The 72,089-nt window shown below is 38.0% G+C and overlaps 2 protein-coding genes across 2 annotated transcripts; both read right to left on the bottom strand.

Moving 5' to 3' along the window:
• Window positions 1–36,742: 36,742 nt before the first annotated feature.
• On the bottom strand, window positions 36,743–38,543 carry LOC129551964 (shugoshin 1-like). The gene is given in 1 exon segment (XM_088832433.1): window positions 36,743–38,543. A coding segment is annotated over 1 exon segment (1,581 nt). The 5' UTR covers window positions 38,529–38,543; the 3' UTR covers window positions 36,743–36,947.
• Window positions 38,544–43,390: 4,847 nt separating this feature from the next.
• ANKRD7 (ankyrin repeat domain 7) lies at window positions 43,391–66,980 on the bottom strand. The gene is given in 9 exon segments (XM_088831794.1): window positions 43,391–43,437; window positions 44,815–44,886; window positions 44,889–44,923; window positions 51,376–51,513; window positions 52,184–52,290; window positions 55,724–55,897; window positions 56,053–56,101; window positions 56,103–56,165; window positions 66,235–66,980. Coding segments are annotated over 9 exon segments (918 nt in total). The 5' UTR covers window positions 66,468–66,980.
• Between the last annotated feature and the right edge of the window lie 5,109 nt (window positions 66,981–72,089).

The following is a 72,089-nucleotide window of genomic DNA, read 5'->3' as shown; positions in this document are numbered from 1 at the left end:
GAGAAAATAGAGTCTCTTTAAGATTATATCAATATAACTGATTCAAAAAGATCAGCCTGATGCTCTTTAAACAGCTAATGCTTTTTCCACCAGTCCTTTTTTTGGTAACAGTCCTTCATTCAAGGTCTTTTCCTCCTGTTTTGCTTTAAAATATATATACAGGTACAAACACATATATGTATGTGTATGCTGCTGCTAAGTCACTTCAGTCATGTCCGACTCTGTGCAACCCCATAGACAGCAGTCCACCAGGCTCCCCTGTCCCTGGGATTCTCCAGGCAAGAACACTGGAATGGGTTGCCATTTCCTTCTCCAGTGCATGAAAGTGAAAAGTGAAAGTGAAGTTGCTCAGTCATGTCTGACTCTTCGAGACCCCATGGACTGCAGCCTACCAGGCTCCTCCATCCATGGGATTTTCCAGGCACGAATACTGGAGTGGGGTGCCATCGCCTTCTCTGGTATGTGTATATACATACATATGTATATATACATGTATAATTGAAAGGTAGAGCTATGTATCGATAAAGACAAATTGTTGTTGTTCAGTCGCTAAGTCATGTCTGACTCTTTGTGACCCCATGGACTGCAGCACACCAGGCTTCCCTGTCCTTCAGTGTCTCCTGGAGTTTGCTCAAATTCATGTCCATTTAGTTGGTGATGCCATTTAACCATCTCATCCTCTCTACTGCCCTCTTCTCCTTGTTCCTTCAATATTTCCCAGCATTAAGGTCTTTTCCAATAAGTCAGCTCTTTGCATCAGGTGGCCAGAGTATTGGATCTTCAGCTTCAGCATCAATCCTTCCAATGAATAGTCAGGGTTGATTTCCTTCAGTGTTGACTAGTTTGATCTCCTTCAGTCCCAGGGACTCTCAGACATCTTCTCAGCACCACAGTAAAATTAATTTTCCATTCATATTTTTAAAAGTTAAGTGATCTGTAACCTAAAGTACAGAGGATTGCAGATTACCTCTTCCTTCTACTATAACCTCTACTGGGACATATTTTACTATTTTAAATAATAACTGGAGTTTACAAAGTGCTTAGATCCATAACAGCATGTAACAGTTTACTATGAGATCTCATTGTCTGTCACTTCCTATTATTTTGTTTTTACTACATATTGTTTGTCATGCACGAGTTATTTGAAATCACTAATTATAACATATCCTCAGGGAGAAATGCTATTCTTTTCAGAAGTCTCTTCTTCACTTTGTCATTTCCAGGGGTATATCAGAATAAAATCAAACAAACAAAAAAACAGAGACTGAACATAGTTTAATTTCAGAAAACATCTGGAAAAGGAATGTGATAACCAGCATTCAATTTCCCCAAGACAGTTCCTTCTGTCTTTTTATTTCTATATGCACAGCTGCTGCTATCCTTGCAGTATATATCTTTGTCCTTAGGTGAACAGTCAGAAACAGAACTGCCATCTCTAGAACACCCACAGCCACAAGCTGCCACTTGTACATTTTTCTTTTTTTTTTTTACCACCTACCTGTCCTTTCTTCCCACCTCCTTAATAAATGCCATCTCATTCACAGTTCTCCCAGCAGATCCTTTTATGCTTGCTTCCCGGAGCCTTTAACATCACCTGCCCTTATACGCTCCAGGTGATTTATGATTTAATTCTGCTCAAATTTCTATTCCATCCTCTGGTTTCCATTAATATGTTCAGCCTTAAGACAACCAGAAGATCACATGTCCCTTCCTCCCACTTATTTTGTGAATAATGGCATTTTGGTTGATCACTTCTATGACCTGACTTTCCACATCTGAAACTCTCGAAATGCCAGGGCTTGTGCTCAGATGCGCTCATATTTTACATATGTGCTACAGCCCTATAAATGCAATGACCTCTTTATTCCCCTGTTAAAATTTTGTGTTATATATCTTATTTCTTTTTCAGTTTTTCAAAGATACACATCTATAATACCTACCCTTCCTGTATTTAGGCATCTTGCCAGTTTCCTTATAATTTTACATTACTGTCATAGCCATATTGTAATGCTCCTATTATTGTTTCATTTCAGAACAAAATGTAATCCTTGCTGACAACAACATTACCATTCAGTTTCTCTAACATTATCTTCTTGTTTCAGGGTAAAAGCTTTCTAATATAATTCAGGATTCAACTTTCTATGTTCTGGATACAATGTGATTTTTCAAATATTTTCTCCTTGTCTGTGGCTTGTCCTTTCATTCTCTCACCTGTTCGTTTCATAGAAAACATTTTAAATTCCAACATGTACATGAATGTCTGCTGCTAAGTCGCGTCAGTCGTGTCCGACTCAGTGAAACCCCATAGACAGCAGCCCACCAGGCTCCCCCGTCCCTGGGATTCTCCAGGCAAGAACACTGGAGAGGGTTGCCATTTCCTTCTCCAATGCATGAAAGTGAAAAGTGAAAGTGAAGTCGCTCAGTCTTGTCTGACTCTTAGCGACCCCATGAACTACAGCCCACCAGGCTCCTCCGCCCATGGGATTTTCCAGGCAAGAGTACTGGAGTGAGTCACCAGTGCCTTCTCCAACATGAATGTTTACATCAGCATAATTTACAATTTCCTCAAATTGATATAACCCAAATATACTTAAATGAATGATGAATAAACAAACTGGTACATCTATACAGAGCAATTCTATTAATCAATGAAAATGATCAAAGTACTACTCTACACTACTTGAACCTCAAAGGGTTTGCTAGGTAAAAAAAATAAGTCTCAAAGGTTACATATCATATGATTCCATTAATATGACAACCTGAAAAAATATTGGAATAGGGAACAAATCAGTGGTTACTAGGGGTAACCTTAGGGAAGAGGGTCTGATTAAAAGAGTCAACAATAAGTAATTACCTAACATGTTGCAATTGTGATATAACTGGTAGAGATGGTATTTACAAAAATCTATGCATGTTTTAAAATTTATAGAAATCAACGCCCAAATTAGTGAATAATACAGTATGTAATTTTTTTAAGAGTTAAGATATTAAAAACTGAAAGGAAATCGGCTTTGACTCTACTCTTAGGCATCCATCAATCATACCTCATATTTTCCTCTATTTAGTAATAAACCCCACAAAATGATATACTGCCCTATACACCAGCTAAACAATTTATGCCAACAATCACATTTCTGCTGGTGTTAATTACCTAAAGTCATTCTAACTGAAAAACAAATGCTTACAATCATTATAACAATATAATCATCACATATAATATTCAGATTAGAAACAATGTAACTAATTTAGGATGGTGATCACACAAATCATCCTATTTTTTTCTAAAGTCTTTGGCTATCCACCTAAAGACTAACAGCTGTGCATCTTTTACTAACTTCTCTTAGTCATCTGGATTTATTATTATTTCCCATGTGCGTATTCCAAAATTCAATCATTTTTATCTATTTATTTCCACTAAATTGCAAATCCATTCAGAGAATAAATGACATCTTGAATTCCTCTTGTTTCTACCACAATACCTAACTTAATGATGGGCACAAAGATAAAGCTCAGGAAATACTTGCCATTTGATCTTTTATTGGATATTTCTTCAGTCACCAGAGGACCAAGGGCACTCATAGACCCTGCCCATCCCCAGACTGGATCCTGGTTCTCCTCAAAGACAGGTTGGAGGGTTCTTTTATTTTTAGCTTTGCTATTTTTGCATTTAAACATTACATAAACTCAAATGCACACCTTAAATATTTCACATCATTTAATGCTTTATTTTTTCTTGTATAAGAGGAAGAAAGAACACATCAAATTAATGAATAGAGTGGTGGTCAGTCCTCATTTATAAACAATTATTTTTATCAAATGTTTATGGAAACATTTAAGTACCTAGCAATTGATGAAAACCTAACAATGGTTAGGAAATTAGTATACTGTTCTGTGTGACTCATCAGTTTCTAGCCCAGTTATTCATTTAACAAATAGTAGTGTCATAATGTGGAGAATCCAAAGAGTTGGGCATGACAAGTAACTTAGCACACACAAATGCATAGTGTCATAATGAAGGAATACTGGAACATAAAAATAGTTGCTGAAACTTAAAAATACCTGGGAAAAGTCAAAACTTGGACAATCGCTATATATCAGCTGAACTTTATGAAAAAAAGAAATGCAATTTTCATCTAGGAACATGAAAGTCTGGAATAGGCGCTAAAAGAGTAGCCACTAACAATATGTAATTATTTAAATTTTAATTAGGGCTTCTCTGCTGGCTCAGAAGGTAATGAATCTTCCTGCATTGCAGGAGACCCAGGGTTTGATCCCTGGGTCAGGAAGATTCCCCTGGAGAAGGGAATGGCAACCCACTCCAGTATTCTTATGAATTCCATGGACAGAGGTAGAATCCATGGGATCACAAAAAGTCAGATATGACTGACTAACACTTTCACTTTCTGATTAACTGAAATTAAACATAATTTATGAATTCATTTCCCCATTCACACTACCCAGATAGCAAGCATTCCATAGCCACATGTGGCTTGTGGCTATCATATTAGAGAACACAGATATAGAATATTTCTATCACTGCAGAAAGTTCTATTGGAACAGCAATAGATGGTAGGCATAAGAATGCATAGATGAAGAGGAAATGTTCTTTAGAGTAAATATGTAACTTAATAAGTTTAAAATCATTAAATCTGGAATTCTGTTAAATTTTGGTTAACTGAATAATAATTATACTAAAAATTATGCAGAATTACTAAAATCTAAATTAACTATTAATATATGGTTCCTAAATACATGAGTATCTTGTGACTAAAATATATTTTCAATGAAAAACATTAAAATCTCAAGTTTCCAAGACTCCTGAAACTTTTTACTAATGTAAAAAAAAAGAAGTCTTTTTAATTATGTAAAAATGTCATTTTCACCATAAACATGGGTACATAAATATTGCAGGAGGAACCATACTACATTTTTATTTTGGCTAAAATCAATACTTTGTTACTATGAAATTATGTTTAACTGTAAGTTAAATTCCTCCTTGTTGATACACTGAATTTTCTGTGTCAAGAATTAAACAGAATCATATATTTGCTATATTTGAATCTTGAGTAGCACAGCATAATCTTGGATATTTCATCATTCAAATGGAGTTGGACTGAAAAATAGCATTGCACTCTCATAAAGAATGGGTTTGCTAAGTAAATTAAATAATTTCCCTAATTGATAAAATATCTGCAGTCATTTTTAGCATTAAAATTCTAAAATTAATTTTTATGTGTTGACCTTTAGAAGACAATACTTAAACCAAAACAGATGCAACTATTTACAAATGTAGTTCATCACTCTGTTTATTAGACCAAATCCACTGAGTTTTCAATCTAGAATTATGTTAGTAATTAAGTTACTGCATGTGCTTAAAAATAAAAATGTTCCCTTTTGTATGATTCCTTAATTTACACATTTAACTTCATTCTAAAACATGGATCTTTCCAGCCACACCCCAAAATAATGAGTTTTTACTGTAATAGTATATAAAAGCAGGCTAGGTATTAAGGCCAGAGAAGGCAATGGCAACCCACTCCAGTACACTTGCCTGAAAAAATCCCACGGACGCAGGAGCCTGGTGGGTTTCGGTCCATGGGGTTGCTATGAGTCGGGCACGACTGAGCGACTTCACTTTCACTTTTCACTTTCATGCATTGGAGAAGGAAATGGCAATCCACTCCAGTGTTCTTGCCCGGAGAATCCCAGGAACGGAGGATCCTGGTGGGCTGCCGTCTATGGGGTCGCACAGAGTCGGACACGACTAAAGTGACTTAGCAGCAGCAGCAGCAGATATTAAGACAATTGGCCTTAACTGGGAGTGTCTAATCTATTATCTTAACAAAAACTACAATTTTTTCCAGATATGGTAAGCTGCAGATTTCTTAGAAAATTGGTAGCTACTTCTACAATGATTTTCTTTTCCAAATTTGGTTCTTGACATACCTATAATTTTCCTGTCAAGAATGATGATTATAGAGACTTCCCTGGTGGTCCAATGGTTAAGACTCCATGCTGCTGATGCAGAGGGCATGGGTTCGACCCCTGGTCAGACAACTAAGATTACAACATGGTGCTTGATGTGCCCCCACCCCCCCAAAAAAAGAATGATGACGATAGCCAAAGGAAACAACATTTTAGGATATGATTTTAATAGTGAGGGCTGGATGTTAATGTTACAAACTTTAGAAAGAATAATGAGTGTGCTTTCAAAGTCAGAAAATGGATGCTGATAATAACTTTATATAATCATTTATCTTCTCTGTATTAGATTACTTCTCAAGTAGCATCATTTCAAAAAGGCTTATTTTCTGTTATTTATTTGATATCCATTACTTCTGTCAACTCTGAGGAATCATCTTCATAACAAAAAGTTCCACACCTAGCTTTGGTTCTTCCTTAGGACTTCCATCTTTCTGCTTACATAGTCACTATTCTTGCACGCTACTTTATTTGTTAGAGCCTTTAGCATATTTACTTACTTCCCTGGTAGCTCAGATGGTAAAGTGTCTGCCAACAATACGGGAGACCTGGGTTCGATCCCTGGGTCTGGAAGATCCCCTGAAGAAGGAAATGGCAACCCACTCTTGTATTCATGCCTGGAAAATCCCATGGACCGAGGAGCCTGGTGGGCTACATCCATGGGGTCGCAAAGAGTCGGACACGACTGAGGGACTTCACTTTCACTTAGCATATTTATCATAGTTATTCTAAATTTCCAGTCTGATAATTCCAGCAACCGACATATTGTTCTGATGCTTTCTCTGTTTGTTCAAATTGTGTCCTTTTTCCTTTTTTCATGCCTTGTAATTTTTTCTTTATGGCTGGATAGGATGTGCCAAGTAAAAGGCTGTGCTGTATACAGGCCTTCAGTAGTGTGGTAAGATGGGGAGGCAGGAGGGAGTGTTCTACAGCCCTTTGATTAGGTCTCAGTGTTTTAGTGAGCCTTGCCCCTAGACTGTGGACTTCACAAGTGTTACTTAGTTTTTTTCTCCCTGCTTAGGTGGGACAGGATGATTAGAGTGGGCTAGAGTTGGGTATTTCCCTTCCTACAAGTCAGTTAGGCTCTAATATAATACCCCAACAGGATAGGCTCAGGTTAATCAGTTTACCCTGAGGGCAGGCCTTGTTAAGAACCAAGTGCTCTGGCAGTTTTCAAAATGGATCCTTTCCCTTCCCTCTCTCAGAAGCATGAGGGGGGTTCTCTGGTTGAGTTCTTGGAGATAAATTTCACATTATTGCAGAGGATCTCTTTGGAGTCTCTTTGGAGTTTTTAACTCTCAGACTTTGCCACGCTGAGCCACCAGCAATTCAACAATTCCAGTTCAGGTTATCCCACCTGGGCACTGTTTCCCATGATTTCTGCTTGTGAGTCTCTGCTCTGGTAAGTCATGACTTCCTGAATTTGTCTGTCTCTGCAGTCTTTTTACTTGTTAGGACAGACTGATGACTTCTAAGCTCCATACATTCCAAACCAAACAGTAGAAGTCAGCAGTTGATTCTTGATACCTAAAAAACTGGAAACTATTCCATTGTCAATTAATAGAAAAATGAATTTTAAAAATTTAGCATATTCTATAATGGAATACTATTCAATGAAGAAAGGAAAAAAGTAGTAATACATCAAATAACACTGATGAATCTCAAAACAATATGCTGAATGAAAGAATTTTTTATCCCCCAAAATTTTTTATATGAAGGTTTAATATAAATCACTGTATTTAAAGTTCTAGAATAAGCAAAACTATCTAGGGCAAAAAAAATCAAAATAATTTTGATAGAGAGGAAGGGGATTTACTGGGAAGAGACCATGATCTTCTTAAGTAATGTTATATATCTTGATAGGGATTTGGGTTGCACAGATATTTGCATTTGTAGGTACAAATCCCTTTATGTTCTTGAGATTTGAGCATGTCACTGTATATGAATGTTATCTTGAAATATAAATAACTACTGAAGTTTGATAATATGCATGCTAGAGTATTTGAGGAGAAATGCACTGATATCTATGTCTTAATTTGAAATGTAGCAATTAAAAAATGAACTGATGGATGGATAGAGGATTGGATGGATAGATAATGTGATAATACAAGTACAGAACATAAGAACTTAGAAGGTATACATAAATTTTTTCCAATTTTCTCAGTGTTTAAAAGTTATTCTCAAATATGTTAGAGTAAAAATGGGTACTTACAGAAATGTGATTAGGTAGAAGAAGTTTTGGCCTTAAATTCAGAAGAAACTGAAGTTCAAATGACAACTCAACTACTTCCATCTGTGAACTCCTGAGCAAATTGCCCTCTTTAGCTAAGATTTCATATTCTGAAGAATGAAAATACTGACATTTAGGTTACAGCGTTGTAAAGATGTTAAATCAGGATAGGATACCAGCTTTTAGACAGTTTTAAACTCCTCATCATTCCTTGAAATTTCTCATCAAGTATCATTCCAGAGATCACCCTGCTTTTGGAAAAGATTTTTGCAGTGAGCTTGAATATTTGAACTTGGAGACCTCTGCTGGTCTCTTTAAACTCCAGGATTTCATGTTTGGACAAGTCAATGATTCCTAACTGAAATTTTTATATTTTGTTGTAAAAAGCCTCTATGTTTATTTTTCTTTATTTATGTGCACAACTTATTCGTCAGAACATTACTGAATTTAGTGCTATACCCCTTCTCCTCTCTAATAACGTAACAAGCTACACACAACTTTGAAAATTCACAGCAAATCTATAGCACCCCTCAAAAGAACATAGGAAATATATTTTCTAATCTTGTACTTAATTGATAAATTTTCCTCCCAATATTATACAAACTCTCATAAGCCCTTTGAAGAAGAAATCATTGATAGAATGAAGGAAACTCAAGCTCTGAAAAATAATCCACTTTTAAACCTCCAAAACAAGGAAAGAACTTTGAGATTTATGGGCCAGTAAAAGACGACAACAACCAAAAATAAAAAAAAAAAAAAATTGTCAGGTTCAAAATAGAGGGCTTTTTAAAATAATTTTGTTAATTCACTATAAAAACTTAAAAGATTATGATATGGATGGGATTTCAGAAAATTTGAATGAGCTTCCATGAGAAATGCTCACTTTATGCTTTGTCATCATCATTGCTACCATTAATTATAGCTCATTACACTGACTCTGAAGAGAAAGAGCCTGCCTTGAAATGCCAACACAGCTGGGAAACACTGAAGATTTGGCATGCAGAACGCAGATTTAATTTTTGCTCTATCAGAAGAGATTTTATAGCAAAAAGTACTATAATAGATGTACTTAACACTATCATAAAGAATGTTTAAATTTGAGCTAGCTTATCTTTTGGAATGAAGCCTTTGGGGAAATAACAGCATCTTTTTTTATATAGTATGACTTTCAGGAATTTCCTAAGAATGAACAGTTTTTATTTAATGTTTTTCTTAGTTTTATTAGTTTTTTATTAATAGTTTTTATTAAATGCTAATTAAATTATTGAATATAAAGTTTATTTTCCTGTTTTATCACAGGAAAATTCTGTTTGGGTACATCTTTTAAAATATTACCTTTGAGAAAATCTGATTTATCTATATCTAAAACAGCTACTTCAAAATGCTGACATTTTGAATTTTACTACAATTTTTAACCTCTCTCTCCCTTTTTTGGTGCTGAAAAACTAAAACACCATTTCTCCAGTTTTGTTTTTTAAGCTAAGCTTCACTACTCATTTGAATTTCTATTCTCAGCTATAATAGAACAATAAATTTATAGATGAACATAATCATATAAAAATATACAAGAATAAGCTACATTTGTATGCATTTATGCTTAATCTAAAGGTTTCCCTCTTAAAAGATCCTTCCCCCAAGGTTTATATCTGTAGAGCTAAGGGCAATTGCAATAATACAGAACACTGTCAATGCACTTTTTTCTGATGCTAAATGACTCTTCATATAAACAAAAGAAAGGATAAAAGGGAACACAAAACTTTCAGTATATGTTGTGAATATTAACAAGATATCCAAAAAGACTATTTAACAATGAGTTATCATACAAACCTCTTCTAGAATACCAGTTCTCAACTAGAGGTTATTTTCCACTTCCATGGGACATTTGGCAATGGCTAGAGACATTTTTCTTTTTTTATTGTCATGATGTGGGGAGAGGCTTACTGGCATGAAGTAGATAGAGGCCAAGGATGCTGCTGGACATCCTACAATGTCCAGGACAGTCTCCCAAAACAAAGAATTATCCATCCCAAGATGTCAACAGTGTCAGAGTTGAGAAACTGTTTTAGAGGAAGATAGTAACTCAAATTCCAAAACCTATATGATCCATCAAATATAGAAAATTAAAACAATTGATGAAGGTGGCAGTGTGAATAACAGTACAGATTAAATCGTGTTGATAGAGGCCTGCATCAGTTCAGTTCAGTCGCTCAGTCGTGTCTGACTCTTTGCGACCCTTTTTGCATAAGTCTCCCCAATCTCACTTTAGTTTATAGGTTTCCTTGACTGATAAAACAAGGAGCTGAGTCATGTTGCTTATAGAAAATGTTAGTGCCCCTTCCTTGTCATAAAGACAGGGCATCATCTTATGAAAACAGGATACCATAACAAAAAGGACAAACAGGGCTGCTATTGCTCCATCCCAAATTAGAAACTAACTTTTCTCACCTAAGACTGGTAGACTTTGGCACAAATTCACCTGACTGAGGGAGTGTATGTTAGTCACTCAGTTGTATCTAATTTTTTCAACCCCATGGACTGGGGCCCGCCAGGCTCTTCTGTCCGTGGAATTCTCCAGGCAAGAATACTGGAGTGGGTTGCCATTTCCTTCTCCAAAACCCACCCAGCCTCCACTTGCAGAATGGTATCCAGTCAGAGCAAAGGCCATACTGTGCAGATATATACATCCAAATAGCAAGCCTTTTTTAGCCATCTCCTTAGAGGTTCCACATAGAATACTAGTGGTCATAAAAGTTCACCCACTCACTACAGTGATCAAAGAATGCAAGGCAAGGCAGAGAAGAGGAACATCAGACAACAGTCCGAAATAAACTTTCTTTGTATTCACAAATCTCTCTGGTTTAGGTAAGGGGCTGAGGTACTAGGGGAGAATAGACAGATGATAACGGTATCAAAGTGCTGTGTTGGATCAAGTGCTTTATTATGAAGCCTAAGACAATTCCATTTATATCTTTTTTCCCCAGCTTCACCGCGGCATAATTAACAAATAGAATTTTGAGTAATTACTTAAATGTACTATGTGATTTGATGTATATATACATTGTGAAAGGATTCAAGTTGACACATCCATCACTTAATTACCTTTTTTGGGGGGTCGGGGGCGAATGAGAATGCATTAAATCTATTCTTTTAACAAATTTCAATTATACAGTACATTAGGATCAACTTTAGTCATCATGCTATACATTATATCCTCAGAAATTGTTAATCTAACAGAAAGTTTGGTTGTATCTTTCGACCAACCATTACCCACTGTTCCCCACTCAGTATTTCCCCAACCATCATTCTACTCTCTGTTTAAATGAGCTAAACTGTATTTTTTCTTTTTAATATTTCACACATATAAGTGACACCAAGCAGTATTTGTCTTTCTCTAACTTATTTCACTTAGGAAAATATCCTCCAGACTTATTCATGTCGTTTTAAGTGGCAGGATTTCTTTCCTTGTTAGGGTTAAATAGTATTGAAAAATACATTATATCTCTGAGTTATACCTCACACTTTCTTTATCCATTTATCTGTTGACAGACATTTAGGTTGTTTCCATACTTTGTCTATTGTGAAGAATGCTTCAGTGGATATAGGTATATTCAGACATCTCTTTGAGACAGTGATTTCATTTTCTTGAGATATATGTATATATCTCCAGAAGTGGGACTCTTGGATCTTATGGTGAGTTCTATTTTTAATTTCTTGAGGAACCTCCATACTATTTTTCATAGTTACTTTTCCAGTTAACATATCCTTGCCAGCATTTATCTCTTGTCTTTTTGATAATAACAATACTAACAGATATGAGGTAATTTTTGATCATTGTGAATTTGATTTACATTTCCCTGATGATTAGTAATGTTGAGCATCTTTTCATGTACCATTTGGCCATTTGTATGTCTTCTTTGGAAAAATGTCTATTCAACTTCTTTTCCCATTTTTAAACTGGGTGTGTTTTTTTGGGGGGGTATTGATTTATGAGTTCATTATATATTTTGGATTTTAACCCTTTATCAAAAACATGGTTTTTAAATATTTTCTCCAGTTCTATAGCTTACCTTTTTGTTGATGGTTTCCTTTGCTGTGTTGAACATTTTTAGTCTAAGGAAATTCTGCTTGTTTATTTTTACTTTTGTGCTTTTGATGCCAAATCCAAAACATCTTTGCCAAGACCAATGTCAGGAGCTAATCCACACTGTTTTCTTCTAGGAGTTTTATAGCTTCAGCTCTTAGATTCAAATCTTTATTCCCTTTTGAGTTGGTTTTGTGTATGTTGCAAGATAGGGGTCAAATTTCATTTTTTGCATGTGGCTATCCAGTTTTCCCAACACTATTTATTGAAGATACTATCCTTTACCTACTGTATATTATTGGTGCCTTTATTGTAAATAACCTTATATACATGGGTTTATTGTTTATTTCTAAGCTCTCTATTGTGTTCCATTGATTTCTGTGTCATATGCCAATACCACGGAGAAGGCAATGGCAACCTACTCCAGTATTCTTGCCTGGAAAATCCCATGGATGGAGGAGCCTAGTAGGCTGCAGTCTATGGGGTCGCAGAGAGTTGGACAGGACTAAACAACTTCACTTTCACTTTTCACTTTCATGCATTGGAGAAGAAAATGTCAACCCACTCCAGTGTTCTTGCCTGGAGAATCCCAGGATTGGGGGAGTCTAGTGGGCTGCCGTCATGGGGTCGAACAGAGTCGGACACGACTGAAGTGACTCAGCAGCAGCAGCAGCATGCCAATACCATACTGTTTTGTTTACTATAGCTTTGAATTGCAGTGTGAGATTGTGTCCCATTATGTCTTGAATCTCAGAAAAAGAAGTCTAGACCATTCAGATATGACCTAAATCAAATCCCTTATGATTATACAGTGGAAGTGAGAAATAGATTTAAGGGACTATATCTGATAGATAGAGTGCCTGATGAACTCGGGACAGAGGTTTGTGACCTTGTACAGGAGACAGGGACCAACACCATCCCCATGGAAAAGAAATGCAAAAAACCAAAATGGCTGTCTGAGGAGGCCTTACAAATAGCTGTGAAAAGAAGAGAAGTGAAAAGCAAAGGAGAAAAGGATAGATATAAGCATCTGAATGCAGAGTTCCAAAGAATAGCAAGGAGAGATAAGAAAGTCTTCCTCAGAAAGAGAGGAAAACAATAGAATAGGAAAAACAAGAGATCTCTTCAAGAAAATTAGAGATTCCAAGGGAACATTTCATGCAAAGATGGGCTCGATAAAGGACAGAAATGGTATGGACCTAACAGAAGCAGAAGATATTAAGAAGAGGTGGCAAGAATACACAGAAGAACTGTACAAAAAAGATCTTCACGACCAGGATAGTCATGATAATGTGATCACTGACCTAGAGCCAGACATCTTGGAATGTGAAGTCAAATGGGCCTTAGAAAGCATCACTACGAACAAAGCTAGTGGAGGTGATGGAATTCCAGTTGAGCTATTTCAAATCTTGAAAGATGATGCTGTGAAAGTGCTGCACTAAATATGCCAGCAAATTTGGAAAACTCAGCAGTGGCCACAGGACTGGAAAAGGTCAGTCTTCATTCCAATCCCAAAGAAAGGCAATGCCAAAGAATGCTCAAACTACCGCACAATTGCACTCATCTCACACGCTAGTAAAGTCATGCTCAAAATTCTCTAAGCCAGGCTTCAGCAATATGTGAACCGTGAACTCCCAGATGTTCAAGCTGGTTTTAGAAAAGGCAGAGGAACCAGAGATCAAATTGCCAAAATCCGCTGGATCATGGAGAAAGCTAGAGAGTTCCAGAAAAATATCTATTTCTGCTTCATTGACTATGCCAAAGCCTTTGACTGTGTGGATCACAATAAACTATGGAACATTCTGAAAGAGATGGGAATCCCAGACCACCTGACCTGCCTCTTGAGAAACCTGTATGCAGGTCAGGAAGCAACAGTTAGAACTGTACATGGAACAACAGACTGGTTCCAAATAGGAAAAGGAGTATGTCAAAGCTGTATATTGTCACCTTGCTTATTTAACTTATATGCAGAGTACATCATGAGGAACACTGGTCTGGAAGAAGCACAAGCTGGAATCAAGATTGCTGGGAGAAATATCAATAACCTCAGATATGCAGATGACACCACCCTTATGGCAGAAATTGAAGAAGAACTCAAAAGCCTCTTGATGAAAGTGAAAGAGGAGAGTTAAAAGGTTGGCTTGAAGCTCAACATTCAGAAAACAAAGATCATGGCATCTGGTCCCATCACTTCATGGGAAATAGATGGGGAAACAGTGGAAACAGTGTCAGGCTTTATTTTTTTGGGCTCCAAAATCACTGCAGATGCTGACTGCAGCCATGAAATTAAAAGACGCTTACTCCTTGGAAGGAAAGTTATGACCAACCTTGATAGTATATTAAAAAGCAGAGACATTACTTTGCCAACAAAGGTCCGTCTAGTCAAGGCTATGGTTTTTCCCATGGTCATGTATGGATGTGAGAGTTGGACTGTGAAGAAAGCTGATCGCCGAAGAATTGATGCTTTTGAACTGTGGTGTTGGAGAAGACTCTTGAGAGTCCCTTGTACCGAAAGGAGATCCAACCAGTCCATTCTAAGGGAGATCAATCCTGGGTGTTCATTGGAAGGATTGATGCTAAAGCTGAAACTGTAATACTTTGGCCACCTCATGTGACGAGTTGACTCACTGTAAAAGACTCTGATGCTGGGAAATGTTGGGGGCGGGAGGTGAAGGGGACGACCGAGAATGAGATGCCTGGATGGCATCACCAACTCTGTGGACATGAGTTTGGGTGAACTCCAGGAGTTGGTGATGGACAGGGAGGCCTGGCGTGCTGTGATTCATGGGGTCGCAGAGAGTCGGACACGACTGAGCGACTGAACTGAACTGAACTGATTGTACTTCCAAATTCAAATAAGTGAATAATGAGAAATTCAAAGAAGATGCAAAGCAAACATGGTGAAGAATCATGGAAAGGTTGGGCTAGCAATGGGAGGAGAGGTGTTGAGTACAGGGTAGAATGAGGATTCCATTGAGCCAAAGAAAAGGTGGCTGTAGTGAGTTTTTCCATGGTTCAGTAGCCACAGGAGGAGATGTTTATTGAAGACTTTCAGATATAGACTGGGATTGGACTCCAAGTAAAAAAGTAGAGCGGATACCCAGCATTTTTCCAGAGTATACTAAGTAGGCACGGTTTCATAAGAATTGCTAGATAAAGGTTTTGATTAGAGACATATTTTTGTAGGTGAATATATGGAAACTGAGAGCAAAGGCCCTACACAATGACATGAAGAATCCTATGACCTGAGGAAGAAAACAAGAGGAATCCAACTTGGGCAAGAACAAAGAAGACGGACTCCCCTGGCCACATGGCTAAAACTTTTAACCAGATTCTAATCAAAAAGATTTGTGAGAAACTGATAGGAAAAAACCCTTGTAATAGGAATCATTGGTAAGGTTAAGGAATCTCAGTCCACACGCTCAACACTGGAAAAACTATTTCAACATTTTATGTAAGCTAATTCAACTCTGGAAACCTGTTGACCTTGCTGATAAGAAATTCAACCCAATTATAATGGTGTTCCTTCCTCACTGCAAGGTTGTACAGAGGTGCACATAGGCCATTGGTCATTTATCAGTTAACCTGTATTGATAATTTTTCTTCCAGTTAGCCTACTCCTCTGGCCTCTGCTTCATCCACACCACATTTAGGATTTGGGAACCTTCAGGGATGATGGGAACCCTAGTCATAAGGACCTGATGCCTCTCTGCAATGCCCATATGGAAAAATGAACCATTCTGAAACCCACAGACATCTGCCCCCTCCCAATCTCTGAGAAATATTCCCATCTCTCTGTGTTCAGTAGCCTTCTCCCTCTAAAAGTTTCTTCTTCAAACAACTTAGGCTGTTGTCAAAGAGAGAATAGGCTTTGCATCCAGACTCTTCTGCTTTTCAACTTCTGCAATTTCTAAGGCAGGATATGATCAAGCTTAGTAACCTGCTTACACTGAGAAGAAAGGAAAACTATAGGGAGAACACATTTTAGTAGATTTTTTTTTAATACATTGTTCTACAGTCCTACTAAGTTGTGTCTGACTCTTTGTGAGCCCATGGACTACAGCACGCCAGGCTCCTCTGTCCTCCACTAAGTCTGGGTTCATGTCATTGTGTCAGTGGTGTTATCTATGTAACCGCGTATCTTTTTATACATAGTTTATTTTAACATCAGTATAACTTCAGTATAAAAGCGCCACCAAGTGGTAAATGCAGGTATAGTTACATCAACATTCAAATCTCAGTGTTAGAATTAACCACCTGAGAGGCTATGAGACGGTCAGTCTTGCTCATAGAACTCCAGTCATGTGTGTGCTCGTGTTAACAAGTCAGAACTGATTTCACTGTCCCCCAATAGTGATAACCGAGCTCTAGAGTGGAATCTGGAATTCCACCATCATTTTCTTTGCTGCTGCACTTCAGAAACTGTTGCCTAGTGAAGCTGGAAATCCACTATATCAAAGGATACATACAGCTGATTCACTTTGTTGTATAGCAAAAGCTAACACAACACTGTAAAGCAATTATACTCCAATTTTGAAAAAGTGGACAAAAGCAGCACCACGTTTGCAATCACTGGGACTGCAGCCACTACAGAAGGTTATTTTACCACTTTTGTCAGTTATTCACCTTTTGTCCACCGACCTTGCCCTAGATTCATTCTTAGCCTTTCTTTCTTCCCTGCTCTGTATTCCAAGATATCCAGCCCCATGGACTGAACACTGCCAACTGGCTCCCATTTGTATTCAGCAAGTTGGAGACATGGGGAAATTAGAAGCTGCAAGGGTAAAGAGCTTTGTGTATTACCCATTCCCAAGTTCTCTAAGATGTGTTTCTGACAGTGTTTTGAATTCCTCCACAACTACCGTTTCTTTTCTGTACTCCTTGTCTACAAACTCCAGTTTCGTTGGTGTGGCAATGGCATTTCTATATTGCTAATCCCTAAACTCCTAAATTTGTTGATTTCCTTAATCCTGCTGATTTTCTTAATCTTTCCTTAATCTTGGAATTTAATAATCCCTTAAATTATCTATTCATTAAAGTCTCTTATATCATCTAAGTTTGATCTTTCTTTAACCTTGATTGTAACAAAGAATGTTCTACACATTACACATATTACATGTGTTTTTTTAATCACTCCAATCATTCTTTTCAAGTTCTGATAGTAGATGAAATTCTGCATAAACAGTGCTTATCAGAAGAAACCAATAAAGGAGATAACTCAATGCCACCCACCTCAAAAACACTAAAGCAGCTACAATTTAACAAATGATTGCCTTCCATATCACGAAGATTAATAGGGAACATGAATAACAAAATCTCCTTAAAACTTTCTGTAATATAGAACATTCACTAATGCCAATAGAATTAAACTAATTTTAGCACTAGATCATTTCATTTGAACAACCATTTCCACTCCTGATGTGTCTGTCATATCACTCTGGTATTTTCAATATATAGCAGGGATGAAGATTTATCAGACAGTTTACTGCACACACAGGTTATGCTGATCTCAGCAGTGCTGGCAAGCAAAAAGAAATATTGTATGAGGGCAGCATTTGTTCTACAGAAAGAAATCTAAGCATATTTCTTGCTTATTTAAATTTGCTCGTGTAAACAATTTTCCACAGATAAGTGAACAGTAAATGCATTTGCAACGTGCTACTGCATTCCTACACACCTCAGATGAGATGGGAACTGTGTTTCTATAAATAAAAAGTGACAGACCATGACAGTGCCCTCCTCTGTAACTCCTCTCCTGAGCATCCGCGTGGTGGAGAAAGGTTCTGCTACACACATGGCAGAGGAATTGACTATCAGTAGAATTTGCTGACAGTTGGTGAATGAACCTTTCAGCTCTGAGCACAAAGGTCATCTTTGCTCTCAATTCAGTAGGTTTAATTTGATTTGGGTAATTATAAATATAGTGCTTGCAAAAAGTAAGTCAAGGAAAAAAATAATATTATAAGCAATCTATATATGTAAGTTTCAACCATGTTCTTTCCAGTGTGTTTTGTCACCACCCCTTTGGTATGAAATCCAAATTTTAAATAAATTAATGTGGCTTACTTTTTTAAAAGTCTGAATATCTTATTATCATGTGTAAGTACCTATTGATAATATATACATAAACTTTCAGACTAAAATTAAAAATTTTTGAGACATGATTCCTTATAGAACTTAAAATTTATCTTATATAAGTCAAATTCATAGTAAATTCTGAGAGACTGCTCAAAAAATAATTGTATTACCTCCACTGCTTTAAGGATTTTTTTCACTTATATGCTAATTATGTGCAAGATCGTAGACAAAATCTTCACTTCATTATCTAGATCTGTGATTTACAAATATATTTTTTATTCTTATTAATTTATTTATCTTAATTGGAAACTAATTACTTTATAACACTGTAGTGGTTTTTGCCATACATTGACATGAATCAGCCATGGGTGGACATATGTCCCACATCCTGAACCCCTCTCCCTCCTCCGTCCCCATCCCATCCCTCAGGGTCATCCCAGTGCACCAGCCCTGAGCTCCCTGTCTCATGCGTTGAACCTGGACTGGCAATCTGTTTCACATCTGATAATTACATGTTTCAATGTTATTCTCTCAAATCATCCCACCCTCGCCTTCTCCCACAGAGTCCAAAAGTCTGTTCTTTATATCTGTCTCTTTTGCTGTCTTGCATATAGGGTATTGTTACATCTTTCTAAATTCCATATATATGCATTAATATTCTGTATTGGTGCTTTTCTTTCTGACTTACTTTACTCTGTATAATAGGCTCCAGTTTCATCCACCTCATTAGAACTGATTCAAATGTATTCCACCACAACTTTCTTATCCATTTGTCTTCAGATGAACATCTAGGTTGCTTACCTGTCCTGGCTATTATAAACAGTGCTGCGATGAACATTGGGGAACACGTGTCTCTTTCAATTCTGGTTTCCTCAGTGTGTATACCCAGCATTGGGATTGCTGGGTCATATGGAAGTTCTATTCCAAGTTTTTTAAGGAATCTCCACACTGTTCTCCATAGTGGCTGTACTAGTTTGCATTCCCACCAACAGTGTAAGAGGGTTCCCTTTTCTCCACAACTTTTCCAGCATTTATTCCTTGTAGACTTTTTGATAGCAGCCATTCTGACTGGCATGAGATGGTACGTCATTGTGGTTTTGGTTTGCATTTCTCTGATAATGAGTGATGTTGAATATCTTTTCATGTGTTTGTTAGCCATCTGTATGTCTCCTTTGGAGAACTGTCTGTTTAGTTATCTGGCCCATTTTTTTTGATTGGGTCGTTTATTTTTATGGTATTGAGCTTCATGAGCTTCTTGTATATTTTGGAGATTAATCCTTTATCAGTTGCTTCATTTGCTATTATTTTCTCCCATTCTGAAGGCTGTCTTTTCACCTTGCTTATAGTTTCCTTCATTGTGCAAAAGCTTTTAAGTTTAATTAGGTCCCATTTGTTTATTTTTGCTTTTATTTCCATTACTCTGGGAGGTGGGTCATAGAGGATCCTGCTGTGATTTATGTCAGAGAGTGTTTTGCCTATATTTTCTTCTAGGAGTTTTATAGTTTCTGGTCTTACGTTTAGATCTTTAATCCATTTCGAGTTTATTTTTGTGTATGGTGTTAGAAAATGATCTAGTTTCATTCTTTTACCTTTGGTTGGCCAGTTTTCCCAGCACCACTTGTTAAAGAGAATCTTTTCCCCATTGTATATTCTTGCTTCCTTTGTCAAAGATAAGGCGTCTATAGGTGCATGTAGTTATCTCTGGGCTTTCTATTTTGTTTCATTGATCTATATTTCTGTCTTTGTGCCAGTACCATACTGTCTTGATGACTGTAGCTTTGTGGTATAGTCTGAAGTCAGGCAGGTTGATTCCTCCAGTTCCATTCTTCTTTCTCAAGATTGCTTTGGCTATTTGAGGTTTTTTATATTTACATACAAATTGTGAAATTATTTGTTCTAGTTATGTGAAAAATATCGTTAGTAGCTTGATAGGGATTTCATTGAATCCATAGATTTCTTTGGGCAATATACTCTTTTTCACTATATTGATTCTTATGATCCATGAACATGGTATATTTCTCCAACTATTTGTGCAATCTTTGATTTCTTTCACCAGTGTTTTATAGTTTTCTATATATAGGTCTTTTGTTTCTTTAGGTAGATTTATGCCTACATATTTTATTCTTTTTGTTGCAATGTTGGAATTGTTTCTTTAATTTCTCTTTGTTTTCTCATTGTTAGTATATAGGAATGCAAGGGATTTCCATGTATTAATTTTATATCCTGCAACTTTACTCTATTCATTGATTAGCTCTAGTAATTTTCTGGTGGAGTCTTTAGGGTTTTCTATGTAGAGGATCATGTCATCTGCAAACAGTGAAAATTTTACTTCTTCTTTTCCAATCTGCATTCCTTTTATTTCTTTTTCTTCTCTGATTGCTGCGGTTAGAACTTCCAAAACTATGTTGAATAGTAGAGGTGAGAGTGAGCACCATTGTCTTCTTCCTGACTTTAGGAGAAATGCTTTCAATTTTCACCATTGAGGACAATGTTTGCTGTGAGTTTATCATATAAGGCTTTTATTATGTTGAGGTATGTTCCTTCTATGGCTGCTTTCTGAAGGGTTTTTATCATAAATGGATGTTGAATTTTGTCAAAGGCTTTCTCTGCATCTATTGAGATAATCATATCTCTCTTTTTGATTTTATCTTTCAGTTTGTTAATGTGGTGTATTACATTGGATGATTTGTGGATTTTGAGGAATCCTTGCATTCCTGGATAAAGCCCACTTGGTCATGATGTATATTTTTAATATTTTGTTGGATTCTGGCTGCTAGAATTTTGTTGAGGATTTTTGCATCTGTGTTCACCCCAACATCAGTGATATTGGCCTGTAATTTTCTTTTTTTGAGGCATCATTTGGTATTTTGTGGCATATTTGGTTTTGGTATTAAGGTGATGGTGGCCTCATAGAATGAGTTTGGTAGTTTACCTTCCTCTGAAATTCTCTGGAAGAGTTTGAGTAGGATAGACTTTAGCTCTTCTCTAAATTTTTGGTAGAATTCACCTGTGAATCCATCTGGTCCTGGGCTTTTGTTTGTTGGAAATTTTTGATTACAGTTTGATTTCCATGCTTGTGATGGGTCTGTTAAGATTGTCCGTTTATTCCTGGTTCAGTTTTGGAAGGTTATACTTTTCTAAGAATTCGTCCATTTCTTCCAAGTTGTCCATTTTATTGTCATATAGTTGCTGATAGTAGTCTCTTATGATCCTTTGTATTTCTGTGTCATCTTTTGTGATTTCTCCATTTTCATTAATTTTTTTCTTGATGAGTCTTGCTAATGGTTTGTCTATTTTATCTTCTCAAAGAACCAGCTTTTAGTTTTGTTGATTTTTGCTATAGTCTCCTTTGTTTCTTTTTCATGTATTTCTGCCCTAATTTTTATGATTTCTTTCCTTCTAACACTGGGGTTCATTTATCCTTTTTCTAGTTGCTTTAGGTGTAAAGTTAGGTTATTTATTTGATTTTTCTCTTGTTTCTTGAGGTAAGTTTGTATTTCTATGAACCTTCCCCTTAGCATTGCTCTTACTGAATCCCATAGGTTTTGGGTTGTCGTGTTTTCATTTTCATTTATTTCTATGCATATTTTGATTTCCTTTTTTATTTCTTCTGTGATTTGTTGGTTTTTAAGAAGCATGTTGTTTAGCCTCCATATGTTTGTATTTTTAATGGTTTTTTCCAGTAGTTGGTATCTAATCTTACTACATTGTGATCAGAAAAGATGCTTGGAATGATTTCAATTTTTTTAAATTTACCAAGGCTAGATTTATGGCCCAGGATGTGACCTATCTTGGAGAAAGTTCTGTGTGCACTTGAGAAAAAGGTGAAATTCATTGTTTTTGGGTGAAATGTCCTATAGATATCAATTAGGTCTAACTGGTCCATTGTATCATTTAAAGTTAGTGTTTCCTTTCTAATTTTCTGTTTGGTTGATCTATCCATGGGTGTTAGTGGGGTATTAAAGTCTCCCACTATTATTGTGTTACTGTTAATTTCCCCTTGCATACTTGTTAGCATTTGCCTTATGTATTGAGGTGCTTCTATATTGGGTGCATATATATTTTAAATTGTTATGTCTCCTTCTTAGATTGATCCTTTGATCATTATGTATTGTCCTTCTTTGTCTCTTTTCACGGCCTTTATTTCAAAGTCTATTTTATTTGATATGAGTATTGCTACTCCTGCTTTCTTTTCATCTCCATTTGCATGAAATATCTTTTTCCAACCTGTCACTTTCAGTCTGTATGTGTCCCTTGGTTTAAGGTGGGTCTCCTGCAGACAGCATATTTAGGGGTCTTGTTTTTGTATCCATTCAGCCAATATTTGTCTTTTTTGTTGGGGCATTCAACCCATTTACATTTAAGGTAATTATTGATAAGTATGGTCCCGTTTCCATTTACTTTGCTGTTTTGGGTTTGAGTTTATAAACCTTTCCTGTGTTTCCTGTATAGAGAAGATCCTTTAGCATTTGTTGAAGAACTGGTTTGGTGGTGCTGAATTCTCTCAGCTTTTGCTTGTCTGTAAAGCTTTTGATTTCTCCTTCATATTTGAATGAGATCCTTGCTGGGTATAGTAACCTGGGTTGTAGGTTCTTCTCTTTCATCACTTTAAGTATGTCCTGCCATTCCCTCCTGGCCTGAAGAGTTTCTATTGAAAGATCAGCTGTTATCCTTAATGGAATCCCCTTGTGTGTTATTTGTTGTTTTTCCCTTGCTGCTTTTAATATTTGTTCTTTGTGCTTGATCTTCATTAATTTGATTAATACATGTCTTGGGATGTTTCACATTGGATTTATCCTGTTTGGTGGTACTCTCTGGGTTTTTCGGACTTGGGTGGCTATTTCCTTCCCCATTATAGGGAAGTTTTCAACTATTATCTCTTCAAGTATGTTCTCATGCCCTTTCTTTTTGTCTTCTTCTGGGACTCCTATGATCCGAATGTTGGGGCATTTAACATTGTCCCGGAGGTCTCTGATGTTGTCCTCATTTCTTTGCATTCATGTTTCTTTTTTCCTCCCTGCTTCTTTTATTTCCACAATTCTATCTTCCACCTCACTTATCCTATCTTCTGCCTCAGTTATTCTACAATTGGTTCCCTCCAGAGTTTTTTTTTATCTTATTTATTGCATTGTTCATTATTGATTGACTCTTTTTTATTTCTTCTAGGTCTTTGTTAAACATTTGCATCTTCTCAATCCTTGTCTCTAGTCTATTTATCTGTAACTCCATTTTTTTTTTAAGATTTTGGATCATCTTTACTATCATTATTCTGAATTGTTTTTCAGGTAGATTCCCTATCTCCTCTTCTTTTGTTTGGCTTGATTGGCATTTATCATGTTCCTTTATCTGCTGAATATTTCTCTGCCTTTTCATTTTGTTTGATTGCTGTGTTTGGGGTGGCCTTTCTATAGGCTGGAAGTTTGTGGTTCCTCTTTATTGTGGAGCTTGCTCCCTGTGGGTGGGGTTGGACTAGTGGCTTGTCAAGGTTTCCTGGTTAGGGGAGCTTGCATCTTTGTTCTGGTGGGTGGAGCTGTATCTGTTCTCTCTGGAGTGTAATGAAGTGTCCAGTAGTGAGTTTTGAGGTATCTATGAGTTTGCTATGGCCTTGGGCAGCCTGTATTTTAATGCTCACGGCTGTGTTCCTGCGTTGCTGGAGAATTAGCATGGTATGTCTTGCTCTGGTACTTATTGGCTTTTGGGTGGAGCTTGGTTTCGTGTAGGTATGGAGGCTTTTTGATGAGCTCTTGTCTATTAATGTTCCCGGGAATCAGTAGTTCTCTAGTGTTCTCAAGTTTTGGATTTAAGCTTCCTGCCTCTGGCTTTCAGTCTTATCCTTACAGTAGCCTCAAGATTTCTTCATCCATACAGCACAGATAATAAAACATCTAGGTTAATAGTGAAAAGATTCCCCACAGTGTGGGACACCCAGAGAGGTTCACAGAGTTACATGGAGAAGAAAAGAGGGAGGAGGGAGATAGAGATGATCAGAAGGAGAAGAGGGGGAGTCAAAAGGGGAAAGAGCAATCAAGCCAATAAGCACACCCCTAAGTGAACATGGATACTAAAGATTAGATTCTTAATGGTACAAAATTGATAACAAAATACCAAAAAGCAAAGATTAAAAAATCTAGAGTAGAGGTTTGACTCTCAAAAATACAATATTAAAAATACAAAACAAAATCAATAGCAAAAATTATAAAAAGTGTATATATGAAATTTGCTTTAAAAATAGGTTCTTTTTTTTGCAAGGTAATAGTAGGTTATAAAAATGAAAATTAAAGGAGTAATAAAGATCTTTTAAAATTTTTAAATGATAATAGTGAAGAAATATCTAGGAATTTCTCTGGAGCTGTTGTGGGCTGTGTGGGGTCAGTTTAGTTTCAGATAGTTCCTTGTTCCAGCTTGTAATTCTTCTCAAGGTCCATAAGCCTCTTTCAATGCTTAGTCAATGTTAACTACAGGGTTTTAATCTGTTGCACTTGTCACTTCCAGAGCAGTTCCTCTTCTTTGTTTATTTTGGCTTCCTCTGTTTGCAAGTCTCTTCAGTGTCGAATTTCTGCCCTGACAAAAGGGGGCAAAGGTGGTCACTTATTTAGACTCATTTGTTCAGTTGTGTTGTGGGGCAGAAGGAACACTGCAAACAAATATCACTGGCGTGTGTGGGGAGTGCTCACAGTGTATGTACCACACTGGGTTTGCCCCAGCTCACAGCAGCATGTGCTGTCCATATCTACACTGCTCAGGCTCCAGATTGCTCTGCAGGGGTACTGTCCAAAGCGGGCCCTGCGTTTTGTTCACTTCCCAGGTATGAGATGCTCAGGTTCATGTTCTCGGGTACTCCTCAAGGGCACAGACTCAGTGGGGCATGTGTTTTTTGCCCTTCCCAGCTCAGGCGACCAGGTGCTTGGCGAGCACACTGTCCCAGGTGGACCGTGTGTCTTAAGCACCTCCCCAGTCCTGGCCACTTAGTTTCCCAGGAGGCCACGAGAGCACCATTTCAGGTATGCCTTGTGTCTCCCCTGTGGAGCTAATCTCAGGCTGCGACACTCCTGGCAGATGTCAGCCATCCAGGATCCCAGGAAGACGTGATTAGCAACTGGGAGCCTGCTCACAGTTTGGTGGAGGATGCTGGTCTCTGGGGCTGAGATTGCCCCTTGCCTCCCAGCTCTGGCTGTCGCATGCATGCCTCTCTGCTTCTAGCATGGGGGGAGGGGTGGCTAGCTCTCCTTTGATTTTCTCTCAATCCTTTATTCTGTGAGCAGGCCAGGCTGCACATTAGCTTAGAACCTTTCGCAGAAAAGTTCTCTCGCGCCTCCCTGTCCGTCCCCTGGTGGTGGACATGAGTGTATGGGCTACTTCTCCACTGGGAGTTGTGGTTAGGCATGTATTCTGTGGGTTTCCACCCAGGTTATGTTGCCTTCTGCGATTCCAAAACTCCCCACAGACCCACCAGTGAGAGGGTTTCCTGATGTTTGGAAACTTCTCCTCCTTCACGACTCCCTTCCCAGGATGGGACTCCATCCCTAACTCTTTTGTCTCTCTTTTTGTCTTTTATATTTTGTCCTACCTCCTTTTAAAGAGAATGGCCTGCAATACTGGGTGCCTAGTGTCCTCCACCAGTGTTCAGAAGTTGTTTTGTGGAAGTTGCTTAGCATTCAAATGATCTTTTGATGAATTTGTGCGGGAGAAAGTGCTCTCCCTGTCCTATTACTCCGCCATCTTGGGACCACCCTCTCTACAAATATTACTTAAAGATACTAACCACCTCAAGTAGAAAATACAGTTAGGGGCCTCCCTATCTTTGTATTATACTGCATTGAATTTATAGAAAATAAATAACTCAATAAAAGTTTTAGTGACAATAAATTCTTGAAGAATATAAAAATAAAACATGAAATAAAATAGAACTTCAGAATTAAATAAAAACCATTTTGTAATCTAGGTGCATAGTTTAAGAATTTATTTTTACAGATGAAAAGGCTAATTTCAGTCATTATTTATTACCTATTATAGAATCATATATTATACTACTAGAGACAAAACATAAAGCACCACTACACAAAAAGCTGTCCTTCCAGAGATAAGATGTATTCATATAACCCCTCAAAAATGATTAAATAACTGACAGTATTTGACTATGATGTGATAGTGTATTGCTGTGAGATGATGTCTCAGTTTAACTTTTTAAGCCATGCATTCACATCCTTGATGCAGTATTGATAGGCCCTCTCCCTCAACACTCTGCCCAGAGTGCCAAAGCCCTTTCACCACTGCTTATCTCTCCTGAAGTCTGTCTCACCTTCTCTTGGGAAAATAAGCCCTCTTCATGACAGCTTCGGAGAAGGCAATGGCAAGCCACTCCAGTACTATTGCCTAGAAAATCCCATGGATGGAGGAGCCTGGTAGGCTGTAGTCCATGGGGTCGCTAAGGGTCGGACATGACTGAGCGACTTCACTTTCACTTTCACACATTGGAGAAGGAAATGGCAACCCACTCCAGTGTTCTTGCCTGGAGAATCCCAGGGACGGGGGAGCCTGGTGGGCTTCCGTCTATGGGGTCACACAGAGTCGGACATGACTGAAGTGACTTAGCAGCAGCAGCATGACAGCTTCTGCTTTTCCCAACTCAGAGATCTTACAGCAATATTTGGATCAGGCAGGGTGAGACTGTGACAATACAGAACACGTTCTACCCTGAGCACTAACTTCTAAAATGGAAAAAAGATTTTTTTCTTCTACCTTTTTTCTGCCATTCTTTTTAAATTTCCTGTAATTGACAACTGCTAGCTAGATATTACTAGAAATTTATAGTTAATACTCTTCTAAAAATAGCTTGAGTTTATAAGTTTAATTCATTTTAAAAATTTTATTTTCTAATGAACATCAAAAAATAAGGCTACTGTTATAGAATAGCTTACATATATATTATTTAACTTTAATTCTTACAACAGATCTTGTTGTAGATGAAATTGAGGCTTTGCTTTAGAGACCTAATCTTGGTTTCAGAGCTCAAAAATGGAAGGGCATGCATTCAAACCCAGTCTCTCAGTGGAAAACCTCAGATTGTTTCTATCTCTCATTGTCAGGGTTTATGCTTTTATCCTGTTATGCTGAAGGCCAGGACCCAAATACTCATGGTGAGGCTGGAAGGTGACTTTCTCCGTGGCCTCCCATGAATGGTTATGTGCAAGCAGGCACCATGAAAGAATGACAACATAAAATAAAAATATATTTAGAACAATATAGGCTGGGGTTCTCAGGAAAGAATAAAGTTGACAGCTCTCAATACATCTGTGAGTTTACAAATAGCAAATAACAAAGAGGCTTCTAGGCTTTTGTTTTTTTAAACTGGGGTGTAAGTAGCCGAATACTGAACACCTGAAGGCAGTAGGAAATGATTAATCTCACCTACCAGTGGTTTCTCAGGCTTAAAATAGCCCCCAAGTAAGTGTCAACTGCTAAGGGAAAAAAACACTTGCTGCCTACGATGTAACAAAGCAGTCAAAAGTTCATAATGTAAATTTTATTAGAAAATAAAGTGATGTATTATTCATATATTGAATACTTGCTTGAATTTTTTCTATATATCTGAATAATATTAACTACAAATAGAAAAGTTAGCATTTGATATGCATTAGAATTTACTAGATTTTAGTTAAAACTTCCAGTATGATTTGAGAGAAAAAGAGTATTCTCATACAATGTATAAACTGTAATATATTCAAAGGAACATAATATTGCATTATGAAGTCTAGAGGTTATTTTCATATTTTTCCCCAAAGAAGTAGCAAAATTCCCAGCGTTAATTTTGGAAAATATAGATGTCTTCTTTCAGTCAGTTAACTGATATTTTAAAGTGTACTATAAGCTGTGAGGAGAACTATGTACTAGCATCTGTTCCGTTCCGTTCCGTCACTCAGTCGTGTCCGACTCTATGCGATCCTGTGGACTGTAGCCTACCAGGCTTCTCTGTCCATGGGATTCTCCAGGCATACCCCTTTTTTATTGTGCTTTTAGCAACTTTTAAAAAAATTTTATTGGAGTATAGTTGATTTACAATGTAGTATTAGTTTCAGGTGTATAGCAAAGTTGATCAGGTATGCATATACATATATCCACTCTTTTTTTAAGATTATTTACCCATAGACACGATTACAGAGTATTGAGTAGATTCCCTGTGCTATACAGTAGGTCATTATTAGTTATTAATTTTATATATAATAGTGTATATATGTCAATCCCAATGTTCCAATTTATCCCTTCCCCCTCCCCCCCACTTATCCCCATATGTTTGTGATTTTCTACATCTGTAACTATTTCTGCTTTATAGATAAGATCATTTGTACCCTTTTATTGGATTCCACATATAAGTGATATCATATGATATTTGGCTTTGTCTGACTTACTTCACTCAGTATGATAATCTCCATATCCATTCATGTTGCTGCAAAAGATATTATTTCCTTCTTTTTATAGATGAATATATTTCACTGTATATATGTACCACATCTTCTTTATTCAATCATCTATCATTGGACATTTAGATTGTTTTCATGTCCTGGCCATTGTAAATAGTGCTGCAAGAATATTGGGGTGCATGTATCCTTTTTAATTATGCTTTTCTCCAAGTATATGCTCAGGAATGGAATTGCTGGATAAAATGGTATCTCTATTCTTTGTTGTTTAAGGAACCTCCATTATGTTCTCCATAGTCACTGTGCCAGTTAGCATTCCAACCAATAGGCAAAGGAGGGTTCCCTTTTCTTCACACCCTCTCCAATATTTATTGTTTGTAGATTTTTTGATGATGGCCATTCTATTTAGATCATTGAAACAGCAAGAACATTCCAGAAAAACATCTGCTTTATTGACTATGCTAAAGCCTTTGTGTGGATCACAACAAATTGTGGAAAATTCTTAAAGAGATGGGAAGCCAGACCACCTTACCTGCCTTCTGAGAAATCTGTATGCAGGTCAAGAAGCAACAGTTAGAACCGGACATGGAACAACAAACTGGTTCCAACTTGGGAAAGGAGTACACCAAAGTTGTATATTGTCACCCTGCTTATTTAACTTGTATGCAGATTACATCATGTGAAATTCTGGAGTGGATGAAGCACAAGCTGGAATCAAGATTGCCGAGAGAAATAGAAATAACCTCAGATATGCAGATGATACCATCCTTATGACAGAAAGCGAAGAAGAACTAAAGAGCCTCTTGATGAAAGTGAAAGAGAGAAAAAGCTGGATTAAAACTTAACATTCAAAAAACAAAGATCATGTTATCTGGTCCCATCACTTCATGGCAAATAGATGGGGAAACAATGGAAACAGTGACAGACTTTTTCTTGGTCTCCAAAATCACTTCATATGGTGACTGGGGTCATGAAATTAAGACACTTGCTCCTTGGAAGAAAAGCTGTGACCAACCTAGACAGCATATTAAAAAGCAGAGACATTACTTTGTTGACAAACTTCCATCTAGTCAAAGCTATGTTTTTTCCAGTAGTCATGTTTGGACATGAGAGGTGGATCATAAATAAAGCTGAGCACTGAAGAATTGATGCTTTTGAAGTGTGGTGTTGGAGAAGACTCTTAAGAGTCCTTTGGACAGCAAGGAGATCAAATCAGTCAATCCTAAAGGAAATCAGTCCTGAATATTCATTGGAAGTACTGATGCTGAAGCTCCAATATTTTTGTCACCTGATGTGAAGGGCTGACTCATTAAAGACCCTGATTCTGGGAAAGATTGAAGGCAGGAGGAGAAGGGGACAACACAGGACACGATGGTTGGATGGCATCAAGGACTCAATGGACATTAGTTTGAACAAGCTCCAGGAGTTGGTGATGGACAGGAAAGCCTGGCATGCTCCAGTCCATGGGGTTGCAAAGAGTCAACTGAACTAAACTGATTCTGACCAGTGTGAGGTGATAACCTCGTTGTAGTTTTGATTTGTATTTCTCTAATAATTAGTGATTTTTTAGCATATTTGGGGGATACCTCTTTTCTTACACTTTGTAGATGATTCATTTTTAAAATGAAAGGTTTATGTCAACCCTCTGTCAAATCTATTGGAACAATTTTTCCAACAACATTTGCTCACTTCATGTCTCTGCATCACATTTAGGTAATTCTCACAATAGTTCAAGCTTTCTCATTATCATTTTATTCATTATGGTGACCTGTGATCAGTGGCCTTTGATATATTGAAGGCTCAGATGATGGTTAGCATATTTTTTAGCAATAAATTATTTTTTAAATTAAGGTACATACATTTTTTAGACATAATGCTATTGTACTTTTCATAGAGTAAAGTATAAATTTAATTTTTTATATACTGGGAAATTGAAACAGTTGTGTGATTTGCTTAATTGCAATATTTGCTTTGTTGAGGTGATCTGGAACTGAATCCCCAATATCTCTGAGGTGTGCCTATGTGTAAATTAAACTTAAATTAGTTTGAAAAATACAATTACATTTCCTGCTACAAGAGGAAGAATCATCAGTTTTATTTGCAAAACTCATATGCCACCTATTGTTTAGAAAAATAAATGCATCTTTGTTAGAATTCTATTCTGACTAATGATAGTATGTTAGTAACAATTGCATGTCTGTGGAGAAATGTGAATATTTTACATATTGAACAGAGCCCAACTCTTCAAGTGTATAGAATATTTAGAGGTTTCAAGGACATAAAAACTTCAGTGAATCAAATTTATATATGATAGGAAGAGATAATCTTGATTCCTTAAGAAATAAACAATGATTCCTTAAGTACTCATATCTTCAAAGTAGTGCGTTTTGCCCTAGGAATTATTTTTATATGTATACATTTTAATTAAACTTTTAATTTTCAGATCATCATCATTTCACATGCAGTTGTAAAAAAAATGAGAGGTCTTATTTATCCTGTATTCTGTTTTCCCACATGCAAAACTATACTTTGATAACCAAGATATTGACATTTATATCAGCAAGTTATAAAACATTTTCATCATCACAGATAACTTATGTGACATTTTTATAGCCATACCCACTTTCTTCACACACCCCCAGTACCTCCTTAACCTCTTGCAACCTGTTCATTCTGTTTTACCACTGAATAGGATCCCTTGATATGGACATATCACAATTCATTGAACCATTCACCCTACCCCTTGAAGGACACCTAGGTTGTTCCTGGTTTGGAGCTATCACAAATAAAGCTGTATGAACATCTGTGTACAGATTTGGGTGTGAACATAAGTTTCAACTTCTCTGGGATAAATGCCCAGGAGTGCTATTGCTGGTTTGTATAGTAGTTACATGTTTAGTATTTAAGGAAACAACTAAGTTATCTTCCAGAGTGGCTATTCCATTCTACATTCCCAGTAGCAATGTATGAGTGATCCAATTTCTCTGTATCCTAACAAGCACTTGACACTGACTGTTTTTTATTTTAGCCATTCTGATAGATATGTAATGGTATCTCCTTGTAGTTTAAATTTGCATTTCCCTAACAATGCCACCTCATGCAAAGAGTTGACTCATTGGAAAAGACTCTGATGCTGGGAGGGATTGGGGGCAGGAGGAGAAGGGGACAACAGAGAATGAGATGACTGGATGGAATCACCGACTCAATGGACATGAGTTTGAGTGAACTCTGGGAGTTGGTGATGGACAAGGAGGCCTGGCGTGCTGTGATTCATGGGGTCGCAAAGAGTCAGACACAACTGAGTGACTGAACTGAACTGAACTGATCAATGTTGAAAATATTTTCATGTGTTTATTTCCCATCTGTATCTCCTCTTTAGTGAAATTTTTTTTCATGGATTTCATCCTTTTTCTGACTGAACTGCTTTTTTTAAAAAACTGTAGTTCTATATAAATTCTCGATACAATAGTATTTTGTCAGATATGAAGTCTGTAAATATTTTCCTCCAGATTGTAGCTTACTTTAGTCCTAAACAGAGATTAAAGAAGAGTCTTGCACAGAGCAAAAGTCTGAAACTTTTATGAAGTCTAATTTATCAATTTTTCCTTTTATATACCATGCTTTTGGTGTCAGGTCTAAGAATTCTATCTAGTCCTAGAGAACAAAGTTTTTCTCCTCTCTTTTTTCTCCTAAAATGTTTATGCTTTACATCTTATATTTAATCCATTACCTATTTTTTAGTTTATTTTCATATAAAGTGTGAAACTTAAGGCAATGTTTATTTTTTTGCCTATGGATGTACAATTGCTCCAGTACCATTTTTTAAAAAGGTTATCCATTGCATTGCTTTTACAACTTTGTCAAAAGTCAATCATATTCTGTGGGTCTATTTCTCTGTTCTCTCTTCTCTTCCATTGTTCTATATTTCTCTCTCTCCATCAGTACCACAGAGTCTTGATTACTGTAGTTATATAAAAAGTTCTTAATTCAGGTGGAATGATTCTTCACACTTTATTCTTTTGGCAAAATTGTTTCAGCTATTCTACTTCTTTCCTTTTTTAGAATCTTGTCTATATCTATAAAAAAAAAAATCTCACTTGGATATTGATTAGATTGCACTAAACCTGCATCTACTTCAAGAGAACTTTCATTTATACTATGTTGAGTCTTTCCATCTATAAACATATTACATCTTTTCATTTATTGAGATTTTGCCCCAGAATACCTCTGATTAATTTCGTTCTCTCTCTCTCTAGATACTCTACATAGAACCCTGTCTTATAAAACTAAGCAGTATTTAGTTTGTCCACTAGATGGCAAACAATTTCATGAGGAGACTGACAACAGAAAACAGATTTTGTAAAATTATCTTTATTGTTGTTCAGTCAGTCTTGTCGGACTCATTGTGAACCCATGGACAGCAGCACACCAGGCTCCCCTGTCCTTCACTATCTCCCGGTGTTTGCTCAGATTCATGTCCATTGTGTTGATCATGCTATCTAACCATCTCATCTTCTGCTGCCACCTTCTCCTTTTGCTTTCAGTCTTTCCCAGCATCAAGGTCTTTTCCAGTGAGTTGGCTCTTTGCATCACCTGGCCAAAGTGTTGGAGCTTTAGCTTCAGCATCAGTCCTTTCAATGAATATTCAGGGTTGATTTCCTTTAAAATTATATATCTTATTATAAACAAAAGACAGAGTTTTTGTGTCTTAAAAATGAAGCAAGTACAAAATAAAATATCCTCAGTTCAGTTCAGTTCAATTCAGTCGCTCAGTCGTGTCCGACTGTTTGCAACCCTATGAATCACAGCACGCCAGGCCTCCCTGTCCACCTAAAATCTTTATCCAGGAAAAAAATTCTTCCAAATTCCTATTCCCTTATAATTATTTATGAATCAGAAACAAACAAAAATAAATAGAAGAATGGTTATATAAAGGAAATGTTTCTCAGTCATGGGGACTAAGCAATAAGTTCATAATTATTAATCATTGAAGTAGTAATAAATAAAATTGAAATGTACATGAGCCCCGCTATAAGTAAAATTGTCTAGATTTTAAAACACTAGAATCATTTTATAAGTAAAAATTTTGCATACAGGGGAAATATTAATGATCATGAGAAGAGAAAATATTCAACTAATAATAGTTCAGTGAAGGATTAATATATTATTAGGAGTAGAGTCGATTACTACAAAGAATCATGGACATAAGATCTATTGAAACAAATTAAAATTATCTCTGCATACTCTTATCATATGCAATAAAGTGACAAACAATCAGTCAGTGGCCTTCATATTTCAGATATTCATGCAAATCAATAAACAAGTGGGAATGCATCAAGTGAAAAATCTTCTACACAGCAAAAGAAATGATCAACAAAATGAATGGGACAATATATTTATAAATCATATATCTGATGAGTTAATAGACGAAGAACTTATCCAACTCAAGAGTAAAAATGCTAACAACCTGAGTGAAAAAAGGGCACAGGAACTGAACAGACAGTTTTTCAAAGAATATATCAATGGCCATCAGGGACATGAAGAGAGGCTTTATATCATTAAGCATCAGGAAAATGCAGATCAAAATGAGATATAACTTCAAAACTGTTAGAATGGCTATCATCAAAAAGTAGTTCTCCACAAGACTGGACCAAAGCAAATACCCAGGTTCATATAGGGAGGCAAGAGAGTCAGATGTGAGATAGAAGCAGAGGACAGATTAATTCGATTTCTGGCAGTCAGGAACCAAGAAACGTGGACAGCACCTGAAAGGTAGAAAAGCCAAGGGAACAGATTCTTCCCTCGAACCTCCAGAAAGGAGTACATTCTGTTATCTTGATTTTAGCCTCATGAAATTAATTTGGACTTCGGACCTCCAGAACTGTAGGACCAAAAAAAAAAAAAAAAATCTGTGGTGTTTTAAGCCACTGTATTTGTGGTAACTTGCTGCAACAATAAGAAACTAATACACCTCCTTAGAAAAGAAATGTCAGGTATTTATTTTAAAGCAGGGCAGTAATTACCTAAACCTGAGTAAGATTAACTTGTATCTCAGAAAAGATTGCAAGATAAAAGCATTCATCTGATGTTACACATAATGAAAATTCCTTGTAACTGGTAAAATAATTGCTTGTGGAGAAAGGCCTGGACCACTAGTGGTAAAGAACCTGCCTGCCAATGCAGGAGACATAAGAGACACAGGTTTGATCCCTGGGTTGAGAAAATCCCTTGAAAGAGAAGGGCATTACAACCCACTCCAGTACTCTAGCCTGGAGAATCCCATGGACAGAGGAGCCTGGTAAGCTGCAGTCCATAGGGTTACACAGAGTCAAACACGACTGAAGCAACTTAGTATGCAGCACACACCTACTTGGATAAGCACATTGCTATTGTAGTTCAGTCACTAAGTCATGTCCAACTCTGTGCAACCCCATGGACTGCAGCACACCAGGCTCCTCTGTTCTCCACGCTCTCCCAGAGTTTGCTCAAATTCATGCCCATTAAGTCGATGATGCTATCCAAGCATCTCATCCTCTGCTACCCCCTTCTCCTTGTGCCTTCAGTCTTTCCTAAGGATATACACTGTGGAAGTAATAAGTCTTTTCCAAATTTCACTGGCAAGAAAAAAATAATCCTGTGTAATAAAAGAGATCAATGAGGGGATGCAAGTCTGAGCTGCTATGGGACAACTGGGGGAGATGGGATGTGTCCTGGGGCCTGTGTGAATGAAATGCCAGGAGCTACATGTTATGACCCTCTCCCTATGATTTATTAGTCAACTTTTTTCTTGGATAATAAACAATCCCAAAGTCCCAGTGGCCTGAAAAATGAACAGTTATTTCTCACTTCTGAATATTGGCTGTGGCCCTACTGGGCCTACCTTGGTTCCTGGCATCAGCTAGGCTTTAGTGCAGATCTGCACTGTGTCTCATGCTGGGACCCAGGCTGAAGAGGTAGCTGTTATCTAAGCATGATGTTCTTCTTCTTTTTTTTTATCTTATACAAACTCTATTGCTCTCTAAACACGAATCAAAATTTATAGAAGTATATAGAAGTATAGGCTTCAAACTCTCAGAACTGAACTCCTATTGAATTTACCTTTTTCTTAGAAAGGTAGATTCTATTCTTTAATTAGGAACCTTGAGGAAATGAAGTCACACCAGGATTTACAGGCAGAGGCAGAGACCCCAAACCAGCTGGTCCTCCCTGGGCAGGCTGGAGCAGTTAAACCAGACCAGACCCACTCCAGCTCGGGCCACCGTCTGCTCTCCACCTTGGGGCCCCAGGTTGGCTGGGTCGCAAACTGGCTTCACGTCACCTGAGGACCTGACTCAAGTGAATTCGTGGCTTCAGGTTTGAGCACACCTCACTTCTGGCACTGGAGTGTCCCTCGGCCATGGACTTAGAAATTTGGTCAAATGCACAAAAAAAGGCCTTGGTTTTTACACATATAACATTTGGCATTTTTTACTAAACAAGAAACTATTCTGGCAGTCCATGACTCAATAATTTGTGATTTTGCTAACATATCACTTAAACAATGGGCATGTGGAGCTGTGGGTTTAGAGGTAGTCACTTACCCAGTCCCTGAGCCTAAGCAACCACCAGTTCTCTAATCATGATCTCATACACATTTTGTCTGAAAAAATCAAATACAGCAATGGTATAAGGAACGCACAAACAGCTTATGTATACTCTACTGTGAATGACAAGGATTCATTTTATTCGAACACTGTACAAAGAGTTTCAAAAGACCTTCAGTCTGTCTTCAAAAATTCATTCAATCATAGTACTACCCACTTAAGGGATAAAAAGTTGCCTTATAATGAAAACATCTTAATTTGAAGAAACATGATTAATTTCCCAATGTTGGTATAAGATACATCAATTAAGTTTTAGGCAATATAAAATCATCTAAACTATGATAGTGCTTCAGTCCAATTATTTATAGCTAGAAGAAAAATAAACCAAATGTATCAAAGGTTTAAGAAGACACATCACTTTTGAAGTATAGTTTTGAAGACATGTTCATGATCTACAGTCTTGTCAAGAGAATATTCTATGGCAATAGTTCAACCATTTGAATACAAGTTTACAGATTCACTCTTGGCGCCACAGAAGCGGCTGTAGGATGAATTTCAATAGCTTCATTGTACTTGCTTCACACTTTTTTTTTAGAACAGTGTCTGGAACCTTTTTTCTGCTTGAAAATAGACGAATTCAAGAAACACAAATCTGTCAAACAGTCCCCTCTTCTCAGTTTCGAAGCAAGCGTGGGCTCCTTATAGTTCACGATGACAGCTGTGCACCAACATTTGCGTAGAGACACTGGTGGGCTTTCTACATTCTTTTTCGGGGAAAGAGAAAGCTTTCTGGTTTTCACCACAGGATACAAAGGGACATTCGTGATATCCTTCAGGATAAAATGAGGTGACTGGTGAGTTTCAGGTAGTGCACCGGGAGGTGTTTCCGCTGTCTTAGCGCCCTCTGTCTCCTTTCCGCCCCCATGTCTCAGTGTTCGTTTAGGTCTAGGTCTGGGGACAGCACTCCTGCTTGATTCACTGCTAAGATCTGGACTGGACTTGCACATCGGAACATAGAGGTCATCAGTATCATCTCCTGAAAAGCTTGATTCACAGATGCTCACTTCAGATTCATTGTCGGTGTCTTCTCTTGGAGCATCATTGCACACTTTTTGCCGGAAAGGAGTGAGATGAACACCTTCTTCCAAATTAAAATTGTAAGCGTCACAGGAGGTGACAACTTCATTCAACTTTTTTTTGGAAACAGTTTTATTTTCACTTTTGCTCCCTTTATACTTTGATACAGATTTTTATTTTCTCCTTTTGTTAGCTTTCTCTTTTCCTTTTTTTTCTTTGGCATCTCTGTGCTTACTTTTAGTTTGTTGTGATTTATAGTCATAAACGTCTTTCTTTGTTTTGGTAGATCATCCTGGGTGAATCAGCCTTGGTGATGAGTAAATTTGACTCCTGTTGTACCAACAAACACTTTGTTCTACATTTTCAGGTATCCGTGTGCTTATTGGTGGGTCAACAAATCCAATCCTTTCTAGTTCCAAAGAGTCCTCTGACAAATGACTGATTCCAAAATCATCCACAGCACTAATCTGACATGGACCGTTAATGTATTTCTTTAAACCACGACAGAGAGATATAGTTCTAGGTGAGACAATATAAGTTGACTTATCTTCACTTGAATCCAAATCAAATCCCAGTCTGTCTTGAGAAATAGTAGGTACTGGCTCTTCTACTTGGAATGATTCTTCTTGTCCTGGACAGTCAGCATCCTCAAGAACTTGCGATAAATGCTTCACAAATAAATCTCTGGAGTTATTGTCACTATTGGAGTCCATTCCACTTTTGGAGTCCATTCCAGGGAGACATAATTCTAGGTTGTGAGCAGGTTCTTCTGTCTGTTGTGACGTAAGTTTATTTTTCAGTATGTATAGTTGATAGCTGAGGAAGTAACATTCTCTCCTCAGCTTTAAGATGACGTCGTGGGCTTCTTTCAATTTGGACTTTTCATTTTCCAAAGCTAAGGCTAGCATTCTGTTGTTGTCTTCATAGTTTAGCACTTTTGAAGTGTTGGTGATTGTTTGGCACGGCGCAATGATCAAAGACTTTCGTTTAATCTCTGTCAAATTTTTACTCTTTTTTATTTGTTTCTTTATGTCTTCAAGACTATCTTGAAAAGACTTTTTGAGGGATCTTTCCTTGGCCATCTTCTGTCCTAGGACTGGACCATGGCTTCCGCCGCAGCTGTCGCTCTGCTCACACCAGGCTCTGTGGGGAGGCCCGGGCACGTGCGCCAGGACCTCCGGGACCCCAGCCTCAGACCAAGCATGATGTTCTGATGGAGAATGATAAGAGCGAAAGAGGGTGATGGGCTTCTGCAAGAAAAGGGCAACCTGTCACTCCCATTCATGGAAGTCACATGGTCAAACCACATCAGTTTGAAAGGAAATACGGTTAGGGAGAAAGAGTGGATATTTGCTGATCAATATTACAACCTACTATTGTTTGTTTAGTTGCTAAGTTGCATCCAACTCTTTTTGCAACCCCATGAACTGTAGCCTACCAGGCTCCTCTGTCCGTGTAATTTCCCAAGCAAGAATACTGAAGTAGGTTGCCATTCCCTTCTCTAGGCGATCTTCCTGACCCAGGAATCAAATGTGAGTCTCCTGCACTGGCAGGCAGATTCTTTACCACTGCGCCACCAGGGAAGCTCTACAATCTACTACATAATATGCTATAGAACTATAGTCGAAGTAGGAAAATAATGAAAAATCTGATATCACATGAAATTTGGTGAAAGCCAGAGTGTATGGTGAGTTTTATATTAAGGTCTGCACAGAACTGGAAAAGTAAGCCCAGGAAAATAAGAAAACCAGCAGCAGAAAGAAAAAAAAAAAAAGTGGTTACAGCTTTATTTATTCAACCCAAAGTAAAAGGAAAGTAAACTAACATTTTATAAGCAACAACTCTTTGTCAGCTACTGTGCTGAATAATTTCATTCTCATTTACTTTCACAATAACTTTTTCAGATGAGGAAACAAGTTCAGAAAGATTAAGGTTAAGATTCTTGCAAAAGTTCCTATAGTTTGTGTTCCATGATGGTAATTCAGGAATGTAGCATTAAGAAAAGTGGAAAAACTAAGGAGCAGAGGGGCTATGAGTGGAATCAATGAACATAGGAAGTGACTCTTTAACAATAGAAGACTAGACAAAATATAAAATATGACACCCACAATCAAAACTGGGAAGGACTTGTTTTATATGGAAATGAGGTAAAACAAGTTGGATCAGTAGCCCAGGCAAAGACATGGTCAAGGGGTTTTTGGAAGACAGCAGGGCAGCCCAGGAGACTGCAGATGTCTGCAGAGGCTATAGTTTTAGAGAGATAACCAAGGGAACAAATTCAGCAAAAGTTGAGATGGAGCTAAGACAAGGCCACCCCTAACCCATTAGAAATACCCATGAAAACTAGAAAAATGTGTACTTTCTTCCTTTGGCACAGACCTGTGTCAGGGCATATAGTTTGGCCAGCCCAACCTTTCCCTCCAAGTGGATGGCCTAAATCTGCACAACTATGGCATCACCCTATTTGGGTTAGGATGATAAGGAGAAGGATGAAGTTTGAAGAATTCAATCATAAAGAAGGGTGTGACTCCAAGGTTGTCTACATGAGTGAGAAAAGTAGTCTGCTTATATGGCTGCCTAGAGGAAATTTAAATATTCACCTAAAGTTGGATATATATATTAAATAGGTGTTTTCTGTCATTTAACTTCCTACAGGAAGAGTAAATACATGCTCTATTTTAGATATTACAAGGCACACTAAAAAGGAATTCTCAGTGCAATAACATTCTAAGATTTTAAATACTTAGAATTAAAAACAATAAGCTGGCAATTAAACTCAAGTCAAATAGTGTTGTCCTATACCTGCTTTACAACATACTGTTTTAAATTATGTATTCCCCACCACCACCACCCCCCCCCCCCCGCCCATGGATAGTAAACACAAATTCAATTATGATGTATGAAACTACTTTCTCTATCCCATCTAGTTTGTTTGTTTGTTTCATGAGATACCCCATGTCAAAATTCCATCCAGCCTTCAGGACTTGATTCAAACCTCTCTTCTCCACCAAGGTCAACCTTGCTTAAGTTTCCATAAATGTTCCCTCCCTCCTCTGATTCTTGGGTCCTTTGATTATGCCTCTATTAAGAATTTACTTTTACTATGATGGGTAGGTTTTGATTGGAAATACCCAGAGAAACTATAACTTAGGAAGGCAAGCCCAGTCGAAAGTTTCTTTTAGTTGAAATCACCTCTGAGCCTGCCAGGTGTCTCAGTGGGTAAAGAATCCTCCTGCAATGCAGGAGATTCAGGGAACACAGGTCCTATCTCTAGGTTGAGAAGACCCCCTGGAGGAGGGCATGGTAACCCACCCCAGTATTATTGCCTGGAGAATGTCATGGACAGAGGAGCCATAGTTCATGGGGTCACAAAGAGTTGAACATGACTGAAGCGACTGAGAATGCATGCATGTAAGGATTTTTAGGGAGTTGTCCTATGAATTGTGGGCTATTTAGCAGTATTCCTCCTCAGTCTTCAGTTCAGTTCAGTCGCTCAGGTGCATCCCACTCTTTGCGACCCTATGAATCACAGCACACCAGGCCTCCCTGTCCATCACCAACCCCCGGAGTCCCCTCAAACCCATGTCCACAGAGTCAGTGATGCCATCCAGCTATCTCATTCTCTGTCATCCCCTTCTCCTTCTGTCCCCAATCCCTCCCAGCATCAGAGTCTTTTCCAATGAGTCAACCCTTTGCATGAGGTGGCCAAAGTATTGGAGTTTCAGCTTCAACATCAGTCCTGCCAATGAACACCCAAGACTGACCTCCTTTAGAATGGACTGGTTGGATCTCCTTGCAGTCCAAGGGACTCTCAAGAGTCTTCTCCAACACCACAGTTCAAAAGCTTTGATTCTTCGGAGATCAGCTTTCTTCACAGTCCAACTCTCACATCCATATATGACCACTGGAAAAACCATAGCCTTGACTAGACGAACCTTGGTTGGAAAAGTAATGTCTCTGCTTTTTAATATGCTATCTAGGTCGGTCATAACTTTCCTTCCAAGGAGTAAGCGTCTTTTAATTTCATGGCTGCAATCAGCATCTGCAGTGATTTTGGAGCCCAAAAAAATAAAGTCTGACACTGTTTCCACTGTTTTCCCATCTATTTCCCATGAAGTGATGGGACCAGATCCTCAGTCTTAACAACCAAAATTCTCTCCTATGGTGGAAATTAAATGTGTGTTGCGTTGCTGTTAGGAACTGTCAGGTTTTTTTCCCTCCACTGTAGTTAGCTCTTCCACATCTCCTAGGACTAGAGAGGAGTTCAACAAATATATTTAAATGAGTAGTTCAAATATGTTGCAAATAATGTGCAAAGCTTTACTCTGAGCCATTAAAAATAGACTTTATAAAGATTATATATATTCATCTGTTCATAACAGGGATGGTATGGTACACTGATTAATGCAGCAGATTCTGGAGTCAGACTGGGTAGGTTCAAATCCAGAGCACAGAGGTTCGTATCCCAGCTCTCAGCTTCCTAGATCAGGTATGTCAAGCAAGTCATTAAACCTTGCTGCACCTCAATATCCTTATCACAAAATGAGAACACAAATAGTACTTATCTCAACAAGACTGTGAAACCTACATGAGTTAAGATATGTAAAATGCTAGGAACAGTGCCTGACATGCACCAATTATTATGTGTTCAGAAAACTGAATACCTACTATACTCCAGGAATTTTGCAAGTGATGGGGATTTAACTATGAACAAGAAGTCCAAGCTCTCATGGAACCTTTCATCCAAAAAGCAAAAGCAAGGAGAAAAGAGACAGGTGATAAAAAACTGTAAGAAATGGAACAGCAGGGCAGCCACAGAAGGCTGCACTAAGGACCCATGTGAGGCCAGGAAGCTGTCCAGGAGACAGCCAAATGAAGAATTTTCCAGGGAGTTGTCCTGAAGCCAGATCATGCTGCATGTATTTAAAGAATGGCAAAAGGGACAGTGAAAACTGTGTACCTATATACTGTGTTTTGAAAAAGAAGAATGAGGAATTATAAATTCACTCTGAGGGGAAAAATTAAGTGAATATAAAGACTACAAAAATCTGCCAAAAATTGAACAAATGTTTTGTTAGGGTGATGAGACTATGAGCGATGCTTTTTTTTTTTTTCTTTCCTTTCGATATAATGGGCTTACCTTGTGGCTCAGCTGGTAAAGAATCCGCCTGCAATGTGGGAGACCTGGGTTTAATCCCTGGGTTGAGAAGATCCCCTGGAGAAGGGAAAGGCTACCCACTCCACTATTCTGGCCTGGAGAATTCCATGGACTCTACAGTCCATGAGATCGGAAAGAGTCAGACACGACTGAACTACTTTCACTTTTGATACAATACCCAAATTTTCTTATATGTACTAATATAGTATTTCTAAAAAATCAAAAAGGCTTTATTATGAGAGTCTTTATAAATGAAAGTCCTGTGTAATTTCCATTTACACAGGATTATTTATATTTTATTTGAATGTTCTAATGCAAGACTCAGATGGTAAAATATCTCCCTGCAATGCAGAAGACCCGGGTTTGATCCCTGGGTTGGGAAGATCTCCTGGAGAAGGAAATGTCAACCCACCCCAGTATTCTTGTCTGGGAAATCCCATGGACAAAGGAGCCTGGCAGGCTACTGCTCATAGGGTCACAAAGAGTCGGACACGACTGAGCAACTGTTTCATTTTCAGTTTAATGTATGCTTAAGACAGTGTATTGCAAAGGTTACTTTTACTAATATCTCATTTAATATTTTGACCAAAAGTTTTTCTCTACCTATTTACTGGATATAAATTGTTTTTTTCAACTGATGGATCACAATATAGACATTTGTCTTTTGAAATTTCTTCACATCTTCTAAGGTGAAAACAGCTCTCCATTTAATAAACTTTTCTTCACTGATTACTCAGCAAAAATGCTGTGAGAGTTCACTTAACTGTTTTTTCAAAATAGACTTTTCTAATCAAAGGCAGCAGCAAAGGATTTGTAGAAATGTGGGTACATGTCTAGAAAACAAGTGATATTTTTAACGTCTTCATTTATGTTCAAATACTTTCACTCCTAAGTATATTTCTTAAATTCTATGCCTCAGCTACAATACAATTATAGTTTAGCACTTGTACTTCTGAATTTTATAGTACTTTTAAATGATTATGTTACCCCCTTTAAATCTGATAAAATATGACTTTTTAAGTTTGCCATCTTTTGCAGTATCCTCTGATAATTTCTTGACCTAATATTTCTATTATGCTTTGACACATACAAAGATGAAAATTTCACTAGAAACTGAAAATGTGTATTGCCAGGGTTAAAAGATTCAGGGTGGTTTGAATTGTTTGCCCTCAGGAGATACACGAAATGCAGGAGTGTTGTTTCTGTAGGTTCTACTGCTTTATTTCCCTAAAGAAATGAAGTATAAAGTACAGAAATTCTCTACTCCTTGTATATAGCTCTCTGTACATTAAAGAAGAGAGATTGTAGCAGAGGAAGATATAAAGATGCAGATCAAGAGTCCAAAAAGGCAAAAATTTCATGAGAGACTATATGAGATTAAGTTGACAAAAGGGGAATTTAGGGAAATTATCTTTTAAATTTATCCACCTATCATATCTATACATTTGAGGGGCAGGGAGTATATTTAAATAACTTGTGATATTTATATGATCTCATCAGGCTTGCTCTCTGACCTATTTTTTTTTTAAGTTTAAGTGGATGATAAGGTGGGAGTGTGGTTGCTGTATGAATACAGAGAATAAATGTATGATATTTTAGTTTATCCAATGTTATTTTTAAATGTCAATGTAAGACATATTCACACACATACACAAAAAGCTATGTTTTACAACCCAAATAATTGTATGTATTTTTAAAATAAGCACCAAAAATTATTTTAATATATACATGGTGTTTTAAATTTTTCCCAAATACTGTTACTTAATTTTAAGTTTTATGTAATGATTAGGTATATGTTATATTAGTAGTAGTTTAGTCACTGAGTCGTGTCCAACTCCTTGCAATCCCATTAATTGATATCAAATGTATTTATGTGAAGTAATTTTAGAATAAAATAAAACATATACTAATAGTTTTATATCTTTGGAAATCTCTATATACATGCAAAAATGTGGGTTTTTTTAAACTATTCAAGAGAATGAATAAAAATGTCTTAATCTTCAGTATATTTTTATATTATATTTCATTCAACAGTGTCAGAATATTTTAATCACTAATATTCTTAAGGATAGTGCTTAAGATATTTAGCATTTCAAAATGGGGGAAAATTTCAAATTTATATATTATTTGCCAAAGCGGTGTCCCTTCCTAAAAACCAAACAAATAAAAATCAACAAGGAAAGCTACTTGTTCAGTTTGTATATTCTTACCTTCCTGCAGTTCTTCTGTATCAAATACAGTGTCCAAAGTTGTGTTCTTAGCATTAGATATCTGTTTAATTTTTTTTCCTTTTCATTATTACCAATGAATTGATCATATCTATCCATAGAGAGAAAATATATTAAACATATGAATTCCAACATTCATAAATATTCAGTTCAATTCATAATACATAATTCTCAAGTGAAAACCATGCTGCTACTGCTGCTGCGGCTGCTAAGTCACTTCAGTCGTGTCCGACTCTGTGCGACTCCATAGACGGCAGCCGACCAGGCTCCACCGTCCCTGGGACTCTCCAGGCAAGAACACTGGAGTGGGTTGCCATTTCCTTCTCCAATGTGTGAAAGTGAAGTCGCTCAGTCGTGTCCGACTCTTTGCGACCCCATGGACTGCAGCCCACCAGGCTCCTCTGTCCATGGGATTTTCTAGGCAAGAGTACTGGAGTGGCTTGCCATTGCCTTCCCTGAGTGAAAACCATCAGTTCAGTTCAGTTGAGTTCAGTCGCTCAGTCGTGTCCGACTCTCCGCGACCCCATGAATCACAGCACGCCAGGCCTCCCTGTCCATCACCAACTCCCGGAGTACACTCAAACTCATGTCCACAGAGTCGGTGATGCCATCCAGCCATCTCATTCTCCGTCGTCCCCTTCTCCTCCCGCCCCCAACCTTTCCCAGCATCAGAGTCTTTTCCAGTGAGTCAACTCGTCGCATGAGGTGGCCAAAGTATTGGAGTTTCAGCTTTAGCATCAGTCCCTCCAATGAACATCCAGGATTGATCTCCTTTAAGTGGACTGGTTGGATCTCCTTGCACTCCAAGGGACTCTCAAGAGTCTTCTCCAACACCACAGTTCAAAAGCATCGATTCTTCAGCGATCAGCTTTCTTCACAGTCCAACTCTCACATCCATACATGACCACGGGAAAAACCATTGCCTTGACTAGAGGGACCTTGGTTGGCAAAGTAATGTCTCTGCTTTTCAATATACTATCAAGGTTGGTCATAACTTTCCTTCCAAGGAGCAAGCGTCTTTTAATTTCATGGCTGCAATCAGCATCTGTAGTGATTTTGGAGCACAAAAAAATAAAGTCTGACACTGTTTCCACTGTTTCCCCATCTATTTCCCATGAAGTGATGGGACCAGATGCCATGACCTTTGTTTACTGAATGTTGAGCTTCAAGCCAACCTTTTCACTCTCCTCTTTCACTTTCCTCAAGAGGCTTTTGAGTTCCTCTTCACTTTCTGCCATAAGGGTAGTGTCATCTGCATATCTGAGGTTATTGATATTTCTCCCAGCAATCTTGATTCCAGCTTGTGCTTCTTCCAGCCCAGCGTCCCTCATGATGTACTCTGCATATAAGTTAAATAAGCAAGGTGACAATATACAACCTTGACGTACACCTTTTCCTACTTGGAACCAGTCTGTTGTTCCATGTCCAGTTCTAACTGTTGCTTCCTGACCTGCATACAGGTTTCTCAAGAGGCAGGTCAGGTGGTCTGGGATTCCCATCTCTTTTAGAATGTTCCACAGTTTATTGTGATCCACACAGTCAAAGGCTTTGGCATAGTCAATGAAGCAGAAATAGATGTTTTTCTGAAACTCTCTTGCTTTCTCCATGATCCAGTGGATGTTGGCAATTTGATCTCTGGTGCCTCTGCCTTTTCTAAAACCTGCTTGAACATCTGGGAGTTCACGGTTTACATACTGCTGAAGCCTGGCTTGGAGAATTTTGAGCATGACTTTACTAGCGTGTGAGATGAGTGCAATTGTGCGGTAGTTTGAGCATTCTTTGGCATTGCCTTTCTTTGGGATTGGAATGAAGATTGACCTCTTCCAGTCCTGTGGCCAGCGCTGAGTTTTCCAAATCTGCTGGCATATTGAGTGCAGCACTTTCACAGCATCATCTTTCAAGACTTGAAATAGCTCAACTGGAATTCCATCACCTCCACTAGCTTTGTTCGTAGTGATGCTTTCTAAGGCCCACTTGACTTCACATTCCAAGATGTCTGGCTCTAGGTCAGTGATCACGTTATCATGACTATCTTGGTCGTGAGGATCTTTTTTGTACAGTTCTTCTGTGTATTCTTGCCACCTCTTCTTAATATCTTCTGCTTCTGTTAGGTCCATATCATTTCTGTCCTTTATCGAGCCCATCTTTGCATGAAATGTTCCCTTGGAATCTCTAATTTTCTTGAAGAGGTCTCTTGTTTTTCCTATTCTGTTGTTTTCCTCTATTTCTTTGCATTGATCACTGAGGAAGGCTTTCTTATCTCTCCTTGCTATTCTTTGGAACTCTGCATTCAGATGCTTATATCTTTCCTTTTCTCCTTTGCTTTTCGCCTCTCTTCTTTTCACAGCTATTTGTAAGGCCTCCTCAGACAGCCATTTCGCTCTTTTGCATTTCTTTTCCATGGGGATGGTCTTGATCCCTGTCTCCTGTACAATGTCACGAACCTCCGTCCAGAGTTCATCAGGCACTCTATCAATCAGATCTAGTCCCTTAAATCTATTTCTCACTTCCACTGTGAAAACCATAGATGTTAGCTAATAATGCCTTCCCAATTACATCACATACTCATCTGCTGACCACAACCTCCTCTCAAGTCAACTCCATCAATAGACACCATTTTTATTTTAGATATTCCCATTCTCTGGCACTTCTTTTCTTCCTGTAACCACAAAAACCTACTCAAAAGGTAGAAAAAGTGGCTTTAGGTTATACTTGGTATATAGATTGCTAGGGCTGCTGTAACAAAATACCACAGACTGGGTAGCTTAAACAACAGAAATTTATTTTTTCATAATTCTGGAGACTGGAAGTCCAAGATCAAGGTGTCAGCAGGGTTGGTTTCCTGAGGGCCATACAGGAAGGCTCTAACTGTTACAGGCCTCTCTCCTTGGATAGTAGATAACTGTCTATTGCTGTCCTCTGTGTGTCTCTGTATTCCTAATCTCTTTTTATAAGAACACCAGTCAGATAGGATTAGGGCCCACCCCAATGCACAGTCTGAGACTGAACCATATCTAGCAAAGAAGAAACCTCTTCTCCATGCTTGAAAAGACCCCATTCTAGCAACTCATTAATAGGCATATGATTTCAGAATTTCAGTGAAAGGAATGAGGCAATGTATGGGTTAAAGCTAACTGTAAAATAAATATCTAAATATAATTCCCTCATTTGAGACAGTTTCCTTTATTTTTTAAAAAGCTATGTATATGAGAAACATATTCTAGGCTTCCACTCTTACCAAATAGTAGGCCCTATGTACCAGGAAAGAGAGCTAACAAATGATAATAAAAAGCAGAGACTGTAGAGAGGCAATAGCTGTTACTCAACAGAAGTTACAATTACAAAAAGTTTAGTTCCCATCACAAAAGGAAGGCATAAACAAAAAGAGAATAGGGGCATTAAATTGATGTTTAAAATTATTTGCATTTTTTAATAAATGCTGATAGTTCTCATTTCCTAAAGGTAACTGCTTAGTCATTAGGAAGTTATCTCTTTCCCCTCTTACCTTTCTGGAAAAAGAACAATAATATAATGCTCTTATAATTTTCAACACTAAAATTATTAAAGTAATATTGAGATGATAAAAATTCCATAGTCATTTATTTACACTTAAATTACTGATGTGCTTTCTTCTTTAATAATTTTCATGTTTCTACTTGCGGCCTCTTCTTTTTCATTTACAGAAGCTCCTTTATCATTTCTTATAAAACTGATTAGTGGTGCTGAACTCTTCTACCTTTTGCTTGTTTATAAAACTTTTGATTTCTCCATCAAATCTGAATGAGAGCCTTACTGTGTAATCTTGGTTGTAGATTTTTCCCTTTCATCACTTTAAATATATTGTACCACTCCCTTCTGGCCTGCAGAGTTTCTGCTGAATAGTCATTTGATAACCTTATAGGAGTTCCCTGGTATATAATTTGTTGCTGTTCCCTTGCTGTTTTTTTTAATATTCTTTATCTTTGGGCTTCCCTGGTGGCTCAGAGGTAGAGTCTGCCTGCAATGCAGGAGACGCAGGTTCAGTCCCTGGGTCAGAAAGATACCCTGGAGAAGGAAACGGCAAACCACTCCAGTATTCTTACCTGGAGAATCCCATGGACAGAGGAGCCTGGCAGGCTACAATCTATGGGTTCACGAGAGTCAGTCACAACTTAGCAACTAAACAGCCACCACTATCGTTTATCTTTAGTTTTTGCCATTTTAATTACAGTCTGTCTCGAGGCTTCCCTTGTGGCTCAGCTGGTAAAGAATCTGTCTGCAATGCGAGAGACCTGGGTTTGATCCCTGGGTTGGGAAGATCCCCTGGAGAATGGAAAGGCTACTCACTCCAGTATTCTGGCTTGGAGAATTTCATGGACTGTATAGTCCGTGGGATCACAAAGAGTCAGACACAACTAAGCAAATTTCACTAAATTGTTTTGTTATGTTCCTGTTTGGGTTAATCCTGTATGGGACACTCTGCCCTTCCTTGACTTGGATGCTGTTTCCTTTCCCAGGTTAGGTAAGTTTTAAGCTATTATGTCTTCAAATATGTTCTCAACCTCTTAATCTCTCTCTCTTCTCTTTCTGCCACCCCTTTAATGTGAATATTAGTGTGCTTAATATTGTCCCAGAGATCTCTTAAAATTGTCATTTCTTTTCTCTCTCTCTCTTTTTTTTTTTTTTTTCCTGTTCAGAATCAGTGATTTCTTCAACTCTATCTTCCAGCTCACCGACCTGCAACATTTAGTCTACTATTATTTCCTTCTACTGGATTTTTAAATTTAGTCACTGCATTCTTCAGCTCTGTTTGGTTGTTGCGCATTTTCTAACTCCTTGTTAAAAACTTCTAACTGCTCGGTCCATTCTTGGATCACTGTTACGATCACTACCCTGAACTCTTTCTCAGGTAGATTCCCCGTCTACTTCACATAGTTCCTCTTCTGAGGTTTTATCTTGTTCCTTCACTTGGAACATGTTCCCTTTTACCTCATTTTGTATAACTTGCTGTTTTTGTTTATATGTATTTGGTAGTTTGGTTACATTTCCTTCGATAAGTGGCCTTTGTAGGCCTGTGCACCCCAGCAGTGCACTCCCCTCTTAGCACCAGAGCTATATGCTCTAAGGGTACCTCCCATGTGGAGTGTATGGGTCCTTCTATTGTGGCAGACTGATTACTATGGGCAGTCTTGTGGGCTTGGTTGACCCCTGGCCTGGTTAGTCGTCAGGCCCTATCTCATTGGTTGGTAGGGCCATGCTATGAGGTAGCTGAGTAATGAACTCTGGGGGGCCCCTGTGGGTAAAGTCAGGGTCCAGAAGACCCTAGGGCTCTTGCCTGCCTGCTGGTGGGTAAAGCTAGATCCTGGGGCAAGTGCCAGTCTACTGGTGGGCAGAGTTGGATCCTGGGGCCTGGTTGCAGGGTTCAGGAGTCCCAGAGCTGGTATCGAATCACTCTGCTCATGGTGGGTGTGGGTGGGGCCACTTCCTGACACAGTTGGCTACAGGGCCCAGGGTGTCCTCAGGCTTCTGTTAACCTGCAGATGGAGGGGCCAGATTGGCAGGCTGCAGGGCTGTGGCTGTCTTATGGTTGCTGTCAGCATGCTGGTGGGTGAGGTCTGTCTGGAAGCTAGAGCATGCTTGCTAGTGAGTGGACCTGGGCTGCAGGCTGCAGGGCTGCTGTTGTCTTGCTGCTGGTGTCTACCTACTGGTGGGTGGAGCTGGGTCCCAGGATCTCTGGCTGGAGGGCTCTGGGGAATCCCAGATCTAGTTCCTATGCACTGGAGTGTAGGTCTGGGTCTGTGTTTTCTGTGGGTATGGCCCTGTCTAGGGGCAGCTATGGGCTCAGGGGTGTCCTTGGTTTTGTTTTGTTTTTTTTTTTTCTTGTTTGTTTTAAATATTTATTCTATAAGGAGTATATGAATAAGTTATTTTGTTAAAATCTCAAGAAAGAAGAGCTCACTTATACACTGTAATCGATATGCCATATCTGTATCTATATATCTGGAGGCATTAAGGTAGCCTGCCTGGTGTGGGTAGGGCTGTGTCCCTGCCCAGGCAGTTGCTTGACCTGAGGCATCCAGCACTGGTGCCTGCAGACCGCTGGGCCAGGGCTGCCCTGGGTCCTGGGGCTCATAAGCCGCAGGTAGAATTCCAAAATGGTGCTTGCCAGCACCAGTGTCCAGGTGATAGAATGAGCTCCCCAAAATGGTTGCCCCAGTGTCTGTGTCCCCAAGATGATCTCTGATTGTCTCCTGCCTCTCCTGGAGGTTCTCCAAGAAAGCAGTTGGTCTGACTTGAGCTCCTTTCAAGTTACTGCTTCTGCCCTGGGTCCTGGAGAGTGTGAGATTTTGTGTGCGCCCTTTAAGAAAGAAGTCTCTATTCCCCTCAATAGAAGAACCTGTGGTTCTTATATTGATGGGGAAATCAAGCATCCCTGGATGCTTGCTTGTGTCCATAGTTCATCATGTGCTTACCCCTACTGTAGGCTTTGTACTTTGGGGCTACTGTTTCTTTCCTTATGTTCAAATTCCACACAATTGTTAAAAGATACACAATATCACTTACATAGTAAAACCATTGAAAGTCACATATTCCTCAGCTGTGAATCCATAAGTATCTTGGCAAGATAGGTCCACTTCTTGCTGAAGAAGAAGACTGACTAAACTTGTTGGTTCATCACTGAGAGCAATCATAAGGGCTGTTCTGGAGCAAGAGATATAAATATATGTCCATTTATGAATCTTAACAATATTTTTTAATTTTTAAAAAGTTAGTCTTCTAAATTTACTGTTCAAATGTATGATCAGGAAAAGAGTCAGGGCAAGAATGTAAAATGTGGGGCAAATCTTCTCAAAAAGGTATGGTAATCACAGATCATATATATTATGGAGCCTGAAAATGAGTCCCTAGAAGCAACTAGTTTAGTGGTTTTCAATTCCTGCTCCTGAGAACCGTAATGTTTTCCAGGAAATGTGTCAAAAATTCTATGGAGAAGAGTATCTGGGACTCTGAGTACTCATCTCTATTTAACTACAGCATATGGGATTTATAGTTTGGGTTTCTGTAGAAGATTCTAATGTTATTAAAAAAAAAAAAAAAGAGTAACAATAACCTAAAAATCTGGCCCAACTGTTTGATTTTACAGATAGAAAGACAAATCCTGGAATCTAGATAATTTGTCCAAAATCCTATGGCCAAATCTTTTCATTATCAGATATATGTCATATATACATATATAATATAGGCTTAATTCAAATTGTGGGCAAGAGCAGCCTGGTATATTTAAGAAATAAACACCTAACATTTAACACACGTGTGTGTGTATTCCTATTAGATAGCTATGGTTATATGATTTATTTAGCATTAATTATACCTTCGATTCTTATCTGAAGCATTCACATCTGCCCCACTCTTCAAAAGACATTCTACCATTTCTGCATTATTTTCAGTAATGGCAAGTAGAAGTTGAGTATACCCATCCTGGAGAAAATATTTCAAAATGATTACTTTAAATACTGTACCAACATTACATGCCTTTTAGATTTAAGTTCAATTTTAAAATTAGTGCGCTTATAAGAAAACTCTGTCATATCTTATAATAGCTTAAAATGAAAAAAAAATCTAAAAAAGAATATATACATGGACAGAGGAGTCTGGTGGGCTACAGTGTATGGGTTGAAAACAGTCAGATACAACTGAGGGACTAACAGACACCTCAGTTCAGTTCAGTTCAGTTCAGTCGCTCAGTCGTGTCCAACTCTCCGCGACCCACAGCACTCCAGGCCTCCCTGTCCATCACCAACTCCCGGAGTACACTCAAACTCATGTCCACAGAGTCGGTGATGCCATTCAGCCATCTCATTCTCCGTCGTCCCCTTCTCCTCCTGCCCCCAACCTTTCCCAGCATCAGAGTCTTTTCCAGTGAGTCAACTCGTCGCATGAGGTGGTCAAAGGATTGCAGTTTCAGCTTTAGCATCAGTCCCTCCAATGAACATCCAGGATTGATCTCCTTTAGAATGGACTGGTTGGATCTCCTTGCAGTCCAAGGGACTCTCAAGAGTCTTCTCCAACACCACAGTTCAAAAGCATCGATTCTTCGGCAATCAGCTTTCTTCACAGTCCAACTCTCACATCCATACATGACCACGGGAAAAACCATAGCCTTGACTAGACGGACCTTGGTTGGCAAAGTAATGTCTCTGCTTTTTAACATACTATCAAGGTTGGTCATAACTTTCCTTCCAAGGAGCAAGCGTCTTTTAATTTCATGGCTGCAGTCAGCATCTGCTGTGATTTTGGAGCCCAAAAAAATAAAGTCTGACACTGTTTCCACGGTTTTTCCATCTATTTCCCATGAAGTGATGGGACCAGATGCCATGATCATCGTTTTCTGAATGTTGAGCTTCAAGCCAACCTTTTCACCCTCCTCTTTCACTTTCATCAAGAGGCTTTTGAGTTCCTCTTCACTTTCTGCCATAAGGGTGGTGTCATCTGCATATCTGAGGTTATTGATATTTCTCCCAGCAATCTTGATTCCAGCTTGTGCTTCTTCCTGCCCAGCGTTCCTCATTATGTACTCTGCATATAAGTTAAATAAACAGGGTGACAATATACAACCTTGACGTACCCCTTTTCCTATTTGGAACAAGTCTGTTGTTCCATGGAAAAGAAATGCAAAAGAGTGAAATGGCTGTCTGAGGAGGCCTTACAAATAGCTGTGAAAAGAAGAGAGGCGAAAAGCAAAGGAGAAAAGGAAAGATATAAGCATCTGAATGCAGAGTTCCAAAGAATAGCAAGGAGAGATAAGAAAGACTTCCTCAGTGATCAATGCAAAGAAATAAGAGGAAAACAACAGAACAGGAAAAACAAGAGACCTCTTCAAGAAAATTAGAGATTCCAAGGGAACATTTCATGCAAAGATGGGCTCGATAAAGGACAGAAATGGTATGGACCTAACAGAAGCAGAAGATATTAAGAAGAGGTGGCAGGAATACACAGAAGAACTGCACAAAAAAGATCTTCACGACCAAGATAGTCACGATAACGTGATCACTGACCTAGAGCCAGACATCTTGGAATGTGAAGTCAAGTGGGCCTTAGAAAGCATCACTACGAACAAAGCTAGTGGAGGTGATGGAATTCCCATTGAGTTATTTCAAGTCTTGAAAGATGATGCTGTGAAAGTGCTGCACTCAATATGCCAGCAGATTTGGAAAACTCAGCAGTGGCCACAACACTGGAAGAGGTCAGTCTTCATCCCAATCCCAAAGAAAGGCAATGTCAAAGAATGCTCAAACTACCGCACAATTGCACTCATCTCACACGCTAGTAAAGTCATGCTCAAAATTCTTCAAGCCAAGCTTCAGCAGTATGTAAACCGTGAAATCCCAGATGTTCAAGCAGGTTTTAGAAAAGGCAGAGGCACCAGAGATCAAATTGCCAACATCCGCTGGATCATGGAGAAAGCAAGAGAGTTCCAGAAAAACATCTATTTCTGCTTCATTGACTATGCCAAAGTCTTTGACTGTGTGGATCACAATAAACTGTGGAACATTCTGAAAGGGATGGGAATCCCAGACCACCTGACCTGCCTCTTGAGAAACCTGTATGCAGGTCAGGAAGCAACAGTTAGAACTGGACATGGAACACACACATACATGTATATATTTATAAATATATATGCCAGGGCTTCTCAAGAAGCACTAGTCCTAAAAAACCTGCCTGCCAATGCAGGAGATGTAAAATATGTGGGTTTGATCCCTGGGTTGGAAAGATCCCCTGGAGGAGGGCATGGCAACCCACTCTAGTATTCTTGCCTGGAGAATCTCATGGTCAGAGAAGCCTGGCGGGTTACAGTTCATGGGGTCACAAAGAGTCAGACTGAAGCAACTCAGCAAGTACATATATGCCACTTAAAAAATAAAATAAAATTATAATAATATATAAAAATGAATTAATTAAATCAGTAATAAATAAAGGGCTTCCCTAGTGTGTCAGACAGTTAAGAATCTGCCTGCCATGCTAGAGACACGAGTTTGATCCCTGGGTCAGGAGGATGCCTTGGAGAAGGGAATAGCTACCCACTCCAGTATGTTTGCCTGGAGAATTCCATGGACACAGGAACCTGGTGGGCTACAGACCATGGGGTCGCAAAGAGTCAGACACAACTGAGCTACTAACACATACACAGAAAAATAAATAAAATAATAAAAACATAAAATATTGTTAACCAGTTAAAAATAACGTTTCTACTTCAGGCTTAGTTCAAATTGTGGGCAAGAGCCGTATGGAACTTTTAATTAATGAGCACCTAGAATATATATAAATATTATAAAGCATTAATTCACAATACACACTTGGTTTCCTAGGGTTTCATTTAAACTTCCAAGGCTGGCACTTATTTTGGCCTGTCATGAGGATAAAATATCAGTGAACTAAAGTGTTAGGAAGCTTAAAAAGGATGCTCATCAAGTATCCATAATATCTTGATGGGGGAGTTGGATTACTTTTAATATAACAAGTGCCTTTCTAATTTTACTCTATTCTTATAATTATTCATGAGTATATAAATAAAATAGAAAAAGATATAGTCTTTATGGTTTCTAATCAATGTTCATTTACAGTGAAATCAAGTATTTCTCATTTGATGTGGTCCTTTGAACAGTTTTAATTGTTAAACATAATGTTGCTTTGGAGGTCAGGATTATAATCTAAAATGAAATAGAGAGTTTTTTTTAAAAAAAGAAAACTTATCAGTTTTGATAATCTCATTCTCCTCTCCTTCTCCCTAATTTCATTTTGTAAAACTCATGCTTTATATAACATATGTCTCAACCAATATAAATTATCTGCAATGAATATCTTCTTTTACTGCTTTTTAAAATATCAGGTACCATTTTTAATAGAAGGCTACCTTATTTTGAGCCTCAAGTTTAGCTTTGTGTTTCAGCAGTTTTGCAGCTAATGAGACACTTTGACAACAGGCAGCATAATGAAGAGCAGTGTTGCCATCTAAATCCACCGGATTGGAGTCTGCACTATGATCTAGAAGAATAGTAGCACAACTCTCCTTGTTACATGGTACTGCCTGTCAACACAAAAACAATAGATGGCTAACCAATTTACTACTTAGGATCTGATATATTAAACTAATATTTAATACTGTGTTTTAAAATATGAAATATAACAGGTTAACTAGGAGAACTCAAATGCAACTCAATCAAAAAGGAAAAATCAACACACCTTAGTCAATGGAGATCTGTTTTCACCATCCCAGACATTTACTTTGCAGTTTATCAGTTAAAAGAGAGACAGTATTTGAATATCCATTAGCACAGGCCAGGTGCAAAGGTGTTCTGTATCGACATAATAAAGCACAAGTTAAAGATAACGCTTAGTTTGAGAAGTTACCTATTATGCCAAAGAACATGCCGGATCATATATCGTTAAAGTATTTGCTTCATATGCCTTCATATGACTCACTAGAAAAGACCCTGATGCTGGGAAAGACTGAAAGCAGGAGGAGAAGGGGACGACAGAGAATTAGATGGCTGAATGACATCACCAACTTGATGGACATGAGTTTGGGCAAGTTCCAGGAGTTGGTGATTGACAAGGAGGCCTGGTGAGGGGCCCATGAGGTCGCAAAGAATCAGACATGACTTAGCAACTGAGCTGACTGATTTGCTTCATATGCTTACTTATATTTACATAAAATTCATATTAATTATAATTAATTTTTACTGAATTAAAAGGGCTATGTAAATGCCCTGAAGATACATACTTAACTTGTTTCACTTCCAAGAGAATTTATTTATGTCAAAAAAAAAATAGCTTTTTTCAAACACCAAAGTGAGTCTAAGCCTTGTAAAGAATGATAAAATTAGATATCCAAAAAATCTATAAATGATCTCCAAAACCTCAGATATATGTGCCAGCTAATAGGAAGAAGGGACATTGCCTACACTTGGAACCCCTGTTCCACAGCATGCTACACCTAAGTTGTGTGTATTTCTCTTTGCTCAGCTATTAAAGTTGATATTTGCTCTAAGAAGTGAACACAAAGATGAAAAGCCTAAGGGCTCTCTTTAAGTTGTAGATCTCAGCCTAATTTTTAATTATTAAAATATTTTTTTCTTCTCAAAGAGCCATATTCTATGTAGCCTCCAAGAAATCAAGCACATATTCATGAAGTATAACATAACAGGTACTAAGGACTCCTTTTAAACTTTGTCATTTTTAGCCTGAACCAGACCTCAATAAACTTTTATTGATTTGTGAAGGTGATATCATTATATCCTTACTTAAGGATAATTTTATAATATAAAATCTATATATAGATAGCTCAGGTCCTAAATAAAAGATTTTAGATGCCATTTTCCATTTTATTTTAGATTCTCAAAAGTACTTTATGGGTATGTACATAAACCGAACTGTTATTTATACTAAGAGGAGCAAAAGGTAGCCTATAAGGACTTGAAAATTAGGTAACTTCCAAAGAGTTAGACATAAAATCTATAGATGATGATATAATTTACCATTTATGGGAGAAAATAGAAAGATATAAAAATAATTTTGAACAATTTGGAAATACACAAACTCCAATCAAAGTTATCTGAATATGATCTCTGGAAGGCAAGACTAAGTATAATACAAAAAAACAGAAACCTAACCAATTATGTTATCCTATCTGAAGAAAGACTATAATCAGAAAGAGGATGGTCAGCTAGGTGATACACTGAAACTAGAAGTTATTCATGATTAACATCCTCCATGGTAAAGAAAATATGAATTTAAGGAACCCACATTTCCCAGTCATTGGAAAAGATTACTTTGTTTTTAAGTAGAAAAAAAATGATTCCTCAGACATCATGATCTAGATGAAAATATCCCTCAAAATGATCTACCTTGTTTACTATGATTCCATCCTTACCAAACAAACTTCTGATAACTAATTTGATTTCTCAGAAATTACAACACAGGAAAAGCACTGATCAGCCTTTTGATGACATCGATAATTTGGCTTAAAAGTAAACTTTCTTATGTAATAGGAAATTTCTCCAGTCTTCAACCCAAATATATATAGGGCCAAAAGGCTTTAAACTGACCTAAAATAACTCCTTGTGATAGCATAGCAAATCTTAACAAATATATTGATCTGTCTCTTTCACCTACTGTTACACCTATCTCAAAAATTTAGTCTCAAGGAACTGAGGTGGTTTTCACTCAATCTTTAGATCTACCTCTCTATCCAGCTCCAGTTTCCTTTTTTCATGAAAACAAGCAAAAACAATACCAATTTCTCTTCCTCTGAGAGAAAGTAAATGGCATTTGGGTAATTCCCAACAGGTTTTCCAAAAGCAGCTGATGCATGCCTGCTGAATACTTCACTCTTCCAATTTAAGTCTAAACCCTACATGACAATGAAACTTTTATAAAGATCTCAGAGCGCATCTATATGCCCCCAAGGAACCCAGGAAATCAACCACAGAGTCAATAAAATAAAATAGCTTAAGAAAACTTCCGTTTCTTAAGGAAGTATTGAGAGATATATATATATGTGTATATATATATATATATATATATATTCCTGTGGTCTTTTACACAAAATTTGAAAACAAGATTAATCTATCCTGAGTAGGCATGAAACCTTACAAAGGTTATAATATTACTCAATCTTCAAAATAGTCTTAAAAAAGATCTTTACTCAGAATATTTGGCATCCTTTCAAATGAGTCATCCTGGCTTAAAAAGACAAAAAGTCTCAAGAATATACAGATTGCCTCCATTTCATTTTAAGTTTTAGATTAACTAGTCTTAATTAAAGAGAATTAAGAATATGGAATACTGAAATATGCAGCAAGTAATGCCTTTGTTATGATCATTTACCAAATGTGTACACATACAAGAGCTTCTATAATATCAATGCTTTTTCACCTGTCAAAAACCATCCTATTTTTTGAAATAGCTGAATGCAAAACATGTATTTACAAATATCTCAGTGACACACTTTAAAACCAAGTGTATTATTCCATTTCTCAAAAATACACAACTTTTATTAGTATATCATATTGCAAAGTGAAGACTCTGATTTATATTGTTACCTTTTAACTCATGGTACTTACAAGAAATTTAACTCCCTGCAAGGCCTAGTGCTGGTTTCTAGAGTTTTAGGCAAGCTGGTATCCTACTGTTTGATTCAAGTTTTGTTTCCTCCTAGTCTCTCACTCTCTCATATACCAGTGAAGGAACTGTCAGCAGAGATTGTGGCCAAATGAAGAATTACCAGATCCCAGAAATCTTTAACTGCACTTTAGCAAAAGGAGTGACTCAGATGGATATGAAGAGTCACTATTCTGGAAACTGAAGAGAAGTGCTACCTGTTACACAGGGTGCAAGACCAGAACACAGCTGCAGTCTTAAATTAGGTCATCGTGAGAACACCCCCCTTAACTGACTTGGGCTCTTGATGATAACTTAGAATTCAGGGTGAGTGAAGAAGTAACCAAGGAAGCTACCTCACACTAGATCACTACTTTCAACTGTAAACCAGCACTTTACATCTAATCTGGGTTTGAGTAGTATGGTAGAAAGTGTTCATTTGGAATTGAGCCTTCACTGACCAGGCTATCTACAGATCTGAGGGACATTTATAAAATAAAAAAAAAAAAAACAGAAGTAATTTAATTTTATTGCTGGGAGGGATATTAGACATCTTCTATTCATTTTTATACTTAATAGGTACATTACTTTTAAAATAAAAACATAAATATAAGCCAAATAAACAACAGACATTAATAAGGAGCTCTTCTGGTTTAATAAGAAATAGTTGCAACAGGGCTTGCAGATCTTGGTTTAAGAAACACTTCAGTTCAGTTCAGTTCAGTCGCTCAGTCATGTCCAACTCTTTGCGACCCCATGAATCACAGAACGCCAGGCCTCCCTGTCCATCACCAACTCCCAGAGTTCACTCAAACTCAAGTTCATCGAGTCGGTGATGCCATCCAGCCATCTCATTCTCTGTCGTCCCCTTCTCCTCCCACCCCCAATCCTTCCCAGCATCAGAGTCTTTTCTAGTGAGTCAACTCATCACATGAGGTGGCCAAAGTATTGCAGTTTCAGCTTTAGCATCAGTCCTTCCAATGAACACCCAGGATTGATCTCCTTTTATCTAGTAATAATTCTGATTTGACAAGATGAGATTTAGGATCAAGGTCATACAAATGCAGGACAGGCTGCAAATTCAGAATTTTATCCCCAAAACAATGTTCTTCCTACTGGGCTACTATGGCTTTCAGAACAACCTGCTCATTAACTGTCATGGTGTTTCCCTTGTTCTCTCCTAACCAGAAACTTCCACTTTTAGTATCATTATGTTTACTAGAAAACATATATAGAATACTATTTCTTAAGGTTATTATTTATCTGTACATATACCTACATGAGGCATCAGAGACCTTTAGCATAATGCTTCTAAAATGAGTTTATGCAGCATTATATAAATCACTTAAAAAAAAAATAAACAGCACAAAGCGTGTCTCTCATAACCATTCTTAGTCTCTCTACTTCCCCTGCCCAAATCTCATCTACTCTTCAGAAATAGTGATTTTAAGTTTAGTATGTATCCATTCATATTTTATCCCATTCTCAGTCTTTCTACACACACACACACAAATATTCAAATAGAATATACAGTTTGAGACTTTTTTATTCAGCTTTATTCAGGTATAAAATACAAAAAGTTTAAATGTACAATTTTATGAGTTTTGACCAATATATAGTCATATAACTGCCACCATAAACATGATAAAGAACATTTCTATCACTCATATCTCTTTACAATCAATCTGGTTCCTCCAGTCCCTGTGTGAAGGACCTGGTAACTACTGATTTGCTTTCCTTGGCTATACTTTTGCCTTTCGAGAATTTAATAGGAAAGGAATCACTTGATATGTAGTCTTTATTATCTGATTTCTTTGACTTAGCATGACACTTTTGAGATTCATCCATGTTGCTGCATGTATCAGTAATTTCATTTCTTATATTAATGAGATATCATTTTATTGCTGAGTAATATCTTTAAATTATAATTATCTGTATAGATATATATGTATGTATTCATTCAACAAAAATATTTTTTAAATACTTACTATGGCTTAGGCAAGGTTGTAGGTGATGAAGACAGAGCAACAAACAAAACAAAAATACCTAACCTTATGAATCACACCTGGCTAGCAGAAGAGGTCAACAAAAAAATACAAGGTACAACAGACAGTATTAAGTGCTAAAGGGAAAAATCAGGCAGGGAAGAGGAACAGAAAATGTCAGCATGGAGAGAGGGTTCAATTGTAGGTAGTGTAGCTGGGGAAGCCTTCATTGATATGGTGACAAACCTGAAGGAAGTGAGACCAAGCCATGTGACTATCTGGGAGGGAAAAGTACCCCAGGTAAAGGAACCAGCAAGTCCAAAGGCTCTAACTACATGTCTGGCATTTCTGTGGAACACTAAAAAGGCAAGGGGAACTGGAGATGAATGAAAGGGAGAGTTGTAGGAGGCAAGATCAGAGAGATAACAACAAGCGGGGGTGAATGTTGTGTAGGGCTTATGAGCCTTGGAAGGACTTTGGCTTTTACCCTAATGAGAAGAAAAGCCAATGGATGTTGTTTAGGCAAGGAAAGACATCACTTCACTTACACTTTAGAGGATCATTCTGGCTAATGTGTGGAGAATAAACTGAAAATGTTAGAAGACAGAAAACTACCTGGGAGGCCACTGCAGTAATTCTCATTAAAGTATGATAGTGGCTTTGCTAGGGTGGTAACTGTGAAGGTGGCAAGAAATGCTAGATTTTAGATCTATTTTGAAGGTAAAACCAAGATTTCCTGTTGAAAGAAATGGAGGATGTGAAAGAATGAGATTAGTCAAGAATGACTCTAGCGGTTCTAGTCTAAAAAACTGAAAGAAAGGATTTGGCGTTTATAGGAAGAGAAGAGCAGATCTGAGAAGTAACAGGAGTGCAGTATGGGGATATGTGAGATCCCAAAACAGTGATGGAGTAGAGCTAGTGGCTCTCACAAGCTGATTGTTAAATTCTCAGGAATTACTCAAGCCAATTGATATCACGTTTGTAGTTTGAAATCAGAGCTTCTCTTCCCTTCTCCTCACCCCCACCCCGACTCAAAAGCCTGTTATTAAACATTTACAAGCATACCACAGTGTATTAGATATCCAAGTGATAGTGCAGGCCTTTGTATATGTGAGTCTAGAGTTCAGGGAGACATCCAGCTGGAGATAAAAAGTTGGGAAGCATTGGAAGTCAGATACAGATGATCTCTCTTCACTAGTCAAGTGAGGATTAAGAGAAAGAGAATCATTTCAAGGTCTGAGTCAGGAAGATGAAGCAAAACCAGCAAGAGTCTAAAAAGAACTGCGCACAAAATTACGATAAATGCCAGGTGAACTAGTTGTCCTGCAAGACAATACAGTATTTCAAATACTATTGATAAAGAAGTAAGAAACTTGGCTGAGATGCCTCCCAGGTAAGACTGAGAATTGACCACTGAATAAAGTCATGCTGAGGTTATTCATGACCTTGTAAAGAAATTCAAAGCAGTGGTACAGGATAAAAGTCAGATAACTTAGATAACTCTGATTGTATTAAAAGAGGAGTAACACCTGGAGTAACAGGCAAGTTTGGCCTTGGAGCACGGAATGAAGCAGGGCAAGGGCTAATAGAGTTTTGCCAAGAGAACGCACTGGTCATAGCAAACACCCTCTTCCAACAACACAAGAGAAGACTCTACACATGGACATCACCAGATGGTCAACACCAAAATCAGATTGATTATATTCTTTGCAGCCAAAGATGGAAAATCTCTTTACAGTTAGCAAAAACAAGACCAGGAGCTGACTGTGGCTCAGATCATGAACTCCTTATTGCCAAATTCAGACTTAAATTGAAGAAAGTAGGGAAAACCACTAGACCATTCAGATATGACCTATATCAAATCCCTTATGATTATACAGTGGAAGTGAGAAATAGATTTAAGAGACTAGATCTGATAGATAGAGTGCCTGATGAACTCTGGACGGAGGTTCATGACATTGTACAGGAGACAGGGACCAAGACCATCCTCATGGAAAAGAAATGCAAAAAAGCAAAATGGCTGTCTGTGGAGGCCTTACAAATAGCTGTGAAAAGAAGAGAAGCCAAAAGCAAAGGAGAAAAGGAAAGATATAAGCATCTGAATGCAGAGTTCCAAAGACTAGCAAGGAGAGATAAGAAAGACTTCCTCAGTGATCAATGCAAAGAAATAGAGGAAAACAACAGAATAGGAAAAACAAGAGATCTCTTCAGGAAAATCAGAGATACCAAGGGAATATTTCATGCAAAGATGGGCTCGATAAAGGACAGAAATGGTATGGACCTAACAGAAGCAGAAGATATTAAGAAGAGGTGGCAAGAATACACAGAAGAACTGTACAAAAAAGATCTTCATGACCAAGATAATCACGATGGTGTGATCCCTCACCTAGAGCCAGACATCTTGGAATGTGAAGTCAAGTGGGCCTTAGAAAGCATCACTACGAACAAAGCTAGTGGAGGTGATGGAATTCCAGTTTAGCTATTTCAAATCCTGAATGATGTTGCTGCGAAAGTGCTGCACTCAATATGCCAGCAGATTTGGAAAACTCAACAGTGGCCACAGGACTGGAAAAGGTCAGTTTTCATCCCAATCCCAAAGAAAGGCAATGCCAAAGAATGCTCAAACTACCGCACAGTTTCACTCATCTCACACGCTAGTAAAGTCATGCTCAAAATTCTCCAAGCCAGGCTTCAGCAATATGTGAACCGTGAACTTCCAGATATTCAAGCTGGTTTTAGAAAAGGCAGAGGCACTAAAGATCAAATTGCCAACATCCGCTGGATCATGGAGAAAGCAAGAGAGTTCCAGAAAAACATCTATTTCTGCTTCATTGACTATGCCAAAGCCTTTGACTGTGTGGATCACAGTAAACTGTGGAACATTCTGAAAGAGATGGGAATATCAGACCACCTGACCTGCCTCTTGAGAAACCTGTATTCAGGTCAGGAAGCAACAGTTAGAACTGGACATGGAACAACAGACTGGTTCCAAATAGGAAAAGGAGTATGTCAAGGCTCTATATTGTCACCCTGCTTGTTTAACTTATATGCAGAGTACATCATGAGGAATGCTGGGCTGGAAGGAGCACAAGCTGGAATCAAGATTGCTGGGAGAAATATCAATAACCTCAGATATGCAGATGACACCACCCTTGTGGCAGAAAGTGAAGAGGAACTCAAAAGCCTCTTGATGAAAGTGAAAGAGGAGAGTGAAAAGGTTGGCTTGAAGGTCAACATTCAGAAAACAAAGATCATGGCATCTGGTCCTATCACTTCATGGGAAATAGATGGGGAAACAGTGGAAACAGTGTCAGACTTTATTTTGGGGGGCTCCAAAATCACTGCGGATGCTGATTGCAGCCAGGAAATTAAAAGACGCTTACTCCTTGGAAGGAAAGTTATGACCAACCTAGATAGTATAATAAAAAACAGAGACATTACCTTGCCAACCAAGGTCTGTTTAGTCAAGGCTATGGTTTTTCCCATGGTCATGTATGGATGTGAGAGTTGGACCGTGAAGAAAGCTGATCACTGAAGAATTGATGCTTTTGAACTGTGGTGCTGGAGAAGACTCTTGAGAGTCCCTTGGACTGCAAGGAGATCCAACCAGTCCATTCTAAAGGAGATTAATCCTGGGTGTTCATTGGAAGGACTGATGCTAAAGCTGAAAGTGCAATACTTAGGCCATCTCATGCGAAGAGTTGACTCACTGGAAAAGACTCTGATGCTGGGAGGATTGGGGGCGGGAGGAGAAGGGGACGACAGAGAATGAGATGGCTGGATGGCATCATCGACTCGATGGACATGAGTTTGAGTGAACTCCGGGAGTTGGTAATGGACAGGGAGTCCTGGCGTGCTGTGATTCATGGGGTCACAAAGAGTCAAACACGACTGAGCGACTGAACTGAACTGAACTGAAACCTATCCATAAGTTAACACAAATCCTCTAACCATAGTGATAAAACATGACATTTTACACACTCAATGACCTGAAAATTCAGGTTATTGAAACTCCCCACAAGATTTAAAGGTGGCACATATAGAACACATTTTCTGTTATTAATGCCAAATACATAACTTCTTCATTTCTTTATAAAATTAGTTTTGTTTTTGCAGTAAGTGGTTGATGATGAGCTTTTTGAAGATCCTCTGTAACTCAAAGCAAAAGTTTTTCCATAGGAGATCTACATTAAAAAGTTTTGCTCTTTCAGAGTCTTAAAATCTTAACAACTACTCTTCTGAAAAGTTGCCTCTACTCTTTTTCTATTAGTACATTCAGTTCAGTTCAATTCAGTTCAGTCGCTCAGTCGTGTCCGACTCTTTGCAACCCCATGAATCACAGCACGCCAGGCCTCCCTGTCCATCACCAACTCCCAGAGTTCATTCAAACTCATGTCCATCTAGTCGGTGATTCCATCCAGCCATCTCATCCTCTCTTGTCCCCTTCTCCTCCTGCCCCCAATCCCTCCCAGCATCAGAGTCTTTTCCAGTGAGTCAACTCTTCGCACAAGGTGGCCAAAGTATTAGAGCTTCAGCTTTAGCATCAGTCCTTCCAATGAACACCCAGGATTGATCTCCTTTAGGATGGACTGGTTGGATCTCCTTGCAGTCCAAGGGACTCTCAAGAGTCTTCTCCAACATCACAGTTCAAAAGCATCAATTCTTCAGTGATCAGCTTTCTTCACGGTCCAACTCTCACATCCATACATGACCACTGGAAAAACCATAGCCTTGAGTAGATGGACCTTTGTTGGCAAAGTAATGTCTCTGCTTTTTAATATGCTATCCAGGTTGGTCATAAGTTTCCTTCCAAAGAGTAATTGTCCTTTAATTTCATGGCTGCAGTCAGCATCTGCAGTGATTTTGGAGCCCCCTAAAATAAAGTCTGACACTGTTTCCACTGTTTCTCCATCTATTTCCCATGAGGTGACAGGACCAGATGCCATAATCGTAGTTTTAATAAAAATGTATGTTAGGAACATGGAAAGTTTTAGTGGCTTGTGGCAAGGTTTGCCACAAGGACATCCGTAGGTTGGGGTGAGGATGGAGTAAGCAGTGGAGATTAAGGCAAATGCCCTCAGATATCCAGAAGAGCCTTTCTAAAGGGAAGAAGCTGAAAGTTGGAGGTGTGACCCTTTGCCAATGGTTACCAGTCCTCTCTGCTGTGGGAAACATGGAGTGACAAGCAGTGGGGGAGCCCAGACAAGTCATGATTCTGGTTAGAGGACCCAGTGGCCCCAGCTTCCCCACCATGCTGCCCTTCAGTCACTCTGGTCACCTGAGTTCTCTGTCCTGCATGTTCACATCATGCTTCTTGAACTGAAGATACTCCTTCACCTTCTCTAAATCTCCGACTGAGGCAGCTCTGTGAAGTTTCTTTAAATTCTTATCTCGAATGGTGCAGCCTGATTGGGCAAGGAGACCAATCCTGGCCCACCTGCCTACAAGCAGGGATAAGCAGGAACAGCAGGGCTCATCCTTCCTTCTCCGTAAGGTGAAAAGTTTCTTCATGGCGGTGCAGGAGGCAGCCCTTCAGTGGGACCAGGAAGTCCTGGAACTCCTAACCGCCCCACCTACCTCTGGGCCCTGAGCCTCTGGCTCGCAGACCCCTCTGGCCAGATGGTCCCCCACAATGCTGGAGTCAAAGCAACCAGAGACCCGAAGTGGGTCATAGAAAGGAGGTGTGCCAAAGACCAGAACTAGGCTGGGCAGCTTTTCTCAGTTGCCTAGCAACATGTAGGGCCTTGGCACCCAGTGTTGCCCAAATCCAGATTCTTCCCCCAAGATCTTAGATTAACTGAAACACTCTCAGTCTTCCTAGTAGATCGAGAGCCTTTGGGTAGAAATCTACCAACTTCCTTACAAATAACCCCTTTTCCTTCAAAGATAGACCTAATGGTTTGAACTCTTACAAACCAAGATTTACTTTCTTCCTGGTGGAGATGAAACTCCTCTAGTGACCTTGCCTCCAGCCTACACCCTGCCTCTCACCCACATGATTCACATGATACAACTAGCCTTTAATAATAACTGAAATCCTTTCTTAGTGTCCATTTCAAACATACTTTTGAGCACCACATCTCATATTTCAACTCACTCATCACCAAACTCCAAAATTCCTTCTAATTCTTTACACCTACAGTCCATTAATTCTGCCACCTTTCAGTGACCTTGACCACCCCACTCTGTGTTCTCACTTCCCTACATAACCAGATTAAATTCCACAGTTAATGATTATCACTCCTATGCTTACACCTACAATAAGTTTGCCCCTATTCCTTTTCTTACTTGTCAGCCTAAACCATTGACCTAGTTACATTTACAACTCCCATCTTGGTGTACATTTACAACTTCCTTGGTGGTCCAGTGGCTAAGACTCTGCATTCCCAATGAAAGGAGCTGAGGCTGGACACCTGGTCATGTAACTAAATCCTGCATGCTGCAACTAAAGATCCCACATGCTGCAACAATAAACAAATACATAATTAAATACATAAATACATATATAAATACATAAATTTAATGTCAAATAAATACATAAATACATGCATAAATAAATAATAAAAATTCTTATCTAAATTTGTCTAGCCCTGAGTCACTGGATGTGACTAAAGGAAAATACACAGTTGTGATGTCTTTTCTCATTTTCAGTTCATGAAAACCCTGAAATGGATTTCACTTGAAATGGATTATACTTCCCAGCAATTCTTAGGTATTTCCCTCATCCATTCATATTTACACTTTCCTTGAATATTTCATATCTTCTCTGTCTTCAGACTTCTTGATTGATGACCTGGCTTCTTGATCCACTGAGAAAAGAATTAGAAAAGCAATTCTACAGGCTACCAGGACATCTCTCCACTGTGCTGTGTTGCTCAGTCGTGTCTGACTCTTTGTGATGCTGTGAACTGTGGTCCGCCAGGCTCTTTTGTCCATGGAATTATCCTGGCAAGAATACTGGAGTGGGTTGCCGTTTCCTACTCCAGGGGATCTTCCTGACTCAGGGATCAAACCCATATCTCCTGGGGTTCCTGCAGATTCTTCTCACACCTGGGAAGCCCATCCACTTATCTACACCTTGCCAAAAAAATATTTTACCTTCTCTTCTATTCATATAATAATATGTCCATGTTTCTAGCAAAGGTCAGCACTTCTCTTATTTTCTAGAACCCCATCCTCTGTATTGCTTCATCAACATTTCCCCTGCTTTCTCATGTCTTTAGTTTCTCTCTCTGATGACACTATTAACATAAATACATGCTAGTGTCCATCCTAAAAACAAAAAACTGACCACACCTCCCCCTGCAATCATTGCTTTATTTCTCCCATTTACAGCAAAAGCCTTAGAATTGTCTATAATCTTGTAATCTCTGTAATTTTTCTTCCTCTGTTCTCACTTAAAAGCAATTGCCATAGTTACCCTGTTTTCCAATTTTTCTCAATCCGCACTACTTTAAATATGATTGACTGTGACCTCCATCACATGAAACCCAATGGTCATTTCTTACTTTTCATGTAAATCCAAGTCAATTCATTGCTTATTCCTCAAAACACACTTCACTTGGTTTCCAAGACATTTTCCTTCTCTAGTTTCATTCCTTCTTTTCTAACCAGTCCTACTGTTTAGTTCACTGATTCTTTATCTCCAATAATGGAGAGTCTCAGGATCAATCAAACCATAGCTTCAGTTTTTTTCCTCCAAACCCTTGGAACCATTCTTGAATCTTAACCTTTTACACCTACATTTAACTAACAGCAAATTCTGTCAAGTCTAACAACACAGTATGTCCAGAATCCATTTGATTTCTTCCACCATCTATATCCCCTTCTGGGTTGATCTCATTCAGTTCCAAAACTTTAACATATCTATACACTGTCAACGCCAAATTTGGGAGTTCTAGTCTGGTTCCCTCTGCTAAACTCCAGACTGGTATATCCAGTTGTCTATAGCCTCTATAGGCATCTCAAACTTAACATGTTTCAAGTGGTCTCCTGACATTCCAATCTGTCACTGTCTTTCTTACTTAAGGACAGGTAATTCCATTCTTCATGTTGCTCAGGTCAAAAGTTTTACTGTCATCTTTGACTTCCTTCTTTTTCAAAGGCCACATATGATCAGTTAGCAAAAGCTGTATAAAGTTCTTCCAAATACATACAGAATTTGACCACAGCTACCACTGTAGTCCAGGCCAAAATCATCTCTCTCATTTGCATTACTTGACCAAAGAGAAAAGCTTTGTGTTAAAACTGGGACAAGAACTGATAAGCTTCAGGACACTTCTCATAACATGCTATCTCTGGTTAATTTAATGAGCTGCATCCTCTTCAATTCAGGATGACTTGAGAACAATTTTTCCCTTAAATGCTAAGATAAAGCTAATAGAGCTCAGAAATTTGAAGTGTATGGATAATTGTATGCTAATTTTATATAATTTTTATCAATAGGTTATGAGCTGCTGTCTCTTCTATTATCAGACACATGAGTATTATGTAACATGGTTGGTACCTATATCAGTATTAAAATAGCAATGTTATTTATCATTTTTTTCTACATAACAACCCCCATGTAATTTCTCAGGAAAAATAATAAAAGATATCCAAATATCCTTGATCTCAAATGTACCTATCAAGTTATGACTTTTCATAGTGGATTTTCTGTTGGTGATCCTGCAAAGATACAGAGAGTGGGCTTATGAAAGTTTTGATAACAAAGGAGCTGTTTAAAGATCAATGTATAAATTTTGTCATTAGCATTTCTTTCTTGAAATTCTACAATTTGTGATTCTTTAAGAAGGTAACTGAAATTCTGAAATAATAATGTCTGAAGAGAGATTTATATTTAGTTTCAAAAGTTCACTAAGTTCATTAAACCCATATGGTACCTTTATACAAATTAGGAAGTATGTCATTTGTTTCTCTATAAATACAGTTTGGATTTATTATAAAATGAGTTCATTATTTTTATAACATTATTTATAATAAAGATTATTAAGTGATAATCATTTATAATAATTAACAGTGATTTATTTGTAAGAAAAATACCTGTTTAAACTGGGACTTTAAACAAAATTATATGAACTGTAAAAGAAATGTCAGGTTTAGATGGTGTATACTAATAAGATATTACATTTTAATTTACTTTTGTAAAATCAGTATAGATATTATTAAAGCAATTCGTTATTGAGAATCACAAGTTATTTTATATGTGGTTGTATTAACAATCTATTATCGATCTTTCTTTCATAATTTGAAGAGAATGTTTTGCTCCTCTTAGAAGAAAATACTTTTCTTCTGTTTGTTGGCTAATCATCATGATTTACTTAATCAGTTTAGACTGCTGTAACAAATTACTATAGACTAGGTAGCTCAAACAACAAACATTTGTTAGAACAATTCCAGAGGCTGGAAGTCTAAGATCAGAGCACCTGCATGAGAGCCCTTTCTGGTTTACTTGTTGTGTCCTTATGTGGCTGAAAGAGGAAGCTATCTCTGGCCTTTTCATATAGGAGCACTAAACCCATTCATGAGGGCCCCTATGATTTAATTACTTCCCAAAGTTCCCACCTCTAAATACCATCACATTGAAATTAAGGTTTCAACACATGAATTTTGGAGGGACACAACCACCCAGTCCATGGTGGTGGTTTAGTCACTCAGTCGTGTCTGATCCAGTCCATAATGTTTACTAATTTTGTTAGAACAAGATATTTAATTGCCATCAGCCAGAAGAGTTATGTTTGTATAATAGTTTACAAATAGCCCATCTCTGGACCTGATTCAGAGTTTTGATAGAAGTAGAAACCATGTCACAAAAGTAAAAATGCTGCAATGAAAACGGTTCCCCTTAAAGGTGGTAACTTGTGTAGTGCATGACCTGAACAACTATATGAGGCCACCATTAGTTTAAATTAGTATAGTTTAAAATTTATAAATTTATAAAATGCCTTTACATAAATGAGACATTTTATTAGATGTCAAAAATAGAAGCATGGAATAGATGTAGTATTAGTCATCAAGGAACTCACTATAATTTCTGCAGTTTTTCAAAAAACCTTTCCTAAAAAAAACAGTTTTCATTCACTAACTTATTCACTCAACAAATAATTCTTGTGCCTTTTAAGTGTACTGATATTGGTCTAATATTGGAGTATTTAAAGTCTTTTTCTTACCTCAATATATATTTAAAATTGTGTTCTGTATTTTCATATGTTTCTACTTTGGGAGTAATGTCTATATTGTCTTACTTTAACCTCTATGTTAAATTTTCAAGGCTGTTAAGTCATGCTACAACATTCTATAATAAAAGATCAATGGATAACTTTTTAAATGGTTTGAAAAACTAACAAAAAATGCAATGGAAAACGTTTTCTTTGCCCCTTGGCATAGGGCTCCTCATAAAACAAATCAATCTTCCTGTATATTTGTTAAAATAATGTAAATTTATTATACATTATTTATTATTATTAACCTGAAATCTTCATAATTTATATACTGAGAACTTTTATAGAGATATGATAGCCAGTGGGACTCTGAAAAACTAAGGTGGTATGACCCACGTTTATAACTTTTCCACATTGGTCTTTGGATACCTAGAATAGTTGTGTACTGTTATAGCTGGCAAATCATACCAAGTGTTTTAAATGCAGTCTAATTTCACTTGTCACAATCCTGGAAGGTAGGTATTATCATTGTCTTCAAGGTAAGGGTTCTGAGGTATAACTGGGGATTCATCTGGTATATGACAAGTGCTAGGTCTTTTAATTCCACCACAATTTCATGATTTAGCTTTTTAGTAAGTATTCCTTTCTGCCCCATTTCAGATCTACTGAACCACAATCAGTGAGAGTAGAGCCCAAGGGTACTTAAAGCATCTCAGGTAATCAAATGAAAATGGTCCACACGCAGCCTTGGGAACTTGGTTCTATTTCCTCCAGGAAATATTTCTATTTCCTCCAAACTTCTGAGAGATACTAGACAACAGAGATTTTGAGGTTATACTTGCTGCTGAGAGGCTCGGAGAAGGCAATGGCAAGCCACTCCAGTACTCTTGCCTAGAAAATCCCATGGATGGAGGAGCCTGGTGGGCTGCAGTCTGTGGGGTTGCTAAAAGTCAGACATGACTGAGCGACTTCA

The sequence above is a fragment of the Moschus berezovskii genome, chromosome 3, assembly GCF_049115385.1.
Source record: "Moschus berezovskii isolate FMDL1 chromosome 3, NW_MosBer_1.0, whole genome shotgun sequence".
NCBI lineage: Eukaryota > Metazoa > Chordata > Mammalia > Artiodactyla > Moschidae > Moschus > Moschus berezovskii.
This window is presented reverse-complemented; position numbering and strand designations above follow the sequence as displayed.